This window comes from Neomonachus schauinslandi, chromosome 12 (assembly GCF_002201575.2).
Source record: "Neomonachus schauinslandi chromosome 12, ASM220157v2, whole genome shotgun sequence".
In the NCBI taxonomy this organism is placed as follows: domain Eukaryota; kingdom Metazoa; phylum Chordata; class Mammalia; order Carnivora; family Phocidae; genus Neomonachus; species Neomonachus schauinslandi.
The window spans coordinates 38,138,321-38,210,409 of NC_058414.1; the positions used below are offsets into that span (position 1 = coordinate 38,138,321).

At 39.3% G+C, this 72,089-nt stretch overlaps 1 pseudogene; it reads left to right on the plus strand.

Annotated features, from left to right (window-relative positions):
- Positions 1-12,272: 12,272 nt before the first annotated feature.
- LOC110579891 lies at positions 12,273-13,062 on the plus strand (annotated as a pseudogene).
- Positions 13,063-72,089: the final 59,027 nt, after the last annotated feature.

Genomic DNA, 72,089 nt, shown 5'->3' on the forward strand with positions numbered 1-72,089 from the left:
TCTTTAAAACAAAAAACAAAGTATAGAATAGTCTATATCATATGCTGCCATTTACGTACTACGAAGATGCAAATTATATATTTATATTCATATATACGTATGTATTAAAACTCTCTGGAATGATAGACTAATAGCTGTGGTTACGTGTTTTGAGGCATCATGAATAAGAACTAGGCAGATGGGGGCCACAGTAGGAGGGAGATTATTATATACCTTTCATGCTTTCTGACCTTTGCATCATGTAAATAGTCTCTATTCAAAAAATTAAAAATGATTCTTTTTAAAAATGAAAAATACAATCCTAATCTATACCTTGGAGCTATAGGACTCTAAACACATGCATGAGTTTATGACTATGAACCACTAACTCCATAAATTGGTTTATTCTATCTTCTAGAATTTCTGGTCTGTGGCAGCCCCTAGAGATCCCAGCTGAAGGGCAAGAAAGAGATAGTCTATGGTTATGGTGGCATCTGCAGGACAAACTGAGAATTTTTGTTTGTTGATTTCAGGTTTTTCTGAGAGACATACATTGGAAAGAGTGAATGCTGAGTCCCCAGTGGAATAGCTCAGCCGAAAAGCTTTAATAATGACTGATAAAGACATAGTCACCCAGGTCCCACTGGGTAGGAAGTGCCAACTGGCTTCACATTTTCTCTGTGTCATATAGGTAAATGATCTCCAGGTCCTGGGAGCATGAGTGTACACAAACCTGCCCCTTTTGAGCAGTTATATTCAAGAGTCTAATCCAAGAATCTAATAATAGGAAAGAGAGCATGTCATGTTCTGAATTTGGGGCTGGGTACACGGTGAATTCTCAATAGCCTGTAACCAGCATAGTCTTGTACTTTATGTACCCTCCAGTATCGTTGAGCTCACAAGGCCAGCTGCCCTACAAGGGTCACCCTGCTTCAGCCCAACCCCCACTTCGAGGCTTATTTAGCTTTTCTCAACTTTCCATGAGCCAGCTCACCACACCAAACACAATTTCGCTTTCTTGAATCTCTTAATATCAAGCCAGAATAGCCCATCTCCCCACTCTTCGCTGCTCTCAATAGTTGGGGCCATTTTTTTTTTTTGAAACTCTTGGTATGTCTGTTTGATTTTGCAAGAAAAATATCACAAATTATGTTTATACATTTTTTAACCAAACTGACACTAACATGTATTTATCCACATAATTACATGACATTTTCTCCTCCGGGATTGTAATTAAACTTGAGCCTGACCTTTCCTCACCTTCAGAACATAAAGGTTCTTCTGAGTCTCTCTTGGCCTTATGTATATATGCACAGCATCACATTTTTAGAGTGATAGGCTCCTGCATGTGTGTAAGACTAAAGCAAAATAGAATTTGAGGTCAAGAGCTGAAAGAAATTCATTAGTAATTTTAAACCATGAATAAATATAAAAGGTTTTATAACTCAGTGAAAGGGAATATTTACTAGGTTAACAAACTAGGCAAGCATGATTATTTAAAGAAACTAAGTACAGAGTTATGTTTATACCTAAAATAAGAGGGTTGATTCCCCGCTCCCATGATGTTTAGACCAACTAGAGAAGAGAAAACCAGACAGTAAAAGGATGTGATGATTATGATTCGAAGTAGTGCAGGATCTAGACAGAATTAGGAAAAAAACAAGGGAAGAAAGAACTCTGTGTTTCCAAGCAGATGGTGCTGCATATCATAAATATTGTGATGAAGATAATGACCCAGGGGGTTCTGGCCTGGTCAGATGACACTCTAATGAGGATTTCAACAACCCAGATGATAGGAATTACAGAGAGTGACTAGTCGTGATTAGTAAAAAATCTATGCGGTAATAGACATAAGATAGGCTCAACCACAGAATAATGAATACATAATATGGCAAATAAACTGATAACAGATAATATTGATAATTACAAAATATTGCTAAAAGATTCAGACATGAAGTTGGAAAATTATAAACCACGTGGCAATAAATGGATACATGGATATCACGTTCCTTGATACTACTAAAGTTAAAACAAAGGGAGGCCGGAGGCAGTCATTACTGAACTGGATATTTGCAGGATGAAAAATTAGATGGCCAACCCCAAACAACAATTTAAGAGCTAAAACATGGAAAGATTATAGAAAAGCAAAAACAATACTGATGAAAATAGGAGAGATAGCATGGGCATAACGCACGCTTATAAAACAAATTGTTGTTCAGACAAGCGTAGATGAAATGAAGATTGGAACATTTATAAGGCAGCATCTCCACAGGAAAGAATTACAATTATGGGAGCAACTAAAAGTGTGGGTGGGATGTAATGATATCCCAGATGAGAGAAACATAGTTAAGACAGAGTTTGTCTACTGAAAGATACGGAGAAGATTATTGCATACTAGAGTGGACTGGAGAGAAATAGAGAAAGAGAAAAAAAAAAAACATATACCAAGAAATCTATTAGAAAAGGAAGAAAAGGAAGACAACTCCCTCCATTTATTATGGACATGAGAAGCATGGGCAACCTCCAAGAGACAGAGTATTAGACTACATACATAGGGACAAATGGGCTTCATGTAGCCCCCAACCAAAGAACCTCTCTCATTCCAAAAGAGAGAAAAGGAATGGATGGTTGCAATTAAAAAAAGAACAAGGAAAAGCTCAGATAAAGTATAAAGAGAAAGCCTGGAACTCCTAACCAGAAACTTGGTCTTCTTTTATCTTCCTGGATCAGAAGATTTTCTCTATATTAGCTGTTAAAATATAATTGAAATCGGAGGGGGAGACGAACCATGAGAGACGATGGACTCTGAAAAACAAACTGAGGGTTCTAGAGGGGAAGGGGGTGGGGGGATGGGTTAGCCTGGTGATGGGAATTAAAGAGGGCACGTTCTGCATGGAGCACTGGGTGTTATGCACAAACAATGAATCATGGAACACTACATCAAAAACTAATGATGTAATGTATGGTGATTAACATAACAATTAAAAAATGTAATTGAATTTTAAATGTTAACATTACTAGATATAGGATTAGAAATATCAATAGTTTCAGGAAAAATGCCTAGGAGTATATATAGGAAATAAAAAGGTAAAACTTAAAATGTTAGGAAGAACATTTATAGAGTTTATTTGGTGTGTTTATTGTGGGAAAATGTATTATAACTTTGATGTATTTCTTAAATGTGCATAGATGAGCTATTTAGATTTTCTTCTTGAGTCAGTTTTGGTAAATGATATTTTTCTAGAAATGTGCCCATTTCATCTAGGTTTTCAAAGTCACTGGCTTGACGTTGTTGCTGCAGTGGCAGATTAGGGGTTCCTTTGTGATATTTTTTTGAAATAATTATAGAATCATAAGAAGTTACAAAAATAGTACAAAAAGTTCCTGTATACCCTTCACCCAACTTCTCCTAATAGTAACATTGTACATTATGAAAACCAGAGAGTTGATATTGGCACAATGGACTAGATACAGACCTTACTTGGATTCCACCAGTCTTTACATTTTGTACTACATTTTATAGTTCTATGAAATTTAGCCACTTGTATAGATTCGTATAGCTACCATCATAATCAAGATATGGAAGGTATGTTCCATCATCTCAAAGTCCTCCACTGTGTTACACTTTTATAATCATAACCCCTTGGCACCTACCTCCTTAACCCCTGACAACTACTGATCTGTTCTCCATCTCTATAATTTTGTCATTTCAAAATTATATGAATGGAAGCATATGGTATTAAACCTTAAATATTGGCTTTTCCTCACTCAGCATGGTGAATGATATTGAAAAGCTCTTTGTATGCTTATTTGCAACCCACATTCTTTTTTTAAAAAAATATTTTATTTATTTATTTGAGAGAGAGACAGAGCAGGAGTGGAAGCAGAGGCAGAGAGAGAGGGGCAGAGGGAGAAGGAGAAGCAGGCTCCCCACTGAGGTGGAGCCCAACGCTAGACTCCATCCCAGAACCCTGAGATCATGACCTCAGCCCAAGCCAGATGCTAACCCCACTGAGTCACCCAGATGCCCCCATATTCCCTCTTTGGTTAAATGTCTGTTTCAGTTTCTAATTGGGTTGTGTTTTTATTGTTTTGTTTTATTTTATTTTTATTTTTAATTTTTTATAATGTTTTTATGTTATGTTAGTCACCATACAGTACATCATTAGTTTTTTTCTTTTATTATTATGTTATGTTAATCACCATACATTACATCATTAGTTTTTGATGTAGTGTTCCATGATTCATTGTTTGCGTATAACACCCAGTGCTCCATGCAATACGTGTCCTCCTTAATATTCATCACCAGGCTCACCCATCCCCCAACTCTCCTCCCTCTAAAACCGTCAGATTGATTCCTGGAGTCCATAGTCTCTCATGGTTCTTCTCCCCCTCTGATTTCCCCTCTTCATGTGTTTTTATAGTTAAACCCGGAGAGTTCTTTATAGCTCTTGGATGCATGTCCTTTGTCAGGTGTGTGATTTGCAGACATGCTTTCCCAGTCTGTGGCTTGTCTTTTAAACCTCTTAAAATGGAATTTTTTATAGAGCCAAAGTTCTTAATTTTGATGAAGTCCAATTTATCAGTGTTTCTTTTGTGGATTATGCTTTTGATGTCATATCTAAGAATTTTTTGCTTAGCCCTAGGTCACAAAGATTTTTTTCTAGATTTCCTCTAAAAGCATTATAGTTTTGCATGTTCTCTTATGTTCCATTTTGAGTTAATTTTTGTGTAAGGTGGCAGGTTTACATCCTAGTTCATCTTTCTTGCTGTGAATGTCCACTTGTTCCAGCACCATGTGTTAATAACACTATTCTTTCTTCATTGAATTGCTTTTGCACCTCTGTCAAAAATCTGTTGGCCATACTTCTATAGGTCTATTTTTATGTTGTCTATTCCGTTCCATTGATCTATGTGTCTGTACCTCTATAAACCTGTCTGGATTACTGTAGCCACACAGGAAGACTTAAACCAAGGTAATCTGATTTCTCCAACTTTCTTCTTCTTTTTTAAAAATATTTTTAAATATTTTATTTATTTATTTGAGAGAAAGAGAGAGAGAGAAAACGAGTGGGGAGAGGTGCAGAGGGAGAAGCAAACTCCCTGCTGAGCAGGGAGCCCGATGGGGGGCTCAATCCCAGGACCCTGGTATCATGACCTGAGCCAAAGGTAGATGCTTAACTGACTGAGCCACCCAGGTGCCCCTGTAGATGTTTTTTATGAGATTGAGGAGATGCCCCTTTATTCCTAGTTTTCTGAGAATTTTATCACGAATGGGTGTTAAATATTTTTTCAATGCTTTTTCTGTGCCAATTTATATAATTGTGTGGGCTTTCTTTTTTATCTGTTAATATGTACAGTTACATTGATTTTCAAATATTGAACTAGCCTTTTATTTCTGGAATGACTCTTGTTTAGTTGTGATATTTAATTCTTATATCATAAGCTATACATATCTTATGTGTACATATATTATAGATGTAAGATACAGAATACGTACATATTACTGGATATAATTTTTAAATATTTTATTGAAGACTTTTAATGTTTGTAGTTTTCTTATTTTGTCTGTCTGATTTTGGTATGAGGGTAATACCACCTTCATAAAATGAGTTGGGAGCTGTTTCCTCCTCTTTTATTTTCCAAAGAAGATTATATAGAAGGTGTTAATTCTGGTTTAAATGTTTGGGAGGAATGTCCATTTAAGCCATCTTGGCTTGCAGATTTCTTTTTCTGGAGCTATGTAATTTCTAAATTAATTTATCTGGTAATTATCAGACTATTCAGATAATCTCTTTCATTTTTAGTGAGTTTCAGTGGTTTTCGAGGAATTGATTCATTTCATCCAAGTGATCAAATGTGTGTGTGTACAGTCAATGCTAGTGTTTCCTTAATATCCATTTAATATGTGCAGGGTTTGCATTGATATTCCCTTTTTCGTGCCTACCATTGGTAATTTGCATCTTTCCTCTTTTTTTTTCTCTGTCAGTCCTGTTAGGAGTTTATCAATTCCATTGATATTTTTAAGCAACCAGCCTTCGATTTTATTGATTTTTCTCTACTGTTTTTCTGTTTTCAATCCATTGATTTCTATGTCTTAATTATTTCCTTCCTTCTGCTTGTGTTAATTTTGTTCTTCCTTTCTAACTTCCTGAGGAGGAAGCTAAACTTATTGATTTAAGATTTTTCCTTTTTTCTAATTAGCATTTGGTGCTAAAAATTTCCTTCTAAGTAGTTTGGCTGCATCCCACCCATTCATTCTGATATGTTTATTTTCATGTTTATTTACTTCAGCGTAATTTTTTATTTCCTTTTAGAGTTCTTTTCTCACTCATGGATTATTTGAAAGTGTGTGGATAAGTTTACAAGTGTTTAAAGATATTTCTATTTTCTTTCTAATGCATTTCTAGTTTGATTACATTATAGTCAAAGAACATATTTTGCATGATTTCAATTCACTTAAGTTTGCTTATGCTTCTCGTAAAACCAAAGATGGTCTTGGTGAATATTCTGTGTGCAATTGAAAAGAATTTGCATTCTGCTGTTGCTGGGTGGAGTATTCTATAAATATCAATCAGATCTCATTGATTGATGGTATTTTTCAGTTCTGCTATATTCTTGCTGATTTTTTCTGTTAGGTATATCAACTACTGAGCATTGAATTCTCCAATTACAATTGTAAATTTGTCTTTTTCTCTTTTTCACTTCTCTCAGTTTTTGCTTTATGTATTTTGAAGCTTGGTAGTTCGGTGTATACACACTGAGAATTGTGTTGTCTTTTTGATGGATTGACCCTTGTCATTATGTAATGTGTTGTTTCTTCGTTGGTCTGAAGTCGACTTTATCTAATATTAACGTAGCCACTCTCACTTTATTTTATTAATATTTGAATGGTATACTTTTTCCAGCTTTTTACCTTTAACTTAACTGTATCATTATATTTAAAATGAATTTCCTGAAAAGATGCTCAACATAACTAAGCATCAGAGAAATGCAAATCAAAACCACAATGAGATATCACTTACACAGACAGAATGGCTAGAATCAAAAAGATAAGAAATATCAAGTATTGGCAAGAATGTGGAGAAAAAAGAACCCTCATGTACTGGTGGTAGGAATATAAATTGGTGCAGCCACTGGGGAAAACAGTGTGGAGGTTGCTCAAAAAGTTAAAAATAGAATTACCATATGATCCAGTAATTCCATTACTGGGTATTTACCCAAATAAAGCAAAAACACTAATTCAAAACGATAAATGCACCCCTATGTTTATTGCAGCATTATTTACAATAGCTAAGATATGGAAGCAACCTAAGTGTTCATCAATAGATGAATGGATAAAGATGATGTGTGTATGTCTGTGTATATATACATACACATGAGATCCTGCCATTTGTGACAACATGGATGGACCTACCAGGTAATATGCTAAGTGAAATAAGTTAGACTGAGAAAAACAAATAGCATATGATTTCACTTATATGTGGAATCTAAAAAACAAAACTAGTGAACAAACAAACAAACAAAAAGCAGAAAAAATAAATACAGGGAACAAACTGATGGCTGCCAGAGGGAAGAGGAGTGGAGACATGGGCAAAATGGGTGAAAGGAAGTGGGAGATACAGACTTGCAGTTGTGGAATGAATAAGTCACAGGGATAAAAACAAGCATAGGTACAGCATAGGGAATATAGTCAATAACATTGCAATAGTGGTGTATGGTGACAGATGATAGGCCACACTTGATGGTAGCATAACATACAGTTGTTAAATCACTATGTTGTACACCTAAAACTAATGTAACAGTGTGTGTCAACTGTACTTCAATAACAGTAAATAAATAAATAAATAAATAAATAAAATTTCTTGCTAATAGCATACAGTTTGGTCATAGTTTTTATTCACTCTGTTAATATGTTATTTAATTACGTATTTACATATTAGACAATGTTACAATTTTAATTTCAATTGACTAATAATAATTTTTAAAACTCATAAGGAGAATGATATTCTATTTACTTACCCATATATTTACCCATTCCATGGCTCTTTCTTTATTCTTGATGTTCTAGGTTTCTTTCTATTATTATTTTCTTTCTGTTGGAATAATTTCTTTCCACAATTCTTTTAGGTCAGGTCTAGTAATAACAATTTCTCTTACTTTTTCTTCATTTGAAAAGTTTTTATTTCACCTTTATTCTTAAAATATATTTTTGGTGGCTATAGAATTCTGAGTTTATAGTTCTTTCTTTCAGCAATTGAATATATTTTGCCACTTCTTTCTGACTCCTATCATTTCTGATAAGAATTTCACTGTTATTTGAATTGTATTATTTGAAATGTGTTTTTTCCTTCTGGACCTTTTAGGTTTTTTCCCTTGTTTTTAGTTTTCAGAAATTTGATTATGATGTGTTTGGGAATGGACTTCTTTGGGTTCATCTTGTTTGTGGCTTCCTCGGTTTCTTGAATCTATTGTTTATATGTTTTACCAGATTTAGTAAGTTTTTCACCATTTTTTGTTAAAAATTTTCTCAGCCCCACACACTTTCCCCTCTTCTGGGACTCTGATGATACAAATGTTACATCTTATATTTTTTTGTTCCATAGGTTCCTAAGGTTCCATTCATTTTTTTTTTCAATTGCCTTTTTGACTCTGTGCAGGTTCTGTAATTCCTATTGATCTACCTTCAAGTTTACAGAAGATTTTTGCATCTATGTTCATGAGAGATATTGGTCTATAATTTCCCTTTCTTGTAATGTCTTTGGTTTTAATTTTAGGAAATGTTGGCCTCATAAAATTAGTTTGGAAGTATTCCCTCTGCTTCTATATTCTGAAAGGGATTGCATTGGTGTAACTTCTTCCTTAAATATTTGATAGAATTCAGCAGTAAACCCATCTGGTTTGGGCCCTTTCTTTTTTGGAAGGTGATCAATTATTAATTCAATTTCTTTAATAGATATAGGCCTATTCAGATTGTCTATTTTTTCCTGTGTGTGTTTTGGCAAATTGTAGCTTTCAAAGAACTCATCAGTTTCATCTAGGTTATCAAATTTGTGGGCCTAGAGTTATTCATAGAATTCCATTTTATCCTTTTAATGTCAGGGCAATCTGTAGTGGTGTCTTCTCTTTCATTTCTGATATTAGCAAGTTGCATCCTTTTTTTTCTTGATGAGGCTGGCCAGAGGCTTGTCGATTTTATTGAACTTTTCAAAGAGCCACCTATTTGCTTAATTTGTTTCTTCTATTGATTTCATATTTTCAATTTCATTGATTTCTGCCCTGATTTTAATTATTTCTTTTTTCTGCTTATTTTGTACATAATTTGCTCTTCTTTTTCTTAAATATCCAGCCAGATAAAGAAATCTCTAATTCTGTAAGATGACAGTGTGTTAACCACTTAACTATAGTTTAAAGATTAAAGGAAAAGAGCATTAAGAATATAGTTGATGAATACACAATATAAAATGAGATAAATTATGACATCAAAAAAAATAAGAAGGGAGAGAATAAAGGGGTGTTTTTTTAATATAATCAAAGTTAAGTTGCTACAAGAATAATATGGACTGTTAATTCATAAGATGTTTTATGTAAGCATCATAATAACCACAGAGCAAAAGTATAGTAGATTCACAAAAGACAAAGAGGAGGGAATCAGGGCATACCATGGAAAATCACCAATTCATAAAAATAGGCTGCAGGAGAGGGAAAAAGGAATGATAAAACTACAGAACAGTCAGAAAGCAATTGATAGCATGGCACTGGCAAGTCCTTACATATCAATAATTATTCTAAATATAAATGGATTGAACTACCTAATCAAAAGGCACAGAGTGGCTGGATGGATTAAAAAATGAGACCCAACTATATGCTACCACCATCAAGAGACTCACTTCAGTTTTAAAGGACACTTTCAGGTTCAAAGTGAAGGGATGAAAAAAATATTCCATGCAAGTGGAAACCAAAAGAAAGTGAGGGTAGCTATATTTATAATCAGATAAAATAGACATTAAGCCAAAAATGGTGAGAAGAGCAAAGTAGGTTATTATATAATAATAAGAGGCCAACTCATCAAGAAGATAGAACTATTATAAATATGTATGCACACAACTTTAGAGCACCTAAATATATTCCACAAATACTAACAGATCTGAGGGGAAAAATAAACAATACAATGATAGTTGGGGACTTCAATACCCCATTTTAAATAATGGATAGATCATCCAGACAGAAAATCAATACGGAAACACAAAATTTGAATTATTTTTCAGGCCAAAAAGACATATACAATGTGACCAATAGGCCAAAGAAAAAATCAAAAGAGAAATAAAAAAAAAATCTTAAAACAAACAAAATGGAAACACAAAATACCAAAATTTATGGGATGTAGCAAAAGCAGTAATTCGAGGGAAGTTTATAGTGATAAATGCCTACACTAAGAAAAAAAGAAAGATCCCAAATAAACAACCTAACTTTACATCTCAGAGAAAAACAACAAACTAAGTCCAAATTAGTAGAAGGAAGAAAATAACAAAGATCAGAGCATAAATAAATGAAACAGAGACCAGAAAAACAATAGAAAAGATCAACAAAACTAAGAGCTCGGTTTTGAAAAAAATAAACAAAAATAACAAAACTTCATTTAGACTAAGTAAAAAAGAGAGGAGTATCAAATAAAAAAAATTAAAAATGAGAAAGGAGACATTACAAATGATACCACAGAAATACAAAAAAGTTACAAGAGACTACTACAAACAATTATATACCAACGAATTGGATAACTTAGAATAAACAAATTCCTAGAAACATACAACCTGCCAGGACTGAATCTTGAAGAAAGAGAAAAACTGAACAGATCCAAAATGAGTAAGGAGATTGAATCAGTAATAAAAATGATCTCCCAACAAAGAAAAGCCCAGAACCAGATAGTTTCCCTAATAAGTTCTACCAAACATTTAAAGAAGAATTAATGACAATCTTGCTCAAACTCTTCCAAAAAATTGAAGAGGTGGGAACACTTCCAAACTCACTTACAAGACTAGCATTACCATAACACCAAAACCAGATAAGGACACTACAAAAAAAGAAAACTAATGTAGATGTAAAACTTTTCAACAAAATATTAGAAAATTAAATTCAATAGCACATTAAAAGGATCAAATACCATGATCAAGTTGAAATTATTCCTGGGGTACAAGGATGGTTCAACATATATAAATAAATACATGTGACACATCACATTAATAGAATGAAAGGTAAAAATCACAGTAAATGCAAAAAAAGTATGTGACAAAATACAAGTCTTCTATGATAAAAACTCCCAACAAATTGGGTATAGAAAGAACATAGGTCAGCATAATAAAGGCCGTATATGACAAATCCACAGCTAACATCATACTCAACAGTGCAAGGCTGAAAGCTTTTCTTCTAAGATCAAGAACAGGACAAGAGTACCCACTCTTACCACTCTTACTCAACATAGTACCGGGTGCCCTAGCTAGAGCAATCAGGCAAGTTAATGATATAAAAGGCATCCAAATTAGAGAGGAAGAAGTAAAACTGTCTTTATTTTCAGATGATATGATTTTATATGCAGAAAATCCTAAAGACTCCACTAAAAAAACCCACTATTTTATACACACAAAAAATTACCTCGAACTGGATTAAAGACTTGAACATAAAACTTGAAACCACAAAACTCCCAGAAGAATTCATAGGTGGTAAACTCTGTGACATAGGTCTTAGCAATGATTTTTTAAATCTGACACCAAAAGCATAATCAACAAAAGCAAAAATCAACAAATGGGACTACATCAAACTAAAAAGCATCTCCACAGCAAAAGAAACCATCAATAAAATGAAAAGACAACCTACAGAATGGGAGAAAATAATTGCAAATCATGTATCTGATGAAGGGTTAATATCCAAAATATAGAAAGAAATGCAACCCAAAAGCAAACAAACAATCTAATTAAAAAATGAGCAGAAAATTTGAATAGTCATTTTTCCAAAGAAGACATACAGAGAACCAATAGGTACATGAAAAGATGCTCTGTATCATTAATCATTAGGAAAATACAAATAAACCACAATGAGATATCACCTCATACTTGTTAGAATGGCTATCATCAAGAAGACAAGAGATAAGTGTTGGCAAGGATGTGGAGAAAAGGGACCACTTGTGCACTATTGCTAGGAATGTAAATTGGTGCAGCCAGTGTGGAAAACAGTGTGGAGGCTCCCCAAAAATATAAAAAATATGGTTCAGCAATTCCACTTCTAGGTATTGCTCCAAAATGAAAACACTAATTCAAAAAGATTTTGTAGTCCTCTTTTCCAGCTGGAACCATGGAGGGTGCAGAAGAGAAAAGAAGGTTCCTGCTGTGCCAGAAACCCTTAAGAAGAAGCGAAGGAATTTCAAAGAGTTGAAGATCAAGCATCTGAGGAAGAAGTTTGCTCCAAAGATGCTCGAAAGGCAAGGAGGAAGCTTATCTATGAAAAAGCTAAGCATTACCACAAGGAATATAAGCAGATGTATAGAACTGAGATTTGAATGGCAAGGATGGCAAGAAAAGCTGGCAACTTCTACGTACCTGGGGAACCCAAATTGGCATTTGTCATCAGGACCAGAGGTATCAATGGTGTGAGCCCAAAGGTTTGAAAGGTGTTGCAGCTTCTTCACCTTCGCCAGATCTTCAATGGCACCTTTGTTAAGCTCAACAAGGCTTCAGTTAACATGCTAAGGATTGTGGAACCGTATATAGCATGGGGGTACCCAGACCTGAAGTCGGTGAGTGAATTGATCTACAAGCGTGGTTATGGCAAAACCAACAAGAAGGGAATTGCCCTGACAGATAACACACTGATTGCCCGATCTCTTGATAAATATGGCATCATCTGCATGGAGGATCTGATATAGATCATACTGTTGGAAAACGTTTAAAAGAAGCAAACAACTTTTTATGGCCCTTCAAATTATCTTCTCCATGAGAGGGAATGAAGAAAAAGACCACCCATTTTGTAGAAGGTGGAGATGCTGGTAACAGGGAAGACTAGATCAATAGGCTTATTAAGAGGATGAACTAAAGTATCTACCATGATTATTTTTGTAATCTGGTCAGTTAATAAATGACTACTCTCAAAAGGAAAAAAAAAAAACACAAAAAGATTTTGTACACTCATGTTCACTGCAGCATTATTTACAATAGCCAGTATATGGAACAACCTAAGTTGGATAAAGGTGAGTGGAATATTATTCAGCCATTAAAAAGAATGAAATCTTGTCATTTCATCCTTTTCATTCTTTTTTTTTTCATTCAACATGGATGGACCTCAAGAACATTAATTATTATGCTAAGTGAAATAAGTCAGACAGAGAAAGATAAATACCATATGATCTTCCTTACACATGGAATCTAAAATGAAACAAAGAAAAAATAACCAAGCTCATAGAGGCACAGAATAGGTTGATAGTTGCAAGAGGCAGGGATGAGAGTGTGGGAGAAATGGGTGAACTGTTTTGTTTTGTATTTAGTTTAAATAACTTGTGTAAAATTTAAAAAAATAAATAATGATTTGATTTTCAATCACAGTAAGAGTTTAAGGGCTTTAGAAAACACTGTAAGTCTTAGTGATTGTAAATAGCTACTTACAATACAATATTAGTTTTCCAAATTGATAATAATAATAATTAAATTTGACCATAAAAATCATGACTATTTCAGTAGAAAGTGTTGTAGTAAACATAACTTGAAATTTTGTACTTCACAAGAAAAATCTAAATAGTAAAAAAAAAAAAAAACCACTCAAACAGCTGCAAAGGCTTTGGAGGTTATGTAATTTATGTAACTTCTGTTGGCTTTGTGGTTAAATACACAATTTCAGCTGATTTTTTTTAATTGTAAGGAAAAAAATCAATTCCTGAAGGAAAAAAAAGATTCCAATACAATAAAGTGGCAAAAGCATAGTGTTTTCAGGAAATCATGATGGAACAATGTCATGTGTAGAGGGGGGGGGGAAGGAACTTCAACTTACACCTTGCACCATAGACAAAAATTAACTCAAAATGGAGTCTATAATCTAAAGCTATAAAATGTATGAAGTAAAACCTAAAGCTATAAAATGTATACCAAAAAAAGATTAGTTAAATCCTTTGTATCTTAAGTTAGGCAAAGAATTTTTACATACTTCATCAAAAGCACCATCTGTAGTAGAAAAAAATTGATTAATTGAACTTCATCAAAATGTAAAACTTCTGTCTAAAAGGACTAATATTATTTGATTTCAGGAATTACTAGAAAGCTATAATAATTAAAATAGCATGTACTTATGTAAAAGTAGACAAATAGATCAATGGGACAGTATAGAGCAAGAGTTTGCAAATTTTTCTTAAAAGGCCATTTATGTGGGGGTGCCTGGGTGGTTCAGTCAGTTAAACTGCTGACTTTTGGTTTCGACTCAGGTCATGATCTTAGGGTCCTGGGATTGAGCCCGGAGGAGGGCTCTGCACTCAGTGAGGAGTTTGCTTCAGGATTCTCTCTCTCCCTCTGCCTACCCCCTTGCTCTCTCTCTCTCTGTCTCTCTCTCAGATAAATAAATAAATCTTTTAAAAAGGCCATTTATGTTAAATATTTTAGGCTTAGTGGCTAAGAAGCAAAATTGAAGCTTTTATGTAGGTATCTACAGAGCCATTTGAAATTAAGCCATTTAAAAATGTAAAAGGTTTTCTTAGCCTACAGACATTAGAAGTACAGGTGGCTATTCATATTTGACCCACAGGCCATAATTTGCCAACCCCTAGTACAGAGATTCCAGAAATAAGCCTATATATATATATATATATATATATATATATATATATATATGTATGTATGTATATATATATAAAGCCTATATATATTTATATATATATATAACTCAGTTGTTTTATATATATATATGAACAACTGAGTTTTTGTATTTCATTTATTTGTTTGTTTGTTTGCTTGTTTTCCAAAAATCACAAAGGCAATGCAGTGGGGAAAGGATAGCCTTTTTAACGAATTGTGCTGAAACAGCTGGCTATCCCTATGCAAAATCATGAACTTGAATCCACACCTCACTCTTATACAAAAATTAACTCAAAAGAGATCTTAGACTGAAAGGTAAAACTTAAATATATAAAACTATCAAAAGAAAACATAGGAGAAAATTTTTGTGACCTTAGATTAGGCAAAATTTTCTTAGACAAGATACCAAAAGCACAATCCATTAAAGAACACAATAATAAATTCGGTTCCATCAAAATAAAAAACTTCTGCTCTTTAAAAAGTAGTTCACACTGGTCAGAATGGCTAAAATTAACAACTCAAGAAACAATAGATGTTGGCCAGGATGCAGAGAAAGGGGAACCCTCTTACACTGCTGGTGGGAATGTAAACTGGTGCAACCACTCTGGAAAACAGTATGGAGGTTCCTCAAAAAATTAAAAATAGAACTACCCTACAACCCAGCAGTTGTACTGCTAGTTATTTATTTATTCAAAGCATACAAAAATAGTGATTTGAAGGGGCACATGCACCCCAATGTTTATAGTAGCAATGTCCACGATAGCCAAAATATAGAAAGAGCCCAGATGTCCATGGACAGATGAATGGATAAAGAAGATGTGATATATATATATAGGAGGAAAACAATTCAAATGACATCACATTTGTTGTTATAAACCAGGTTAGGAGGCCTGAAGAAAGTGGTACTGTATTTTTTAAATGCTGAAAGAAAAGAATTGCTAACCCAGAATTTTATACCAGGTGAAAATACTCTTTAAATGAAATGAAAATCAAGATATTCTCAGATGAAAGAAAACAGAGAATTTGCCACCAGCGAAGAATGAATGAAAAGAAAAGAATGGCTAAAGGAATTTCTCCAACTAGAAAGGAATAGATAAAAGAACCTTCAAACAACAAGAAAAAGGGAAGAAAAAGATGGTAAGCAAATGTATGGGTAAATACAATAGGCTTTCCTTCTCCACTTGAGTTTTCTAAATTATGTTTGGTAGTTGAATCAGTAATTATAACACTGATATGTACAGTGTAACAAAATATTTTTTAAATTACATTATAAATGGGAGAGGAAAAAGTAACACAAAAGAAGGTAAGGTTTCTATATTTCACTTGAACTGGTAAAATGATAACACCTGTAGACCATGATGGTTTACATACATAATGTAATGTCTAGAACAACCATTTAAAAAAGTATGCAAAAAAAGATGCACTCAAAAACATAAACTAAATCAAAATGGAATTCCAAAAACTGTTCAATGTATCTATAGTAAGACAGAAAAAATAGAGAAATAAAAGCAAAAGAAGAAAAATGAAATAAAAAAATAAACTTCACACTTTAACCTTAACGTATGAATAATTTCATTAAATGTAAATAGTATAGGGCGCCTGGGTGGCTCAGTTGGTTGAGCGACTGCCTTCGGCTCAGGTCATGATCCTGGAGTCCCGGGATCGAGTCCCGCATCGGGCTCCCTGCTCAGCAGGGAGTCTGCTTCTCCCTCTGACCCTCCTCCCTCTCATGCTCTCTGTCTTTCATTCTCTCTGTTTCAAATAAATAAATAAAATCTTTAAAAAAAAATGTAAATAGTATAAATCTATCAATTGAAAGAGATTGGCAGAGTGGATATTAAAATACAACCTATTATTGTCTGTTTATAAAAAAAACTCACTTCAAATATAATGATACCAACTAGTTGAAAGCAAAAATATGGCAGAAGATATATTATGCAAACATTAATCAAAATAAAATAGGAATGGCTATATAATACCAGATAAAGTAGACTTCAGATCAAAGAACATTACCAGAGAGGGGGAGGGGCAGTTATACAGCAGTAAAAAGGTCAATCCACTAAAAAAAGATAGTAATCTTAAAGGGGTATGGGCCAAACAACAGAGCTGAAAATTATGTGAGACAAAATTGGATAGAACTCAAAGGAGAAACAGACAAATCTACAATTATAGTTGGAGACTGTAACACCTCTGTCAACAGCTGATAGAACAAGTAGGCAGAAAATCAACAAGATATAGAACTCAATGACGCCATCAACCAACAGGATCTAGTGGACGTATAAGGAACACTCTTTGCAGCAAAAGCAGAATACACATACTTTTTCAAACGCCCATGGAACATATATCAAGACAGACCATATCCTGGTTCATCAAACAAACCTCATTTATAGAACTAAATATGTACCTTAGAAAATAGAATAAAATTTTAAATCAATAATCTAAGGTCTCACCTTAAGAACTTAGAAAAAAAAAGGAGAAAAATAAATCCAAACAAGCAGAAGAAAGGAAATAATAAAGAGCAGATGTTGGTAAAATAAAAAAATAGAGAAAATGAAACAAAAGTAACAACCATTAATATACAAAACAACTTGGATGAGTCTCCAGAGAACTACACTGAATGAAAAATGCCCAACTCAAAATTTTACATAATGTATTATTCCATTTATATAACATTGTTGAAATAAATTAATGAATTTTATTTTAAAAATGCAAAACAGACTAGTTGTCAACAGGGGTTAAGGAGGGGATGTAGGCAGAGGTGAAGTAGGTGTAGATATGAAAGGGCAATATATAGGTTCCTTTTGTTGACAGAAATGTTCTATATTTTGATTGTATCAGTGTCAATATCCTGGTTATTATCTTATACTATGGTTTTGCAAGACATTATATTTGAAAGAAATTGAGTAAAGGACACATAGGATCTTCATCATTTTTTACAATACATGTGAATGTACAATTATGTCAAAATAAAAAGTTGAATTAAAAAGAAATAATCACAATTTCTAAAACTCAATAGTGATTAAACAAATTCCTCAATCAAACATAATTAAAAGATTTGAACATACAATTCACTAAAGAAGGTAAAAAGTGCATGAAAACACTTTCATCATCATTAGTCTTTAGGGATGTACAGATTAAAAGCACAATGAGTGGGGCACCTGGGTTGCCCAGTCAGTTAAGTGTCTGCTTTGGCTCAGGTCATGATCTCAGGGTCCTGGGATTGAGCCCGGAGTCTGGCTCCCTGCTCAGCCGGGAGTTTGCTTCTCCCTCTTCCTCTGCCCCTTCTCCCCCCCGCTGCCCCCTTCCCCTCCCCAGCTCGTTCTTGCTCTCTCTCTCAAATAAATAAATAAAATATTTTTTTAAGATTTTATTTATTTATTTGACACACACAGAGAAGGCACAAGTAGGCAGAGCAGCAGGCAGAAGAGGGAGAAGCAGGCTCTCTGCTGAGCAAGGAGCCCGATGTGGGGCTCGATCCCAGGACCCTGGGATCATGATCCAAGCCAAAGGCAGTCGCTTAACCAACCGAGCCACCCAGGCACCCCTAAATAAATAAAATCTTAATAAGTGAGATACCACTACACACATATCAGAATGGCTAAAATTTGAAAAACGACGATATTAAGTGCTAAGAGGGAGACAGAGCAACTTGGAATCCCATAATTATTGGTGAGAATGCAAAATGGCATAGCCACTTTGGAAAACATTTTAGTAGTTTCTTACAAAGTTTAATATCCTTATCATACAGCCCAATAATCATACTCCTCTGTTCACACAAAAATTAATCATGAATGTTTATAGCAAATTTACTTACAGTCACCAAAAACTGGAAATAACCCAAATATCCTTCAATTTGTGACTGGATCATCAAACCATATTACATCCACCCAATGGGATACCATGCAGCAATAAAGAAGTACAAATTTCTGATACAGTCATGGGAATGTATCTCAAAGGAATTGTGCTAACTGAAAGAAGCTAACTCAAAAAAACTAAAATACTCTATGATCCCATTTACATGACATTCTTGAAAAGGCAAAACTGTGGGGACAGAAAATTCGGTGGCTACAGATGATGGGGACAGGGAAGGAAGTGTGACTTTGAAGTGACACAGGGAAATTCTGGGGGGCGGGGATAGAACTGTGCTACATCTTGAGTGAGATGGTGGTTACATGAGTGTAAGCATCTGTGAAAATCGGAGTCGCTGGGGGCTGAAAACCAGGAGACAAGAATGCCATCCTTGGCTCTGCTCTTTTCTAGATATGTGACCCCAGACAATTTGCTCTCCTTTTCTGTGCCTCTTTTTTTCACATTTAGGAACAAGGAAAATGAACCATATGATCTCTAAGTTCTCTTCCCTTAAAAAAAGTGTACTATATTGATATTGCGGTATTTTCCAACAATACTGCCCTGGGAATCTGGAATCCTGAATTTTAGACTTGACTCTGCCACTTTCCAGCTTTCTTCTTTCAGACACATTGCTCTACTTTCTGAGACTTCATTTATTCTACAAAATGAAAGTGAATAATATACCATTGCATATATATGCTGCGTCTATCCATTCATCTGCTGATGGACACTTAGGTTGTTTCCATGTTGGCTATTGCATGGCATGCAGATGTCTCTTCCCGATACTGATTTTATTTCCTTTGGGTATGTATCCAAAAGTGGGATAGCTGGATTATGATAGTTCCATTTTTAATTTTTTGAAGAACTTCCATACTGTTTTCTATAATGGCATACCAATTTCATTTCCATCAAGAGTGTACAAGGGTACCCTTCTCTCCACATCCTCACCAATACTTGTTACCTCTTGTCCTTTTGATACTAGCCGTCTATGATCATATGGATAAACCTGGAGGACATTACGCTAAGTGAAATAAATCAGAGATGGGGAGACAAGTACTATATGATGTCACTTAAATACGGACTCAAAAAAAGCTGAACTCATAGAACCAGAAAGGAGAACAGTGGTTGCTAGGAGGTGGAGGAATGGGAAATGTTGGTCAAAAGGCACAAACTTTTGTTCTAAGATGAATAAGTTCTGGAGATCTAATGTACATCATGGTGATTTTAGTTAATAATACTGTAGTGTATACTTGAAATTTGCTAAGAGTAGACCTTAAGTGTTCTCACCACATAAAAGGTGACTCTGTGATGGATGCATTAATTAGCTTGATTGGGATAATCATTTCATAATGTATATGCATATTAAACCATGCTGTACACCATAAAAAATCACAACGTACAACCTAAATACATGAAGTTTTTATCTGTCAATCATAATTCAGTAAAACTGGAAAAAAATAAAAATTAAATTAAAAAGAAATTTTAAAATAAATTTTTAAAAAAACAAGATGAAAGTGATAATATCTACCTTATAGAATTGTTGCGGAAACCACATTAGGTATTATTTATTAAAGTGGTTGGCATATCAAAGGTGAGTAGTAAGTCTTAGGAGGATCCACATATACAGAATTAAATGATCTCTAAATTCCTTTAGAGTTCCAAAAATCTATGTTGGCAACCAAAGTTAGCTCTTAAAATTATATATTAAAAAAGAAAGAAAGAAAAGAAAAAAAGATTTTGCAGCAATTCTAACTTGAGCTCTCTAGAGGTCTCTATTACCAAACAAATCAGCATATCTTCTACTGTTGATTTTGGAAGTTTAGAAACTGAATCTATTACTCTCTTGTCAAATTCAATATTCTCCAAAGAGATTTCTTTGCACTTTGGAGGCCACATCATTTGATTTTCTGATCACGTCAATCTTTCCTCAGTCAGGGTACAGAAGACCCTTCTTCAAATGCTCATTAGCAACTTTGGACTGAGAATGGAGCAGATGTTATCTATAACCATATTATAATTTTTTAAAGGTGAATTTAACTGTTTCTCTATGTCAAAAGCCATTGGCCCCAGACATTACCCTGTTCCTTTCTAAACTCGGGTTATCTCTCAAAATAAACAGTGAGACCAAAAAATGGAGGGAAGTGGGAGAAGAAAGAAAAAAAAGAAAATCTCAAGGCAGTGTTTTTCTTAACCACTGTTACTCACAGCTATATATTTCAGGCTATTTCCACAGCACACACATGTATTTAACTAAAACAAACGTTTCACAAAGCAATAATTATCCTTACAGAAGGAGACAAACTTTTATATTTTCTCTTCTATTCTGTCCTATTCTTTTTAATAGTGCTTTTGACACACTAGTTAATTCCATGAAGGTTTGTAAAAACGCTGCCTTAAGGGGATGCCAAAGCTAAAAAGAAGTACTTTGGTCTCGTGTGCAATAATACTATTGGACCTCAAAAGACTTTGTGAAGTGACAAGTCAAGGAGGCAAAAATATGCACAATGTGATTCCATTTCTACAAAGAATGTGAGTAGACATGGATACTTACTTATTTAAAGGGGTTGGGTAGGATGCTGTGCCGGATTATGCCTTCTTTTCCGATTCAAGTTAAAGTTGGCTGTAAGGGAACTTCCTAAGATTTGGAAGACAGAAGCAAAACAGCGGCCATTACTCTCAGAAAGGTACCATGGTCAGATATGGTGATGGATGGCGGGGGAGGTCGAAGCTCCCCACGCATCTGGTCTTTCTGATCTCTGGCCCAGTCTAACAGCAGCCCGGAGCTGGTTAGAAGAAGATGCTTGGCTCTGGATCCACAGAGATGAAGTTATGCAGAGGGGATAGCTTCCCATGGTCACCTGCATGAGCTCATGCTCCAGAGCCCACACCACTGGCCGGACACACTTGGCTTCTCAGCTTTCCCTGCAAGTTCCAGGACTTGGCTTCCCCATGCTGTCGCTTCCCACACACTGTGCTCTGACTCCCCTTCCAGACTTTCCTCTCCTCACTCCCAGCATTTTTGTAAGGTCTGGTTCCTATAATAAATGTCTTCTTTCCACAATTGTCCTCATGGTTCTGCTTCCCTGACTAAACCCTGAATGACACCGGGTAAATATGAATCGGTTGGCAGTAGCTACATCTGAAGAGGAGAATAAAAGTGATAGGAAATATAAAAGATGATGAAAGCTTTTCACTGTAGGATGTCTAAATCATGTAAAGTTTTACAATAGAGTATATTCATGTATTATTTACATTCTCAGAAGAAAGAAGGAGAGAAAAGGAAAAGAATGCTTTTAAGATAACAAAGCGCACTCAGACACAAAAGTGCAAAATAGAAAATAAAACCACCATCTTCTAAACATTCCAGAATGCACGTAAGTGACTTTTATATTCAGATAAGTGACTACAAAGGTGGAAGTGAAAAAAGACAACTGTTCTAGACTTTTCACAAATTCAGTAGCATGGGGGGGAAAGTGGAAACCCTGGGCTAGAGCATGCTTCTCAAACCTCAAGGTGCATTCAGATCACCTGAGGATCTGGTTCAAAGGTTGCTTCGGATTCAGCAGGTCTGGGCAGGGCCTGATATTCTGAATTCCAAGTCCATTTCGAGGTGATGTTGATCGTACTGATCTATGGATCACACTTTGAGTGGCAGAGCCCCAGGAAACTAAAACGACATAAAATCCAAAGCTGTGTGTGAAACTAGATTGGATATTGGAACCTAGGGCATGTGGGAGCAATAAAAGTCACTTGGAGGGTGATTAGGAAAATGAGAATGTGGACTGCATATTAGAAGATGTTATACAATTGAGGTTAATTTTTTAGTGAGATATTGTTCCTTTGGTTATATGGAAGAATGTCCTTAGGAAAGGCATCTTGAAGTATTTAAGGTGACATAGATGATGTGTGCAATCTAATATAATTGTAGAGATAAATTTTTCTTGTTAGTAATATATATATATATTACAATATATTATCATTACTATGTATAATAATACATATAAAATGTATATTCTATATTACATGTTATATATTTTATATATAATGATTTTATTTTTTTTAAGATTGTGTTTATTTATTGGAGAGAGAGAGTGAGTGAGAGGGAGAGAACACAGGCAAGGGGAGGGGCAGAGGGAGAGGAAGAAGCAGACTCCCTGCTGAGCAGCGACCTGACTTGCAGTTCAATCCCAGGACCCTGGGACCATGACCTGAGCCGAAGGCAGATGCTTAACTGACTGAACCACCCAGGTGCCCCTATAATTATATATTTTATACCAAAATAAAATAAATTATAATACCGTACATATTTATAAATATAAGTAAATATGTGATATAATAAATAAAATATAATTAAAGTAATTTTATATTTATATATTATATATAATGATGTACAATGTTATATATTACTATGTGTATTGTAATTTATAATTTAGTAATTCTTTTTCCTTGAAAATACAGAAAGGCAAAGAAATAGAGGCAGAGAATGGTGAGTAAATGGCCCCAGGTATCCAGCAATGGAGGTGAGATGTGATACGCTAGTGTGAAAATGACACCTGAGCCCTGTGCGCCTGGAAAACTGCAATAGTTAAGAAATCCTCTCATCCTCTTGTGTTTGGGGCGGGGGGGGGGGGGGGAGGTTTACTGCAAAGAACCACCCTTCCCGCATAACTTAAGTAAGATTTGGAGATGAGCTCCTTGTTTACTTAAGACAAAGCCAGATACAGACCCTCCAAATTCCCATCCTTTGTCATAAAAGGTAAGCTGAATTCCTTGTCCCTACTGGACAGTTTGAAAAAATGCCCACTTACAGACCTTGACCAAACTTCAGTCAGGCTCCTCTCTTTCCTCCAAAGCCCTGAACTTTGGCCCCTGCGGTGAAGCAAGCATTGGAGCAATTCCTCCTTAACAACATCTCCTGTTCTACTGTCATCCTACTCCCTCACTTCCAGTTTTTTCTAGCCTTGTTTTCTTCTCGCCATAAAACAAAAGTCCTTTCTGCCTGACCACTGACAGGCTTATAGATCTAATGGTGGGGAGCTTTGTCTTCCCCATTACGAAGTCTCCTTCCTCCTACTGGAATAGTCTTTTTGCATAAAGTCTCTACTTACTTAGGTCCATTTTTTTTTTTTTAATTTGACAGAAGTGTGAAGTGGGAGAGATAGTTTCCCTGCATAAGTAAGAAGTGAGAGAAGGAGGCACAATAGGGAGTTGCTGGATCAGGGGAAATCTTGGAGCCTGGACTCAGGAGTCCCAGAGAGCTCCTGGTACAAGGGAGAAGGCACTTGATCACTGCTCAGGTGACTCTGTTTTGTGACCCCTCAGTATAATCTCAGAAATTACGTCACTCTTGGTGTGATTGTATATTTTTTGGAAGGGGGTAAAGGGGCTGATTTGCAGCAACTGGACAACGGCTATTAACAATATGAATAGCTACTAGTTACTGAACTCCTAGAATGTGCCATGAGCTAAACAATGAACTTTACATACCTTATTTCAAATCCATACAACTCTAAAAAATGGCCTCATTCTCCATATTTTACACCTGAAGGAGCCATGTCTTTGAGGCTATTAAATGTTGAAAGTCATAGTGAATGAGAAGTGCTTTTCCTGGATGCCAACTATGAAAAATGTCTTTGTTTGCTGTCTTTGCATCAGTGCTTATGCAAACTTCTCTGTCTAGTAGGTCCAGGGGGAAACCCAAGATCTCCCATCTGAAGCCATGCCTGACTAGTGCTCTTCTGCTCAGCAGAGATAAATCAATAAATTCTCGGTTTGTCCTACAGCCACCCTCGAGACCCTGAGATAGGTCTCAGAACTCATCTCTCAGTATTGTAATTTATCAGAAATTCTCAAAGAAGGAAAAAGACCGGTCATGCCCTTCATGCAACCTAGATTTCAGTATGATTCTCAGGGTTCCCTGGCTCCGGTGCATTAGTTAGAATCCTTCTTTTCTTCTATGTTTTCATTCTTAAGGTATTTCCTGTATTTTTGAATTGATACTACATTTACATGGCTCTTAAATTGAAAGGTATAAAAATGAGCAGTGAAAAATCTCTCTTCTGCAAGTTTTATGCCCCAAATAGAAAAACTACTATTATTAGCTTCTTGTGTATTTTTCCGGAGCAATTTTATGCATATGCACACAAATAAAAGTATATATTCCTTTGCCATATTGTTTTACACAAATATTAGACAAGCTGTTGTGTAATTTCTCCAGAGTAGTATGTTTATAGACCTTTTGCATTTTTAAGCAACTGTATGGTGTTCCATTTCATGGCTGTATTATAATTCATTTAATCAATTCTGTACATTTTAGGTTGGCTTTGGACATTTTGCTTTTTAATAATAATATCAATACTACCACCACCACTATGACTAATAGCAAGCACTTACCCTAAGTCTGGCACTATTTTCAACACTTAACTTATATTAACCCATTTAAGTCAAACCACAGCCTTATAAAGTATGTATTTTTGTTATTAGCATTTTACAGATGAAGAAACAGAAGCAAGGAAAGTTCATCAGATGATTGGCCCAAGATCGTCCTGCCAGCAAGTGGTAGATCTGGAATAATAATTTAGAGAAGGCAACAGGGGTCTGAAATGCTTGGTGTTTGGAGCCCAGTGAGGGGAAGGGAAGCCGTGGAGTAACTCCTACCCCCACACAGGAGAGGACAATCTACTTCCCAAGATGATGTTCATGTAGGCTGGGCATTGCCAGCTCTCAGGACCCAGCCCACAGTCTGGACATAGATATGTTTAGTTGTGTCAAAGAAGAGCAGCAAATAAGAACCTCTCCTTTGGGATTTTGGGGGTAGCATCCTGGGATTCAAAGTAGAAAAACAAGAAAGAAAGTGCCTCAGAGGCTCACAACTCATCCATAAAAAGATATGGATGCCAGTGGAAAATATCTGCTGGGCACCAGCAGTCACTTCTCAGGAACACCACCTTCCTCTCATTATCCTTATCTTCTACTCCACACCATGGCCTAAATGGTGTCACTATTTGGCTCAGGTTTCTCCTCAGCCATGCCCCATTATCAACCTCAATTACTCTGGTATCTATTTCCATAGTGGTCTTAGTCTGTTTAGGCTACTGTAACAAACATACCCTAGACTGGGTGGTTAAATGACAAAGATTTATTTCTCACAGTTGTGGAGGCTGGGAAGCCCAAGGACAAGATGCTGGCAAATCTGGCGTCTGGTGAGAGCCAGTTTCCTTATTCACAGACTGCCTTCTTGCCATGTCTTCTCATGGTGGAAGGAACGAGAGAGCTGAGGTCTCCTTTAAAGGGCACTAATTCTACTTATGAGGGCTCTACCCTCATGACCTAACCTCTTCCCAAAGGTCCCACTTTCTAGTAGTATCATATTGGAGGTTAAGATTTCAATACGAATTTTGGAGGGACACAAGCATTCAGTTCATAACAATGACCCTTCAAGCACCTTGAACTCCTGCCTTCTTGACCTCAATGATCTCCCTTATGCCACCTCAGTGGGACTGCTGCCAGCATATATGGTGCCTTTGTGCAAATTTGGAAGAGTCACAGTGGATGCATTCTAGATCTGGGATCCAAAAAAAGAAAGCTGCTCTTCTCTTTCCCGTTGGGTCTGCACTTTTATGGAGTAACCATGAGAACAAATTTGACTCTGGCCACTTCTTCCATGTGTCACCTGGCAACACATTACCTCAGGCCTGCCCCTCACACCCAATAATTTCCTGCCCCAGGGCTTTTTTATTGATGCTATGTCATGGGAAGGTGGTAGGAAACTGCTGGACCTTCATGCATGTGTAACTCAGAAGTAGAGCAGTTATCACCCTATGGAGTAACCTTCACTAATATGAGATGGGAATCAATGGGTAAATGTTTCTTTCTTTAGGCACACAGTCTTGAGTTGCATTTTAGGCAGCAAACTGTCCTCATTTTCTATTGCTGCTGTAGCAAATTGTCACAAAATTAGTGACATAAAACAACACAATTTGTTATCTCAAGTTCTGTAGGTCACAAGTCCAAGTTGGCTTGGTGGGTTTCTCTGCTCTTCGTTTCACAAGAACAAAATCAAAGTGTCTGCAGGTCGAGACTCTTTTCTGGATGCTTGGGGAGAATCTGAATGCAATTCAAGCTCATTCAGGTTGTTGGAAGAATCCGGTTCATTGGGATTACAGGACCAAGGTTCCCATTTCCTTTCTGGCTGTCACTGGAAGGATGCCCTGAGCTCATAGGTCACCTCTCCAGAGACAGTAACAGCATGTTGAACCCTTTTCACATTTGGGATCTCCCTGACCTCCCCTTTGGCCACATCCTAACTTCTTCTTTCCAGTCTCCAGCCAGGAAAAGTCCTCTGCTTCTAAGAAGACACATGTGATTAGATTATGCCCACCTGGATAATCCAAAATAATCTCTCTGTTTTAAGATCAACTGATTAATAACCTTAGTTACATCTTCAAAGTCTTTTTAGTGTAGTACTTAGATTAGTGTTTGGTTGAATAGCCAGGGGGTGGGTGCCTTGGGGAACATCTGTAGAATTCTGACTACCACATAACCAGTCATCTACAGGGGTGGCCACCTTGAGAACCCATCTTTGTATTAGCTCTTGATCCTTACCTGCTTTGATCTCACTGTCTCTCACCTCTGCTTCCTGGATCACCCTCCCCAGTAAAGTATTAGCATTTAAGATTTGTCTCAGACTTGCCAAGCGGGGAACCAGTCTACAGTATTACCAGTGGCCCTTGAAATCAGACCCTCAGGATGGGATTCTGAAACCAGTTCACTCACAAGTCAGATGGCAATAAGGACCCCATTCCTGGAGTCATATGGCACGGTGATAACTTCTGACATGCAGTAGCATTTCAATTACTAAGGTTGTCATCTATAGTTTAATGGAATGAGACACAGGTGGGACGTAAGATTTTGGGGTTGTTTTGGTTTTAGCACTTGAATGAGAGTGAAATAATGATAATCATATGAATTGTGGAGAGGGCTTATTTTTATTTTGAGATCACTGAAGATTCACATGATAGTTGTAAGACATACAGAGAGATCCCGTGTACACTTGACCCCTCAATGGCAGTATCTTGTAAAACAGCCAAAATATTGACATTGATACAATCAAGTTACAGAACACTTCCATCACCACGAGGATCCCTCGTATTGCCCTTTATGGCCACACTCATTTTCCTCCCACTGCTTCAGGCTCCTCATCTCCTGGCAACCACCAATCTGTTCTCCACTTCTATTATTCTGTCATTTCTAGAGTATCATCTAAATGGAATCACTTCAGGATGTGAATTTTGGAATTGTTTTTTCACTTAGCTTAATTATCCAGAGATTCATCCAATTTGTTGTGTGTGTCAATAGTTTGTTTCTTTTCATTGCTATGTAGTACTCCATGGAATGGATGTGCCATAGTTTGTTTAACCATTCACCCATTGAAGGGCAACTGGGTTGTTTCCAGTTTTTGTTACTGCATTGTGGTCAGGGAACATAATCTCTAATAACTTAACATTTCAGTTTTAAATTAAGTTTTATTAAAATAAATTTAATATTTAATATTTCAGGTGATCCCATGGGATTAAGCAGTCAGTCACACATAGGGGTAACCAACTCAATAGTACACTTTTTCCTGTTTCACTACCATTGTCTCTCATTTTTGCCCCCCGTCATACTTCTCGGTTAGGTACTGGCACATAAGGCTTTTCCTCAGGCTCTGCTTTCTGATAAACCCAGGCTAAGACAGGTGGTATTGAGTTAACCTCTTCCAGCGATTAGCCATAATCTCAGAACATGTTCTGTGTACTAGTGCTGATAGTCATACAGAAGATAGCTAGAAGCAGGGAAGCTATGGAGGACTCTCAGACATTAGTTTAGACGGCTTTGCTCTTGGTAATTCCTCAGGGCCCAAAGAATACAGGGAATTATTCAAGGCAAACTTACAATCTAGGAGAAAAGGGAGATGAATTTATAGAATGGGACAATGAATTTGGTAGGAATGGTGAGCTAAATAAAGAGTTAACCAATAAATTGTACCTTAAATTCAGAATACCACCGACTGTAGGGCTAGGATCTGTGTTTTATAAGGGCTTATTGTCAGATACTCATGAATGCAGAGAAGAATAAGAAGGGAGATATCATGTCTGGTAGAATTTTTCTAGTTTTAGAAGAGTCACTCAGGGTATTTCCAAGGCCTAGCCACCTTTCAACAGCAGAAATGGCCATGAAGTATTTGAAAGTTCTGGTGTCCTCAGAAGGACTTTAGAGGAGTCTGAGTAAGTAGACTACTGAAGGAGGCAGGGTTGGAACTGACCTTGATAAGGTTTGGCACTACAGCAACTTTGTGACCTATGAGGAACACACTGTTTCTCAACAGGGGATGAGCCTGGAGCCAGGGAATCGTGCTGAATTTAAAGTATTGAGAGCCTCTGGATCCTCACAGAGAGAGGTGGGAAGAAATCTAGGAGCAGTCAAGCTGAACATGTGTGCGGTATATTGAATTTTCTCAACTCTAATAATATTTCACAAAAATGCCAAGTTGGAAGGCTTGAAAGTGACATATCAGGAGTACCCCCAAGGAAAGAAACCGATAGAATTAGCTAGGTTGACTCAGTCTGTCAATTAGATCTGCTACCTCACTCACAAATTAAAATCCTTAGATGTAAGGAAGGATATGGCAGTTAAAGTATAAGATTTATATAAATTGCAATCCCCTTGATAGTATACACCTATATCAAACTATCACTAATGTCCTTACCAGTGCTAAATTGGGCGTGAATGGGTACCAATGGATTGCGGCACTAGAAACTGTACTTTTTGCTTTTATGATTGGTCAAGGCTGAGAAACAAAAATGCAGATGCTCTGTTACTTCACCAGGCTCAAATCTCAGATACTATATTGCCATTTGGGATGGAAAGGATGTGCATCCTGAAGACTGTACTATCTATCTGCAGTCATACATTAAGTAACTTAAAAAACTTTCACAGACATCCAAATGAGAGTGGAAGTCTGGCAAAGAGCTCAGTGCAAAGATTCAAAGGGACAGAAAAGTAGTGGAGTCTTTGAGTGGGGAAAGGGTAAATCTCTATAGGCCAGAACTCTACTCAAGGAATGGCAGAAACTAGTCCTAATTAATAAGGGTTCTGGAACGTACTGTAATGCTGCATCAATGGGCTGTGGAAGGAGCTAGTACTTTCTCAGCAATATCACCTCCCGGTACTAAGGAAATGCATATAAGTGTACCTCTGAACTTTGGTTAAACTAAACAGAAAAACAATTCATTATGATATTATTATGTAGCTCACAGATCTGACAAGAAAGTGAAAGGCTTTGGCTCGGATAACAGGCAGGATTTCTGCTAGACAGGGAAGCGGATAACATCTCCACGGTTGTGCCACGGGACCAGTCTGTTAGGATCACTGTGGCTGGGCACCATATTGACTCTACCACCATGAATTATCTCTAATTTAGTCTTTGTATTTCTTTTTCCACATTCAAAATCCCAGATAAGGAAGGAAACACTTAGTATTCTTTAGTTTACATGTGAGATAAAATCTCTGCCTCTTACAAGGACTCATGTGCTGTGAGTTTTTCTGGTTTTGGTTTTTGTTTTTTTGTTTTGCTTTGCTTTACAATGTAAATGGGCTTTATTTGCTGGGCAAAGATCACCTGCAAATGTCTGTTCTCTACCACCTCATGGGCTGCTCAATATCCCACATGCATTCTTCCTCCCAAAATTGTACTTTTCTGGAAAAGTTTGGAGTTATTTCTTACTTTTTTAAAAAAAATAAATCTTGTTTGTGTATCTATTAGAGCCTGAAGGCCTGAAGTTTTCTTTATGGGAAGGTTTTACATTAATGATTTAGTTTCTTGTTAATTTACATTATAGAAATTGTGAATATTTGACTATTGGTCCATTTCAATACCTATTTTTTTCTGTAGGTTTTTTTTTTTTTAAGATTTATTTGTTTATTTATTTATTTATTTATTTGAGAGACAGAGCAGTAGGGAGAGGCAGAGGGAGAGGAAGAGAGTCTCAAGCAGACTCCGCACTCAGCGTGGAGATGAGGCCGGACTCAATCTAATGACCCTGAGATCATGACCTGAGCCAAAACCAAGAGTCAGACGCTTAACTGATTGGGCCACCCAGATGCCCATTTCTGTAGGTTTTCATAAGTGGTGTTTTCTAGAAATCTAACCATACCATCTCCATTTTCAGATTTATTGGCATAAAATTGTTTATAATATATTAATAGACTGTGATTTACTTTTAATGCCTGGAAGATCTTAGGTGAGATCCACCCTTCCCAGCCCTGATATTTTTATATTTGTGCATTCTCTCTTTTCTTGATTAGTCTTGTTAGATATTTATCAATTTTCAGCAAATCAGCTTTTTCTTTTGTTGACTTTTGCTATTGGAGGCTTGTTTTCTACATCATTGATTTCTGCTCTTAGTTTTATTATTTCCTGCCTTGTACTTCTTTGGATTTACTTTATAGGTTTTTATCTTCTTGAGACTCTGGTTTCAGCTGTCACATGTAAAGAGCTTAGAAGTTATCACCCTTATCCTTACAGCAAGGAAGAAGCATATATAAAGTTTGAACCACACAAACAACCAACTTCACCTAATTGATGATTTATACTCCAACTGACGATAGCAAAATATCCATTATTTTCAAGTGCAGGTGGAATTTACAGAGCTAGACCATATGCTGGGCCACAAAACAAACCACAATACACTTAAAAGGAATTAAATAGTTTAGACTATTTTCTCATTTATGGATTGCAAAAAAATCTAAGGCCAAACTCCATTATCCAAAAAGAGTCTCAAAGCTACTCTCTCCATCCAGGAGAAGGACAAACTCATATTTCCTAGTTCATGAAAACAGTACCACTAGGAAGCTGTTTATCTTACTTATCTTGTTACTTATCAGTCATCAGTTCCCTACAGTTACAGCAGCTTTCCTTCATACTCTCTTCATGACAAGGGAATAAAATAATAATTTCGCTCCCATATATAACTAAAGTAAAAGAAAATTCTGAGATGCGTAGAGGCTCCCTGCTGCTAGAGGACTATATAACACTGACAGCAACCTCCTAGTCACCCAGGACAGTGCCATGATCTCAGGTAGGATGTCTGATGCTAGAAGAGAGCCCCGGTAGGAAACAAATTAGAATCCATGTTACCAAATAAAGACTCTTTGAAACAAGGTCTGTTAGGCAGAAGCTTCCTACCCTTGAGGAAGCTGATAGGGAGCAGGGGATACCAACGTCCTTGCCGAAATTAACATACTCCCAGTGAGGCCGAGGAAGAAATCCTCTCACTTTTGTGAGAAAAGTTAGAAGATGAAAGGTTAAAAAGAGCAAGATGAGAGTGATGTGGGGGACAAGAATCCTCAATCTTAGATAGTGATTGCATAACTACCACCCCACCAAGGAGAGGAGGGCAGGCCTCTTGCACAGATTTAAATTTTGAGCTGGTAAAATGTAAGCTTGTTGGACCTAATCAGCGTGATGCAGAGAAGCACCAAGAAAAAGGTGGAGCGTTGTTGGAGATGAGTGGATGGTCCAGGTTCTGAAACAGAGAACGAAGGATAGGGGTAGAAGGAAACCTAGCTACGGCCTTATCTGATCTATGAAAAGCTGGAGAAGCTTAGGGAGGTCACTCGGCACCTCTTTCCCCCCACTATTTCTAAACCTTGAGTAGGACTTAGAGGAGACCTTTTAGAAAAGCAAAACCACGAACAAGAGTTGCGCTAAGATGAGATCAATATGGCAGGGATTGATTTTCAGGTACACTCCATCGCCGTACTTCACCAGACTCCCCCCACCCAGACTGGATCTGGATGAACACAAATGATTAACAGTCTGGTTTGATAAAGGAACCAGATTCTGGGGAAAAGGGTCAAAAAGGTAGAAATTATAAACTGCCGATTGGGAGAGGATAGATTTTCCCCAAGGATTACCAAGATTTGAGCCTATGGGATAGCTCTGTCAGCTAAGATAAAGGGCATAAATATACCAAGTAGATGTGAGGAAAAATTGAAGAGAGTAAATAAGCCTCTTTCAAATCCCTAAACTACTCTGGATTCATTTTGTGTTGGAAAATATGGCTCTAATCTGAAATATAGAACATTTCTTTACACTCTATGGGACTCTATGTATATGCTCGACAACCAAACAGCAAGGGTGTTTAATAACTGACTGTACGACCTCAACTTCCATTACTAAGGATGTTGTATTGGGCTAATTACCAAATATCGCCCAGAAAAATAATGAACATACATCTCTTTGAAAGTATATGAGATTTTCTGTTATTCCATCTCCTGACATCCTACATCCTACACTCAGTATTATTTTTTTTTTCCAAAACAAGTTATTGATCTTATTTTTCGATATTTAAAGACATGATTAGTAATATCTAGAACTTTACCAAAGTCTAGATTTAGGAATGAAGGTGATGTGGCAGAGACAGCTGGTTATCCACCAAACTCTGATGTCCCTTTTCTTGATAAGACTTGTGGCTGGGCTCCTGGAGGCACCGGTAGTGGGCTATAACAAAGGAACAGGGTTGAGGGAACCTGAGTATCCAATTGAGCACAGCTTCTGTTGTCTTTAAACCACTGTGGTATGGAACAATCTAGTTATATTGCCTCAACTTTAGACCAAGCTTATAAAGCAGAATTTAGTAAAAAGTCAAGTGGGAGTTTTACTTTTCTCTGATTTTTCATTTTGTAAATTAATAATCTAAATGGTTAACTTTGCTTTTCTCCCACTTAACAAAGGCATCACAATTTTTTCGTAGTTAGAAACTGAGTAGAGGGGCTAAGCACTTCTGTGAACCGTGAGATCAGTTATTAAATCACAGAACCGTCAAATTATATAACCTTGCTGTAGGAAGTGATAAAAGAAATGCACTTCCTTCAGTGAGGAAGTGACCTGGTCAAGGTCTCAAACATTTGCTCAAAAATACGTATTAGAGTGTCATTATCTTCCTACCTGCCCCTACCAACTGCACAGACATGCAGGTACGCTCACACGAGGGAAAGCCCCCTATTTAGGAATCTTAAAGACAGAGAGCAAAACTTTCCACAAAAAGAAGGTCAGAGCTTGGGCGCCTGGGTGGCTCAGTTGGTTAAGCGACTGCCTTCGGCTCAGGTCATGATCCTGGAGTCCCTGGATCGAGTCCCACATCGGGCTCCCTGCTTGGCAGGGAGTCTGCTTTGCCCTCTGACCCTATGCCCTCTCATGTGTTCTCTCTCTCTCATTCTCTCTCTCTCAAATAAATTAAAAAATTAAAAAAAAAAAGGTCAGAGCTTATCATACAAATGAAAAGAATAAAAACAGAAAAAGAAATGTGGGCTTGAAGTTAAAAGGAGCCTGACTCCAGAGACCCCAAGTGCGTTTTCCATTGGCTTTGTAAGGCTTTGTAAGGTCATAACTAGTCTCGTGCAATTTGCTGCTAGAATTGATATGTTTTTCTTCCTTACCATCCACTGCTACAAAAGTGTCTGTAAGAATTGTTTGTAGGGCTGACCGAGTTTATGATTCAGAGAACTTCCCATGATTTGGAACACCATCATTGATTAAAACCTTCAAAAAGGCCAGAGTGTAGCACTCTACGGAAGGTGCAGGGGAGGGCAGACAGCTGCATAAGGCACACAGACCTGGTGGAAGGAGGCCCGAGACCCAGGTAACCGTGGCCCTGAACACAGATGCCTCAGGAACAGGTGCAAGTGGCTGGGTGCAAATGCCTGGGAATGAGCGTAGGGAGGCTTCTGAAGATCTGATGGTATTATTATATCCTGCTCATTTTACCTTATTATCATATTTATTGTCTTGGATGTAATGTGCTGGTTTGCACCATCCAATCCCCAGGTTTTGATTTCTATAGAGATGATTATCAGGATGTGCATGTGTATGTGTGTTACTCTACAGTAGCTTTTGGAAACCCTTCTTCTGACATGGATGTTATTTTTTTTTCTTCCTTTCAGTATCTTTTGAAGTAATTATGTTTTTCCATTGCCTTTTTGTGCAGCTTTCTTCCTTTAACACTAAGAGCTGAACAGCAGCTACCATTTTTGTCTTACCATCCTCCCACTTCAAAAGTAGAGAATTAAAAACAAAACAAAACAGGGGCACCTGGGTGGCTCAGTCGGTTAAGCATCCAACTCTTGATTTTGACTCAGGTCATGATCTCAGGGTCCTGAGATCCAGCCCCTTGTTGGGCTCCCTGTTCAGTAGAGAGTCTGCTTGGGATTCTCTCTCTCCCCCCTCCCTCTGCCCTTTCCCCCACTCAAGCTCTCTCTCTCTCTAAAATAAATAAATAAAATCTTTAAAAACAACAGAACAAAACAGGGGTGCCTGGGTGGCTCAGTTGGTCAAGCGTCCAACTCTTGATTTCAGCTCAGGTTATGATCTCAGGGTTGTGAGATCGAGCCCTGTGCCCAGTGCAGAGCCTGCTTGATTCTTTCTCTCTCTCTCTCCCTTTGTCCTCCCCCCTTAAAAGAAAAACACAAAACAAAAACAAAAACAAAAAATACCCCCTGGAAAATGAAAAATCTTTAAGAACACAACACAAATTACAAATAGTTCACATGATTTAATAGTCCTCTCTATGTACGTGACATTTTTCTAATGCTTCAGCCATGCTAACTCATTTAATTTTCAGTGCAATCCAGTGAGGTAGGATAGGTTTCCAAACTCGGAAACTTCCTGGGTAATATCTGAAACTCATACCCAGAAGGCAGAGAAAGACGAAGAAAGAGGCGGGCCACTCCAGATGGTAGGTGACAGGTTTAAAAACCAAGGGAACTTACGCACAAAGCTCATCTCAAGCAGCCACGAAAGTAGATCTCCATGCCCACCTGCCAGAATCTTAAAAGATTATCTATAGGCCTTAACGGGGTTTGGTCATGTATACCCTCCAGATGGGCTCAACAACACATTGCTTCCTTAAGGCTATGTCCCTGAAACAGCTCTGGTTCTAAGAACAGAAGACAGAACGTACTTTCCAAAGACAGGATGGGGTGAGGGGCCTCCTATCGCTTGGGTCCTGCTTGAGGGTCAACCAGCAGTCATGTCCTCTCAATGACCTCCTCCAACATGTAGGTGTTATTAATATCCTCATTTTACAAATGAAGGATCCAAGGCAGAGAAGTTAAGTAATTCGCCCAAGGTCAAGTAAATGTTATCTGACCTAAATATCCTGGCCCAAATTCTAATTCTGAGAAGTCTATGCAAAGTGGGTTATAGCAGACTAAATGAAACCCCAAAGGAAGATACCAGCGCTTGCATACCAGGTGAAGCCCTTGGGTTCTGGCATCAAACATCCTGATTTAGGGACCTGGCTTTACTTTTTATAAAGTGTGAGAGCTTAAGCAAGTTACTTAACCTCCCTGAGTCTCAGCTTTGCCGTGCATCAACCACCTGGATGATGATAATGATATCGGATGGGGAAGAGCCTTGCACATAGAAAGAAGCTGTATCCCTCGTGCTCAGCACATAACAGGTGCTTGAAAATTATTTATTAGATATCAGTTGTTACAATAGAAGAGCATATTGTGATCTTCTACAATAGAAGAGTTGACAAGAGTGGCAAAATTGTCACTCATGAAAGCCAAACTTTATGCCTTTCTACTCTTTCAAAACACTCTCATTTCTCCAGCACTTGAGGTACAGCCTATGGATGGATCATATCCATTAAGCATAAAGTACACTGATATTGCTTTGATGATGATGTTAGAACCAAAAAAAAAAAAAAAAAGGTCTCCCTTGTTCTCTTCTCCTGCCACCTGGTCATGCTCATTTACAGATATCCGAAGGTTTAAAGAATAGTTGGCAATCTGTGAATGGTCGTTAAAATACTGATTTCTCCCATTTTTTTCTGGCCTTAAAGAATGTCCATCCATAAATTATACCTGACAAAATATTTGTATAACAAAAATTTATATCTGATTTGGAGAAAATGGCTTGAAAAATATATTCTGATTCTGACTTTAGGCACTATGGAATGAGGTGGCCATTTCACACACATGCAAAAGGTAATCTAAAAGCTGTGAAATGTAAAGGGTCACTGAGGCTATGTATCTAGTAAATTCATGAATAGGACATGTTTTAGGAGTTGAGTGAATGTGTCAACCCTTTAGTTAGCCCTTCGTGCGTGCATAAAATTCTCAAAATTCTATTGGAAAATAAATCCTTAACAATAAACCTTAGTGGTTGAAAATAAAAGTAAACCATATGCTTCCAAGAAGAGAGGGAAACATTTTCAAACTGTTAGTAAGCCAATTAAAATTGATTCAAGGAACAAAACTGTTTGAAATAATGACAGGAGTACTTTACCTTTTATTAGGGCTGATTTCAAAGTTTCCTGACTTCCTGTATCTGATATTTTTCTTTTGTTTTCTTTATTTCTGCTTCTCTGGAACTTTCTGTTTCTCTCTCTTTCTCTCTTTCTTTCCCTCCACTCCATCATAGAAATGAAACAGGAAATATATTCTTACTTGTTGGCTCTGTTGAACAAAATACGGATTTTTATTAATTTGTTGCCCTGAAATGTTTCAAAAGGATTTTTCTCAAAATACACATTTATACTTGTAACTCTTTCATCGTAAAAAAAAAGGTTTTCAGATTCTTAATGGTGATTAATCATCCCATTCAATGTGATCATGTATGACCTTATTTACACTTGACAAGTTGTAATGTTAAGAAACTACTTGAACAGTTCAGCAATTTGGCAATCTATTTCCATCAACATCAGTCTTTAGTGAGGGAAAAAGCTTGACTTAAAAATAGTGGTGTAATATGAAGAATGTCAAAGTAATGAAAGATATACGTAGCTTTAGGCAGCTTATGATATTTTATCTTCTATTACTTTTAGCCCATATGGTAAGAAAACCTAAATAAGTAAAGGTATGTGAGCAAGAGAAATTAAATATAATTTACTAACAAAAGATGAAAAATTAAATTAAACTTTAAAAAGGCTGAAAAAAGCTTATTCACTGTTTTTTTTAAGATTTTATTTATTTATTTATTTATTTATTTAGTGTATGCATGAGGGAAGAAAGGCAGAGGGAGAAGGAGAGAGAGAATCTTAAACAGACTCCGTGCCAAGCTTGGAGCCTAGATCCCAGCCTGGGGCTCGATCCCACAACCCTGAGATCATGACATGAGTGGAAACCAAGAGTTGGGTGTTCAAATGAGTGAGCCACCCAGGAGCCTCTCATTCACTATTGTCATTAAATCGCTTCACGCAAAGTAAGAAAAGCAAAGCCAAAAATTACCCGGAGGCTCAATCACAAATGGCCATACAGCTAGCTTTTAAAAATATTCATGAATCATCCTTTATCAACTTCAGATCAGTATTTAAAATTTGAATACACATGCATATTTTTGCAATAATAAAAAGTTCAATCTAAAATATTGATTTGGAAATCTTTCAAAATATGGTAGACAAATGCAAGAGAAAGAAAAAAAAAAAAACCAGTCCACTTAAATCTTAAGATCTTGCTCTTAAAGGAGAGCATTAAAGCATTGAAGGCTTTCTCATGTGCTAATTGATTTTCCTGCTAAAAACTTAAATGGAACAATTTCTTTCTTTCACTATCTTCCCATAAATGAATTCAACCTGTATTTTATAGTTAGGCCATATTTTTAGAAGTCATCTGGTCAGTACTCTGAATTACATTCCCACGTTGGTTTGCAAACTTGGCCCCTGTATGCATAAGGCAAGAAGAGACCGAAGAAAGAGACCGAAGAAAGACTGGAAGGTGGCAGTTTTTATACAAAAGGGAACTTATATTTGAGGCTTGTCTGGAGCAGCCACAAGATGAATAGATCTCCATGCTCACCTGCCAAAATCTTAAAAGTTTATATAGAGGCCTTAATGGGGTTCAGTCCCATATCCAGATAGTCTCAATAACATACTGCTCTCTCAAGGCTGTGTCCTTGAAAACGGCCCTCACTGTAAGAACAGTGGGCAGAATGACATTCCAAGGACAGGGGAGTGGGTGAGCAGTATCTGATTGCTCGGTCCAGTTTCCCGGTCAACGGGTGGTCATGTCCTCTCGATGACCTCGTCCGACATATCGTCCACAAAGAATTTCACCTAAATACTTAGCACATGCAGGGGAGCAAGGACCTGAAGGTCACAAGGGCACTGCTGGCAACATGGTTCTATTGGTTCATCACTAGGGTGAAGGGCACCACCCTGGAGGATAGACAGGGCCAGTGTATATTTCCAGTTCCAGAGAATACTGTAGCATATCATTAGAAGATCCCCGGGGAGGGATTCCTTCATGGCTCATTGCATCTCAATGGGACCAGAGTGGTACAATAACTACCTAAATGGTATGGGCTAGAATCGGTGTTCAGGGAGCAAAGAGCATGATACTGGCTATTTATCCAAGAAGTGAGAGGGCACAATCATCTTCATTTATCCCAACTCCAACCTTATCCGACTCCCCTGGTAGCAAGGAGGTGCAGCACTTCATCCATCTACGGCTTCTTCTTATTAATGTATACAATGTACAGCATAACCATTGCCAAGTGATAACACTGTCTGGTTAGGGAGTTTCAAAAGGAAGAAGCTTATAATATATTGTTTGTTTTTAAGAGACCTAATGCTGTTCCTGGGATATCTCTCATATCTACCACACTGTTTGGCATACATAATGTATATTCATCACAGAGCAGTTAGAAAATAAGTATGAACTCAAAAGAAAAAAAAAATCCATAGTCGAATGACTCAAAATAGCCAGCAGTAACATTTTGTGTACCTTTCAGTCTTTTTGCCGTGCCTATCCACATGATAACAATGTTTACCATTCATTTAGTATTTACTTGGTGCCAATCACCATGCCAAGTTCTTTACAAGTATTATCTCATTTAATCCTTATTACAGTCTTATGAGATGGGCACTAGTATGCCCATTTTACAGATGAACATATACTGAGGCTAGAGCAGTTTAAGCAGTTTGTGCAGAATCACACAGCTAGTGAATCATAGGAACTAGTTAACCCAGGTGTGCCTAACGTCCAGAGCTTATGTTCTTGACCTGAATGTAATATCTCTGATTTAGACATTCCTTCAGTACTAGAAAATTGTGTTATTTTATACAGATTGTTTTAAAATTCTTCTTAAAAGTATTACTCTATAATAAAGTAAGCATAAGAGAAAAAAGAAGTGAGAAACATGTAATATATAAAATTTGTTTTCTAAAATACACAAATTATTTAGATTTCACTTTTCAAATAGTCAAATAATATTAAGAGCACATGAAAAATAACAAATAATTAATAATAAAAAGGCTCAGACTTGCTGGTTAAAGGCACACAAACAGTACCAATAAATATATGTTTACTTACTTACAAATAAACACAGATAACTTTTTTAAAGTGTTGGGAGAGCTATGGCAGATAGAGCTATTCGGATTTAGGAACAATCTTTCCGAGGAGTGCTTACAAAGAACTATAAAATACTGTTTCTAGGAAATAATCCAGAGAAATAATTTACCCAGAATGTGGTTACTTTCTTTTGGCAAGATAGGTTTATTTGATTCCTAGAAATATACATTTGAAATAAACAAGTAAGGAGGCAGAACACAAAGAAATGTACACTGATTTCACAGCTGGTAAAAATACTTAAGGAACTGATAGAAAGTGAATTTAAAGCAACATAAATAATTTATGTTTTATAATCACTGGATTTGTACCCATAAATTTAAGCACTTAAAATGAATTTTTAAGATGTAAAGGTTTTTATTTTTGTTGTATAGATATTTTCATGGTTGCATTTTATTATGGATTGTTAAAACATAGGCATTTTGGCTTAGCATCATCTTTGAAAGGAAAGCTGATGGAAGGAGATATAAGAAGGGGAGGGGGCAGACTCAAGGAGGCAAAAGTGAAGGGGTTGGAAATACGGTGATTATAACAATTACATGACAAATATAGGTAATTACAGCATAAACGAAGTTGCATTTGGAAGTTATTCAAAAAGCATTTACAAAAATCTAAAACCATACAACAGATATCTCTGAATTCATTTTTCCAAAACCGAAAGCGAATTTTATGTGTGTATTTATTTATTGTAGATTCTTCACACCTACTATATAAAAACATAGACAACATCCTGTAATGAAGTGTCCAGAAGACAAAAAGCAGGAGTTGCTTTAGACATTGGGATCATTGATTTCCTCATAAGTCACTCTTCGATTTCTAATAAATCTTTATATACTAATAACGCATATGTTTCTGGACATCTTTTATTGTTTATATTTGGCACAAATTGACCAACTTTGGTCATATAAAATACATAAAACATATCTCATCTGATATATATCCCATACAAAACCATATATGACATTTGGCAGTGGTTTTAAATTAGTTTCCTTACAGGTTTTTATTCAGAGCACGATGTAGAGCATATGTTGTCTTAAGTGGAGAATATTTTCAAGCCTTTTTTTTCCCCCTCAGTTACCTTACAATTTTAAAAGCTGATTCAGATGATTCACATTTCTTTTCTGGGGTTTTAGAGCCCTTGCACCACTGAGGTTAATTTTCAGTTTTATTTCTTTCAACCAAGATACAATAGACTGAAGAATAACTTCCAGAGGAGATTCTCAGGCAGATGAGAGCTGCTGTGTAAGAATGTTCTTGAACCAGGGTGAAGTGGGGCTCTAGGAAAGTAAGTTAGACAAGGGAGCCAGCTATAGGGCCACACCTGTATCTAGCACTGATGAATGACAGGTTCACGAAGGCAGAAGAATCTCTTTCCTGAAGGCTGGTAGGGACCCCAAGGTTTGATTGGTCCCGGAAGTCTGGTAATATCACAGATTGGACACCGAATTTAGAGAGTTTAAAGCTCTAGGACTTTTCATGCAGACAATTAATAATAGCAAACTAGACCTAACATTTATTGAATGTTTCCAATTATATGCTAGGGGCTGTGCCAAGTGCTTCACATGGATTAACTCATTGAAATATCACAGGTGACAAGTGTCATTATTACCCCCTTTTTGACTTCTAGGAGAGTCAAGTCTCAGAGGAGTCTAGTAAGGTGTGCAAATATACAAAACCAGTAAGCGGTAGACTTAAGTTCACTCAAGAGACTCTGATTCCAGAGTAGGGGAATTGGGCCACCTCACTGTCTCTCTGGAGGGCTCTAAAGCAATCTCTTAAAGGCTAGCAAGTTAGAAATTTGCCCAGCATGTTTTGTAGTGGCCATTTAACTCTTTCCTGGAGCCGTTCTTTCAAATTTTGGAGCATTAAATAGATTAAGAGGTGAAACAGGTATGTTCGCAATGAGCAGTTTATAATTTGTAGGGGGGTTTAGGGAACCCCTGTACTTTCGGCACAAGTTTTTAACAAACATAGAATGCCCTAAAAAAAATGAGATCTATCAATAAAAATAACGTCTATGCCTGCTACCTAACCCCGTTCTCAAATGCACATTGTCAAAATTTTTATCTAACTATACACATCCACCCAGACCTCTTCAACAAGCCCTTGCAGGTCATAAGAATTCCCCAACTGTAATGCATTTTCCCCTTCTTGATCTCTCATGGCAGATGTCTTCGATTATTCTACTTCTCTTAGTCTTAGTATTAAAACCAATTGTGTCTTTTCATTAGCTTCTGAGTTTCTGGAATATAGAGATCATTCATTTCTTATTTATTTACAGTCCTATACCCAATATCTATACTATGTCTGGACACATGATAATGAAAATAATTATAACTACTTGTTTAAAATTTGTGATGGGGATATATTATAAGCCATTCATGATGAATGCAACTTGACAAATTAGGTCCTTCTTAATCCTGGCCTAGATTCTTGTAATGAACTTTGAATTAGTCTTTGCTTGTTCCAATCCCCTATCCATCGAAACTCCTAGATGACCCTTCCCAAGTGTCATTTCCTGCTCAAACATTTGTAATGTTTGAATCGCCTCTTCAGCCTCCCTTAAGTCCCAGTCTGCTCCCCTATGAGTCTGCTATATTCCAAAAAATTTGGACCACTTGACATTTGCTGAGAACATGTTCTTTCTCTTCTCGGGAGCTTTGTTCATGCCTGAAAATGTTCTCCCTCTTCATTTCTAGTGTTTAAAAGCCCTATCTATCCATTTCAAATATCATCCATATTCATAATTCTAATTTTCTCCTACCATCTCCCCCATCCTAACCAGATGAGCTCTTATCAGAGTTCTCTTAACACATTGTATTGCTTTGGCCATTTTCTTATTGTTTGCCTTTAATTATATGTTTGCCCCTCCTTCTACCTTCAATTGGATTTTAACTCTTTGTGAAAAGGGATTATATTCTCATGTTTGTACCATCTGAAGCTCCTAGCACAATGCTTTGCAGGTAGTGGGCACACAACAACTCCCAAATTGGGAAGATAGTAATAGCAGTTGGCAATATACAAGCAGGACGTCAAGTGGACAGGGGTTCCAATCTCAGCTAGATCACTCAGTAGCTGGGCAAGCTAGTTAACTTCTTTGAGACCCATTTCTTTAACTGTGGGGATGACATTTTATCTACTACACAGTGCTAATGAAAAATTTAAAAGAAAATTGTCTGTAGAGTTTGACATCTATTAAGTATCCAATACATGACAGGGGCAAGTATTTGTTTAATAATTTTTTTCTCTGAAATACCTTGAATTCCTTCTATCTAAAGACATTCCACTTGTCTCTCTTTTAGCCATATTTACAGTCACAATAATTTGCTAGGTAGGCGAAATTGGAAAAAGGATGGCCATTTTATACATAGGTATGACATAATATTTACAATCACATCTATATTTATTTTGAAATTACTGTAGTAGTTGTCGATTAAATAAATTGATAAATATTTACTGAGCATATATTACGCATCAAACACTGTTACAGGTATTGGGAATACAGCAGTGAATAAGACAGAGTCCTTGTCCTCCAGTAACTTCCATGCTAATGTGGACAATGATCCCACAGATATTCAAGAAGCACAATGAAAAACTTACCTACAAAATGGTACCAAACCGGCATTGATTAGAATCCCAAACTCCATTTCTGGGTCTAAAAACTTAGCTGTTACAGTAAGCTTCCGGGGAGTTCAAGAATGGTTACCCAGATTTTTAAAAGCTAGGATTCTAAGAAGCAATGTTGTGGAGGCAAGCTTTATCTTTTTCTTCTGGGAAAAAACATAGGGATAAATCAGACTATGTCTTTGTGTGTAGCAGATGGATCTGAGCTTTCTCTACTTCTACTTAAATGACCTTAAAGTAGTTGTCTGGGAGTGAAAGTTGGTCAATGTCGCTATGTCAGCAGCAGCTCCCAAAATACTGAAGCTCTTCTGTTTGCAGCAACCTAGGTGAGTCCTGCCGATTACACCGAGATAAACGGATTGACCTCCCCAGGTGCTCTGCTTTCGAGACCCGCACGAAAGGGCGAGCGGAGGGCCCTCCCGCGGGAGGGGCGCGGGGCGTGGGGCGTGGAGGGCGTGGAGCGTGGAGGGCGTGGAGGGCGTGGGCCGGGGGCGGGGCAAGCCCCGCAGCCTGGGTGCTCGAAGGGAGCTGTCAGTGTCAGGCTCGCGGAGAGAGAGGAAGTGCTGGGTCCCCGAGGAGCGCGAGCCAAGCGGCCGGCGCAGCGTGAGACAGCACATCCTGCGCGCGCCGGGCCCGCCGCCCTCGGGAGCCGCTCGAGCCTCGACCCCGCAGCCCCCCGTCGGGAGCAGCCGCCGCGTTGCTCCAGGAGCCCAGTTCCGCCGCCGCCGAGCGCGTCCAGGTAAACAAGACGGGGGTGTCGCACTCGCCCGGCCGCCACCTCCGCGCCCCTCTTCGACCCTCCCCGCCCCAGGGTCGTCGCGCCGGCAGCCGGGCAGTAGTTCGGGCCGCCGCAGCCGCAGCCGGACCCTAGCCTCGGCCCCTTCCCCAGGCTTCTGCGTGCTCCGCTGCGCCCTGAGGCGGCCAGAGCCCCCCCAGAGGCAGCTTCTGCTGCAGCTCCCCGGGTAGAGCCGAGAGGCGAGAGCGGAGGAGAAGGGGTCGTGGTGTCATCACCTTGTCGCCCACCTTGTGGGCTGGGAGGGTCGTCCCAGTGCGCCCCGCCTCGGTCTTGTCCTGGGCAGCAGAAGGCTAGCGGAGGAGAGATCCGCACCCCTCTGGGCCACCAGCTGACGGCCCCTGGGGGAGGGGGAGCTGCGGAGGGAAAGGAAAGGATGCTGTTTGATTACATTTTCAGAGGTCTGCAAAGCTCTTAGATGCTGTTGCTACCCGCCAAGTCGGAGGGAGCGAATGTACTTCCAGCAGGGCATTAATTAAACACTCACGCAAGAAGATCCCAGTTTCTCTCACTGCTGCAAAAAAGTGTGGTTGGGGGATGTGTTTTCCTAAACACCTTCCCAGCCGCGTGGCTCTCCTTCCCCCCACTCCCACTCCGGAATCGCTCTGGCCTTATGAATCTGTGCGGCGTCATGATAAGGGCAGTGATCCTGGCAGCACTGATGGGAACTGAGTGCGGGAGTCTCATGACTTGTATCTCGGTTAATAAGGTCAAACAGAAATCCAGGATCAGGACAGGAAATTACTTAGGAGATCGGAGACCCAACAAAATGCAGAAGATGGAATATATTCTGGATTCTGGCCTCTACCACGTCTAGGTAAGGGGCAAGAACAAGTAGCCAGCCATTTTCTTGCCTGGAATGCCTTTCAAGTGTGCTCTGTAGACTTATTGCAGTTCAGGGTTGTGAAAAATTGCTTCCCAATATTCCAAATTAGCAGAAAGCATAGCTGACAGTAAGACTTGGGTAACTGCGGAAGACACCATATGGCTAATATTAGCACAGATACCGGTGAGGGTCTATGCACATATTTTCACTGTGAAAATTACGGTGGAAGACAACCAGTGTTAATGCATTCGAAATGGAGAATTCGGTGCAAGTTGCATCCTGAGGGTGCTAGTGGGAATGTGATTAATACTTCCTCTGACTGTTTAAAATGCCAAGTTTTCTCCAAAAGTTTGGGTGTGAGAAACAAGGACCCAAACTCTGCTCTTTTGACCATGTTTCTCAATAAAATACACTCAGACACTGCTATCACGCAGTCATCAAATGTTCTCTTCATTTCTTAATTAACCTGCCAATATTTCTTAAGTTCTGAGGATTCAGTGCTCTAAGAGCCATTTTTCCGAAAAATCTTGTAGCGCCATCTTTAGGAAGTTAGGATAATATGTTTGGGTGTCCAGTGCAGGCTCTTTCCAGCCTGTCCAGGTCTGGGCCCAGTTTTTGTCCCAGAATCTCTTATGTCTCTCTCTTTCTTCCTTGTCTTGGGCCCCAGGCACTGATGCACCTTCTTCCCTTGCTTTGGACCTCGAGGATGCTGCAGCGTCTGCTACACAGTGCCCAAAAGCAGAGGCGTGGCTCAGCTCCTCCACACACCCAGCTTTTCCTTTTCTACTGAAGCATGTCCTGAAGCTCTTTGGTGTTTGAGGTCTAACATCATTAGGTGTAATCACCATTTCTGATATGGATAGAGAAAATAAACTCAACCCACAGGAAAGTGGGGCAGTTCTTGCAGTGATGGTCCCTGGTCCCTAGTTTCTGACAAAACTTCTGAGATGATGAGAGAAGTCATACAGCATTTGTGCCATCATGCTTTATGTCTAAAAGGGGGCTCTATTAACTTTCTTCCCAGCCCTTCTACTTCCCCAAACACTTCTTCCCAAGTCTATGTTTAATAAATAAGCCTTTTCCTTGACTCCAGCACTGAGTCAAGTAATTCTTAGGGATCCATCCTGGGTGCTGCTCTGTCCAGTCTTGTAAAATATATACCATGTCTCTCAACACAGACTGTGCAAAGGTTTTGTTCAAAGTTACCTAATTGGCTACTCATTCTTCCCCATCACCCTGTTTCTGTCACTTAATCTAGCCTCAAATGAAAAGGTCCTTTGCAAACTTAAGTATATTCCTTCATCATTTTGTTCTGTCTATACTTTGCTCTACCACGTAAAACAAAGGTTGATAATACACTGAGCAATTTACCAGTGCTCAATACATTTACTGAATTTATTACATTACCAACACGTTTATTAAAACGTATTGAGCACCTGAACAGGCACTGGATTTTAAATTACTTCTCCATGTATTAAGTTATTTAATCCTCACAAAAATCTTACGAGTTATATGTTTTTAATCCTTGACAGATGAGGAAACTAAGACGCAAAGATATTAAGTAACTTTTTGAAAATTGCTCAGCTACTAAATTATAGAGCCAGGATTTGAACCCTGGGCAGTCTGAATCTATTCTTCCATGCTACAGAACAATTATATTGGTTAATTTTCATAGAGGGATTATTAATCTCTTTTCTTACGTTATCTCATTTAAAATTTTAATTTCTAAACCTTCGCCCAGGTCCATGTAAAAAATATTCTTGGCTAGGAACTTTTCATGGATATCCTGGACTGATTTTCTTTGCTTCCTCTCTACAGGAAGCCTGGGACCAGTGTGAGAGTGAAGCTTGCATTGTAACATAGACACCACTGTCCAGATGCAAACCCTTAGGTGCCCACGTTCACAAAGGCATCTCCTGATTCTTTGTTCAGAGAAGGCTTCTTAAATAGGAATTGTAGACATTGCGGAGGGCAGGAGCATGATGGTGTTCAGGTGGTCATTGAACCTGATAATCTTGTTGCGAAATCTAATGCATATGTACCTAAATGCAGCTTTCTTGAGGGGAAAAAGGCTATTTGTGACTAAAAAGAGATTAAGAACCACTGGTTCACATGCATGTTTAGGAAAAGGGGTAGGAACCGAGGTCACTCTGCTGAAATGTGTTGAAAACAAGGCAAAACTATCCTGTGAGCACCAGCCAAGAAAAAGTGTTCATAGCTATCAGAGCACTGTTAGCATTTTGCTACCGAGGCATGCTAGGGGTGCCCCGATGCAGGTGTAATTAAGCTAATGCATGCTGCAAACAACTAAGATCTCCAAGCATGGCAGGCAGCCTTAGCACTGCTTGCCATTTGTTGGGTCCTTACCGTATTTATTTTCAGGTTCATGAAATCATTCTAACATTCCTGTAAGGCTGACATTTTTATCTTCATTTGACAAACAAGGAATCTGGTGCTTGGAAACATGAAGCCATTGGTCAAGGCCACCTGAAGCCAGTTTAGTGGGAACGCTGGATTTCAAGTGCAGGTTGGCCAGATTCCAAAGTTTGTTTATTCTGTTCCCATCCTATCTCATTGTTTTTCTATGTGGGACGCCAAAAAGTACTGTTTTAGTGTAGCTTTTCACTGTGGCAGGACAGAGAGTCCCTCAAGAACATGCTCACATGCTGATACGAAAAGCCTAACTGTATTATCAAAGGGGAACAAGAAAATTAGACACCTCTCAGTGTGGTGGAGGATAAGCAAGCCCTGCTTTCCCTTGAGGTGTGCTCAAGCCCCCTACATTTGATTCTTAAGTGTCACTAGGTATCTTGCTGAACACTAAATGCATAGCAGTTCACAACTAAGCCCAGAAAGTTGACTTTGCAGGAGTAGGTATTAGCCAAGGCTTTATTCATTTCAAAGATTAATTTATTTCAGAGCGAATTCGAAGCTGCTCAGTGTTCTGGGGCTTCCCTGATACAGTGACTGTGCCATGATCCGGAACACTAACTCGGTACTAAATCTTGGGAGGACCTCTGCTTCCCAGACAGCCTATGTGTCCTTTAATTTTCGGTTCATAGCAGTCCTGAGATCCTCACAAGTAGCTGCTCTTGCTTCCAAAATATTACTTAATCCTTAACATTTCTATGCTCAGCCATATTTTTGCTGTACTCTTAGAGAACGACCTATTGTTTTCACTTTGGGGCACAGACAAGCTAATGCCATCAGTGTGGCAAACACACAAAGCAGAAATTTATGTTCGAGTCAAGGGCATTCTTTATAATGAAAGTAATGAGTCTCTGGCACCGTGGAGAATGATTGCACTTGATAAAGAGATCTGCCTGGGAACAGATACCAGTGTGCTTTATTATGCTTCAAGGTTTTTTTCTCCTATAACCCCTAAAGAATTTTTTTTTTAATTCTGCTGCTCTCTTATACACGTTTTAAGTTGGCATCTGACAGTTTTCATCGTAAATTTAAAGAATCACAGTGAATGTGATTTCCAGAATATTGTAAACTTGGATGTTTAAAAATAAAATGATGATGTCATTCTTTGAATCCAATTAAAGTCTAAGTACTATACCAACCTCTATATCAGAAGTACCTGAAGAAGCTCCTCAACACAAGGGTATTTTTATACCTTGTGGTCAAGCGTTGCAGACAGATTTAGGGAATCAACTGTCACAGTAAGATTTTGGGCTTTTTTTTTTTTTGGTCTGGTAATGGGGAGGAAAGGCTTTTGCAAAAACGGAGGTGGGAAAGGAGGCCCTGAATGATTCTAAACCACAGGCACATTCTCTGGCAGGGTCAGTTTTTGGAAAGAAATCAGACAGAAGCTTCAGATCTGAAAATTAAAGTGTCATTAGTTCTTCTCATGCCTGCATGGTCTTTAGAAAGACTTAATGGGCACCAGGGGCACGCAATGCCGGTTATCAGAGCATGCATGTATCTAGCGCAGGTGTTGTGGCTTATGGATCATTGCGGGCAGTGGCCCGGAGCTGGGTCCACAGCCTTCTGTCTGTGTGGCTCAGACTCAAAGTGGGCAGGACTGGAAGGCCCTTCAGAGCTGATGGTCCCATTTCCTGCCCAGGCAGGTGACTGTGTGGATAGCTGTCTTTCCTCTATTTAGTGATTTACAGAAGAGATTGACTTACTCTAGTGTGTTTTTACTTTTTTTTATTTTGTTTTTTAAGATTTATTTATTCTAGAGAGCAAGAGAGCATGAGCGGGAGGGGCAGAGGGAGAGAGAACCTCAATCACGCTGAGCGTGGAGCCCCAAGGCATGGTTCGATCTCATTACCCAAAGATCCGTGACTTGAGCCGAAACCAAGAGTCAGACCCTCAACCAGCTGCGCCACTCAGGCGCCCCTCTAGTGTGTTTTTAGATCAGTGGTTCTCAGGGGTGATTGCCCGCCCTAGGGACATTTGGCAATGTCCAGAGACATTTTTGGTTATCACAAGTGGGGAGAAAGTGTGGCTACAGGCGTCTAGCAGGTGGTGGTCAGGGCTGTCGCTGAACAGCCTGCAATGCACAGGACAGCTTCCATGATGAAGAGTTATCCTGCCCAGAATGTCAATAGATAGGCTATTTTTCTACTGAAATCTTTCCTGCTGTAATTTAAGCCCATATCTTTGGTCTTTTACAACATAAAAGAGTACAACATCTAAGAGGCAGTGTAAGACAAAGGAAAGAAGCAGCCAGGTATCTCACTGAAGATATGGGAGCCTCAGTTTCTTCATCTGTAAGATGGGGGATAATGATGCCTGGCTTGCAAAGTTATTGTAAAGATTGCAGATAATGAGAGAACAAGATTTAAATACATGGTGCCCACTCAGGGTGTGGAAGACGATTTTATTATCCAACAACAATTATATCATTCTCTAGCCTTCTCTACTCAGGGATGTGTGTGATCTTGCCTTCCTTTGAACCAAAGGTATGCTCTTTATTTTTTTTTTTAAAGATTTTATTTATTTATTTGAGACAGAGAATGAGATAGAGAGCATGAGAGGGGGGAGGGTCAGAGGGAGAAGCAGACTCCCTGCTGAGCAGGGAGCCCAATGCGGGACTTGATCCTGGGACTCCAGGATCATGACCTGAGCCAAAGGCAGTTGCTTAACCAACTGAGCCACCCAGGCGCCCCAAAGGTATGCTCTTTAAAAATTTTTTTTATCTTGAGTTATACTACTTACGTGCATGCCTTTTTCCCCCTTCTAGACTCCAGGCTCTCTGAGACATCCTTGTATCTTTCAGCGGAGAGTCTCGCACATGGTTGATGCTCAACAAGCTTTGTTGACCTGAAACACTAGCCAGAATAAATCCCACTTAATTTTCTTTTTATTATAAGATTTAATTCTTTCCCTTTGGATCATTTTAATGTGTTTAATAAAAACATTCACTTCCTGAAATGTAGTTTCCATGGCACGTCTGGGCCCAATTTGAAGGTAGGCTCAGTAATGCCTAGAATTCTGGAATCCTTGCCTTCCTGAATTAGGATCACATGGAACATTTCTGCTGTGAGAAGGGGAGTCTTGAGAAGGGCCACTTTTCGTTCTAGAAATGATAGGGAGGATGGTTTGAGTCTGGTGTTTCATTTATGAGCCCCCTGGTCTAATTCTTTTGATCTTTGGTCTGATTTCTTTGGTGGGAGTTTGGTTTCTTTAGTTTCTTTCTGGTGGGAGGAAAGGAGATTTTGATTCATTTGTCAGATTTCTATTTTATACTCATGTCTAGAGTGAAGCCAAGAGTAATGTGTACATTTTAAATAGCTCTAATGAGTAAATGATAACACAATATTTTATATCCTTTGCATAGTCAGTTTCCCTCTTAGAATACAGGCTAGATGGTCTCCTCTGACCTGAAATAGTACCCATTTCTTTGTGTAACAAGCTGAAGATTTTAGGAATTGAAATGGAATAAAGTCTTCTCCTGTTTAAAGTATTTTAGATTCTATAACGCACGTATGGAAACTTTTGTAAGTTTATCTAGCTGTTGAGTGTTACGGTGAGCCCAGGCTTGGGGGATGACCATACGATTGTGTCTCAGAATCGGCTTGTGGAATCTCAGTAGTTGGTGGGTTTGGGTGGCTGGAAAGGTAGCAGGCTCTGTGGGGGAATGTGTGTTTTGACAGTGTCCTCTTTTAAAATGACAGCATGTCTCCTGTTTCACCATCTGCCCTGGTAGTATCAGAATAGCAAGGGTTTGTGGGAATTGGTGTGTATTTTGTGGAAGAAAGAATAACAAAAAACTTCTCTGCCTGTTTCCTTGAAAAGTGTGACTGTTCACTTTCAGAGGGTATAGGTTACCGCTGATTTGGAAAGGGGATCTTCCCTCTTTGAATGCTTTCAGGCACAGGGGAAAGCAAGAATCTATTTACATAAGTTAAAATGCCAAACTAAATCTCCCAATGCAAATATGGACCACCCAGGGACATTGTAACAGGCCAGGTTCAGGGTTTTGAATACAGATTTTCTTGCTTCCTCTTTTAAGCTTTTTAATATTTTTCAAATGCTGCTGAAAAGTAATTGGCATATCAAACAAGGATGAAACCCCATATCTTTTGCTGTAGCTTTTCGGGGGGGGGGGGGGGGGGAATCATACTCCTTTCCCTTGAGAGCTCCTTGTTTTAGAAATAAAACAGTATGAATTGCTAAAATTTGAAGGCCAACAACAAATTGTAAGTTTTAGTTTCAAGTAGATGAAAAAGTCAGGTTACAAACAGTCTTAGGGGAGGAGGAGGATACTCTCTTCAGATGTGCCCTTTCCCCGAGTACCTTCTGGCCAGGCAGAGCCATTTACCTCAGTAAAATGGGCAGAACTTTGCTTTGGGGGATGTTCCAGGGTATCGGAAACATCACCCCTTAATAATGCCAATACTATCTCTGCCTTCCCAAACCCGGGGAAGGTACATCTGGGCAGCACATGAAAAGAGTATTTTCTAAACTCTCCAGGGGGAAGATTCAGAATGAAAAGTTGCTTTAACCAGGGCACATGTTCTGGCGACCGTGGGGTTAATAATGACACCTAGTGCTTTCTTAGTCCTTATACCTGTTAAAGAAAAAGCTATCCATACACTTGTTAAAGGAATGGTAAGACAGGCTTTATTCAGCGGGACTATAATGATAGATGCCCGGACCCCTGCACTGGGAGTTTGCAGTAGGGGAGAGAGATTGGGAGCAACTCTGAATACAACAAGGAAAAGTGGGATTTCTAGCCAAGGAGCAATGCTGGGGTCAGTGGATGGAAAATTACTAAGAGGACATGTCCAAGGTAAGTGGGGGACAATCAGGCTAAGCCGACCTAACAGAATTCTTGCTGAGGACAGGCCAGGGTGATCAGATACCACCTGGGAGATGGTGGAGGATGAGGAACCTCATCAGATATCGATTAGATATCAGTGATCAGATACTGAGGGTGGGGGATTCTGGCTAAACTGACTTCCAGGACTTCTGCTAAAATGGGGCTCTTGAGAATATGCCGATAGATAGGGCCAAGTTGAAAAAGAACTCAGGGGAGCCTGCCTAGCCTTTGGTCAAGGGGAGAATCTTGGTCACACCCTCTCACTGGGCATGCCGTAGCAAAGCGCAGGTGGGGATGGTAAAAGGAGGTGGTGTACCTTCAGTTTCCAACACTAAATCAAGGAAAGTGAAAAGTAACGAAAATGCTGGATTGTTGGAGTGGATTTGGGCCATGGGAGTGTATTGATCAGGTTAGGCTACATCATGATACAATAACAAACAAGTCCCATGCATCAGCAGAGTAACCCAGCAAGGTTTTTCTTGCTCATGTTATATGTCCAGTGTGGGCCAACAAGGAGCTCTGTTCACCGTATCCATTCAGAGACCCGTGCTGAGTAATGTGCCCCAATCTCATACATCTCATCGACTAAAGCAAATCACATGGCCCTGCCTGGCTACAAAGGAGTTGTTAGGTGTACTCTTAGAGTTGGGGAATAGGAATTTTTGTGATTAACCTAAATGACTATGAAAAGGAGGGACTTCCCTGGGTTCTGCCTGTTCCTGCTGCTAAGCACAGTTTCTGAAAGGCCTCCTAGGAAGCTCCCTGACATACAACCACACATGTAGTGGTTTCAATATTCAATGTTAGCAGCATGTGAAAGAATGCCCATATAGAATATGAAATTCATTGGCGTGATCTTATTTAGCATTGTGAGTAATAACAGGGTCCTGGATTTACTGAGCTTACAAATCTAGATTTTACTGATAATGAATAAAAGAAATATGTGTAGGTAGGGGTGAAAGCTAGGTTACTTCAGTAGGTTTTTAGTCCTAGTGAAGAACATGTATTTAGTACCTACAGAAGGCTAACCATGAGCGAGACTGAATGCTTTGTGGGTACATGAAAATGAGCAAGTATAGGATCTTTTTTTTAAGATGATTATTATTTTTTTAAGTAATCTCTGTAACCAACGTGGGGCTTGGACTCACAACACCGAGATCAAGAGTTGCATGCTCTACCTGCTGAGCCAGCCAGGTGCCCCAGAACAAGGTATAGATCTTAGGGACTGCTGTCTAATCAGGGAAAAATAGCAAAGTTTAATATATTTAAAATATGGATATGTGTTATCACATATATCGCATGGTTATCACATAAGGTAAAACATGGTAAATACCTAATAAAAGTATAACAAAGTTCCAAGAAGGGAAGTGATTAATAATTAAGTGAATAATCACTTCTTTGAATTTTCAGGCTGACTGGACACCACTGTCAACCAGGCAAAATCATTAATATTTTATCTTCATCTTCCTTTTTTGTTCTTGGGTCTAATTTGATCCCAGAACAAATCATAACAGTGGTCAAGAGGCAGTATGAGAGTGTGACCTCTGCAGCTGGAGTTCAAATCTCAGTGTCACCAAATACTAGCTCTGTGACCTTGACAAGTAATTTTGCCTTCCTGCACCTCATTTTCTTCATCTATAAAACAGGAGTGATAATAATAGGGCCACTTCCTAATGTTGTGGTGAGATTTGAAAGAATAAATCCTACTTAATTTGCCATTTCTTACAGGATTTAAATTTTTCCCCATGGATCATTTTGATGTGTTCAGTACAAACATTTAACTTCCTGAATGTGTCCCCCGTTGGGTCTCTGGGCCCCAAATGAATGTGGGCTTGGTAATTCCTAGGATCTGGAAGCCTTGCCTTCTGAATCAGGATCATACTGAACATTTCTGTCTGTGCCCACCAGAGCAGTCCTGGGCTCAGGGTAAGTGCAACATAAGGGCCAGATGGTCAGTCTGCATTTTCCCTGGCTTGTGAGGCAGTCTTCACCTAGAGACTGTTAAGAGTATCAGGTTGGCCTCTGTTCTTATCTTGGAATTTGGGCCTGCTGAGGACACATTTCCTAGCCCCCCGACTTCTATCCCCAGCATTTCAAAGTGATGTTAAGTTAAAATCTAACGTGGTACACATCCACTGTGACTAAATCATGGAAGCATTCTGCGTGTCTGAGTCCAAAACGTTAAAAGGTCCAGGGGCTTGGGCCTAGCACCACTGATAAAGGTTTGAAGAACTAGAGGCTGGTGTGATAGAGGGAAGGCTATGTGGTTCATCTTGGCAGATGTACACATTTTCTCTCCTCTGTGTCTTCTTTGGATCTCCCCTTCGCCCACCACTCCTTGAGTACAACTTGACTGGGTGCTGCAGAGTGTTTGGGCTGTAAGAGGTGAAAGGGTAGACATGAGGACTCTTATGTTTCACAAGTATGTACAACACCTCTCTACTGTAGCCCAAACTTCTAGGAAAAAGGAAAGTTCATATCAAGATAAGGGAGGACATTTGATTGACTGAACCATTAAAAAAATAGACTGGGCTACCTTTAAGGTAGTTGAGAGTTCAAGCATGCCACTGCCAAGCGAGGATTTTCTGTGAAGGGATTATTGTATCATTGAGAGAGCAGACCAGTATTTGGTCATCTCCATGTTCTTTTTAATCTGGATTTAAGAACCTGTGATTTTATGTACTAGAGAGAGCTTTGCATCACTTTTTTTTTTTTTTAGATTTGTTTATTAGAGTGTGTGTGCGGGGGGAGGAGCAGACAGGGAGGGAGAGGGAGAGAGAGAATCCCAAGCAGACTCCCCGCTGAGCACAGAGCCCTACACTAGTCTCACCACCCATGAGATCATGACCTGAGCTGAAATCAAGAGTCAGATACTCAACTGCTGAACGAACTTGAGCCACACAGGCACCCCTGCTTTGCATCACTCTCACCACTGGCCGGGTTCTGCCATTCACTAGGGCCAGCATAAATAAGAGGGCAGGTGCCAAAATGGAAAAATAAATGTGACAATGTGTGTCTACTTTCTTTCCCACGGAATTGTTCAAGTTGTAACATTCAGTCATTCAGTAATCATTCCTTAAGCACCTTCCAGACACTGGGAATGCTATAGCAGTGTCAGGGCAGGTAGAAGGAAATTTAACAGCTTATGACAACCATTAAAAACAAACAAAAAATGCTTGCATCTAACTTCACTCCAGACTGGCCACATCATCATGCAGTTGAGGGCTCGGGCTCACTCTTTCATTTGTTCATTTATTTGTTCATTCAGTAATCTCTTAATATGCCCTGATGATATTCAAAGTTGGCTAGACAAATACATCATTTCAAAGGCGGAAACCCCCAACCACCATATTCTTTTTACAGCATGAAGAAAAAGCAAACTATGAGACTCCTGGCGGGGCAGGGCGGGTAGAGTCCTCACCCTGAATGCGTATGTTCTGCAAAGAACTTATTACAAATGCTAAAGCACCTATTTTGAGCACTTGATTTCTCGCTTTTTCATCATATACAGCAAAGGTGTGATATGTAAGGGAAGTGTTAATTCTAGTTGTTTGCATTGCTTAACACATTTGAATAGATTGGATTTGTTTAACATGGAAATGTTTGATTTTTTTCAAGACCCTTACAGGTTTTAAAATAGATAAAACTTGCTTCTGAAGTGAGGAGACACCAAAGAGCAGAAACAATTGATCTGAATTATGACCTGAGAATGTTACACCAAGCACAAACCTTTCCAGCTTGTCCCCCATTGCACCCTGCCACCTTGAACCCATTTGACTTACACTGCAGACCAGCGAAACTGTTTGCCATTCCCCAAACGCAGACCGCTACCTCCTGTCGCTGCCATTTCTCTCATGCTTACTCTCCTTTCGCTGGAAATGCTTCCCCAGTTCACATCCTACCCATGTTTCCGTGTGTGACTCTCACGGTCCTCCTTCAGAAAGCTCACTGTGCTCCAGTTCCTGCATGCCCTCCGTGTGCTCGCTCTATCTATATTTCTATCTATCTAACTATTTTAAGATTTTATTTGACAGAGAAAGCACACAAGCATGGGGAGTGGGAGAAGGAGGAGACTCCCCGCTGAGCAGAGAGCCCGATGCAGGGTTTGATCCCAGGACCCAAGATCATGACCTGAGACAAAGGCAGATGCTTAACTGACTGAGCCACCCAGGTGCCCCCCACCTTGTTCTTTAAACCCTCATCATGTACTTACCCCATAGTCCCTTGCAGCGGAGCTGTTGTTTTCAGACCCTACCATATGTGGGGGAGGAAAAATAATTTTCTCTCTATCCTTCTAGGTACTTGGCTGAGAACCTCCCCCTCCCCCTATTAAAAAAAAAAAAGATTAACAGGAAGAAAACAAAACAAGTTTAACAACTTGTATACTTCCTGTACACATGGGAGAAACCCAGGAAAACTGAATAACTCTCCAAAAGGTCTCAAGCCACCACTTATATAACATTTCCAGCTAACCATAAAAGAAGATGTTGGGGGTTATGGGAGGTCACCAGGGTGAGGGTGAAAGTCATCAGGAGTAAAGGTATTATGCAAGTTTAAGTCCATGCCTTCTTCACTGATAAGGGTTTCTGGAGATGAGTCATCCTTTTCCTGGTACAGAGAGGGAGAACCCTTAGAAATGGAGACTTCCCTTATACATTTAAGTGTCTCTTACAAAAGGGCAACTTCTACTAAGTTTTTAGAGCTTCTCCTATATCTGCTGTTTCTTAAAAAATAACCAGCTTAAGATAATCCATATTTGGTGGCGGTATGGTCTGTTCCCTTTCACAGGTTACAAGCTTTTGGAGATGGATGTATCTCAATCATTTGTGTAAGTTTCACAGCATCCAGGAGGGATTTTGCTTGGTAGGGGCTCAGTGAGTAGTCATTAAATTGCATTAACATAAAGATAAATTTAGCATCATGGAGCCAACTACTTGGGCTTCCTGGCTCTTAGCAAATTAGAAAATTTTGTTGATTAGTGTACTTCTCTCTCCTTTACAAATGTCTGGGGAAGGAACCTTGCTCAGATATCCACAAAGTATTCTCACATCTCCTCCCATCAGGTAAATCATCCCACTCTCTTTCTCCTTCATCCTCTACTGCTTTCCCACAAAGGGTCACTGTTCAGGGACTGGAGAGGTGGAGAGAATAGGTGCTCTGATCTGCCAAAGGAATTTGGGGTCAGGGGGCTGTATGTGCATATGTATGTAGGTTCATGTTCCCACGCTAAGAACATGAGCAGGTGACATGCTTGGCCATCAGCACGCTCACCTGCAGTCAGCTCTCGTATTGCAGCTGCAGAGATGGAGACATTAGGGCCAGTCAGCGGTCAGCTCTACAGATAGGCAGGATTAAGGTCTTGAATCTTAGTTGTGAGGGTCTAGCTATTAGACTGTTCTTATGTAGCCAAAATTCTCTAGTGGTCTAGTGATGAATTCACACAAGCAAGTATGTGTTTATATATTAGGCAACAAATATAAAGCCAACTTACTGGCCAGGAGAAACCTAACTTCCCGTGGGATCACAGTGCCCTTGCTTATAGATCAGTATTCTGAAATCTGAGAATTCAGGTTCTTAGGCCCTTGGTATCAGAGGTCTGAGCTGGGCATGGTTGGGGCAGTACTAGCCTGAGGGCATTAGGGGTAATCCTGAAGGTTTGGTCCAGAGGTAACATGGGTACCGAAAAATCAAGCAGATAGTCCAGTCACATAATACATTCAAAAGGACTGGGAAGGGAGGCAGATTCCAGGTGTGGCAATCATATGACAACTAAGGACACCAGATCATAGCAAAAGGGTTGAGAAGGAGGGTGGGGAACAAACCTAGGAGAATCTCAAAGACAGTGGAGCTTTGACACTTTATAGAGAACAAGCCTGGGAAGAGAGGGAGGAGCTCATGCAGGCACATTTTTGAAGCCAACTTTGTTCATTCATTCAACAAATATTTATTATCAACTCTCTACTGGTCACTATTCTAAGTTGGCAATACATCGGTGAACAATATAGATGAAATCTCTGCCTTTGTTGGAGTTTAAATTCTGGGGAAGGGAGAAACAATGAAAGATACTTAAATATGTTATAGAATATGTTAATTGGTAATACACTTAATGAAGAAAAATAAGGCAGTAGAAGGGCATGAGGAATGCAGGTGCAGTGAGGGGAGTTGTTTACTCTTTTCAGTAGGGTGGTCAAGTAAGGCCTCAATGAGATGAAATTTGATCTAAGCTTTAAAGAAGCCAGTCATTCAGATACTTAGTATCAGGCCAAGGACATGGCACAAACAAAGACCCTGAGGTGGGAGTGTACCTGATGTGTTTGAGGAATAGAAGCAAAGATGGGCTGGAAATGAGGTCAGAAACATAATGAGCCTGGATTGTGTAGGGCCACGGAGGCCACTGTAGGACTTTGGCTTTTACTCTGAGATGGGAGCCACTGGCAAGCTTTATGCAAGGAAGTGACATGATTTGGCTTGTGTTCTGAAGAATTACTGTTACAGCTGAGAATAGCCTACAAGGAGAGGGGGCAAGGGTAGGAACTAGGAGACCATTTTGGAGGCTTTTGCAATAATACGGATGAGAGATATTGGTGGTTTGGACAGGGTGATGGTGGGGGAGGTGGTGAAAACAGGCTGATTCTGGACATGTTTGGAAAATAGAGCCTTAATAATTTGCTAATGGCTCGGATGTGTGATTTGACAGAGAAATCAGGGATGGCTCCAAGATTTTTGGCCTGAGTTAACTGGAAGGCTAACTCAGGAGTTGCCTTTAGTTGAAGTGTGGAAGACTGAAGGTTGGATGGTGTACATGGAGCCAGAGCATGGGGAGCAGTTTCACAGCTGGTGTTTCAAGGTGGTGGCCTGATGCCACTATGGTGACCCTCCTGACGGACACACAGAAAAGATGGTGTCAACTGGTTAGGGTGTCCTTTTCCCGGACATACTGCAGAAAACCTGAACAAATTCCACAGCACTTTTCCTGTCATTTCAAATCCATTTTCCTTTAATTATAACAGTTTTTTATAGTTGTTCACCACGCATTATGTGGTGGTTTTCCATGACATTACATGACATCACCCTACCTGTGATGTTTTGGTCCTGTCATTATAGTTCTGACTTGGGTGATGGCCTGTGTTTTAATATAAGGTCTAGTTGAACTCTCAGAAAGTGATCGTGCTATATTTCCATTATTTCCAAATTCTTGGAGTGTACCTGCTCTCATCATCTCCCACCACACCTAGTGTCACTCAAATTGGGGAAGTCACTTTTATATGTCCACTCTGCCACCCTCCAAGGCTATGACTATTTGTCATTGGTCTAATCAGAGTGATGTTCAATGAGGGACATTGGCCTGGATGGTGACAGGCATTCCTTGGGGGTGATGGTGACACCCCAAGGAATGGGGACAGCCTAAGGGGTAGAAAAGGAGGGAGATGTGTCCATAAAAGTTACTACTTACCTTGGATATTTTGTTACTCCTTCGTATGGTCTTGAAAATTGAGATATAATTCTTTCTGCCAAATTGGTTTTCTTCAAAAGCCAATACGCACAAGCCTGCATCCTATTTTCACTCAGAGAGACAGATGGTTGAAACTGACTCTAGCTAATTTTTTTTTTTTAAAGCCTTGAAGTAAAAAATACACATGAATATCAGAAAGGTTCAAGCCTTTTAGGACTGGTTGAGAAATCTGTTGTGAAGACTGCCTTCATACCACTGAGTTATCTATTCACATACAGACTACTGTGTGTGCGGGGCCAGGCGAGGGATTTTGCAGCCAAGCTTTTCAGATGGGTATTTGCTTTCTAAAAGGAATATAAAAGTTGTGCTGATGGGACAAATAGCAAATTCCCAAATCCCAGTGTCATTTGGCATCTGTGTTGACATGGTCTGCAGGAAATATGTCACGGCTGTGCATTTCTGGTAGTATTGATTTTCTGCACTCTTACGGACATTCCTGGGAAGCCGGAAAAGTGGGTTAATCTATTTGCCTTGATGTGCTTGTGCCTTGAAGTATCCAGGGATTGATTGATTGATTGATTGATTGATTGATTTCACTTTCTCTGGTAGATTTAAACAAATAGCGCTGAGCTTGCCTTGGTTGGTCATTCTGTGGTAGAGTGTTCCCACCAGCAATCTGCAAATGGATTACAGGTTACATGTGCACTTGGATGTTAATCTCTTGGCTCTCAGGGTAGTTAGAGCCCAGGTCAGTCTCCTGTGGGAGCGAACAGCTTTCTCTGTTTCCCACAGCGTGCTGTACATTATGATCTGTGGGTGTCATGTCATGTAAAATGTTGGCCGAGAAAGGACAAAGGTAGAGATACATTTATCATTTAAAATTTGCCAGTTTTAAAATTGCGTAGCTCCATATACCTCAAACTCTTTTAACTGCAGCTAATAATAATAAATAATATTTATATGTAACAGTGAATATATGTATGTCCAAAACAAGTTCCATGAACCAGTCATTGCCCTTATCATGTACAGTGCATTCTAATACTTCTGATCTGTTCATCACAAAAACTGCCACCTGTGACTACTTGCAAACTTGATTTTGTAACTCACCAGTGTGTTGCAACCCATGTTTAAAAAGGCTGTTGTCGTGTGTATTGCAAGCTAGGAAAAAGTTACCTGGTCTTGTACTCATCCAAATCATTCCGTGTTTCCCTGCTGCCTCAGAGAAGTTCCAAGCCCCTAAAAGCATGGCGGGGCAGCCCCTTGGCTATAGGGTGACCAACTCGTCCAGGTTTGCCTGGCATTTCCCTGGTATTAGCGCTGAAAGGCTTGCATTCAGAGAACCCCCTCGTTTCTCGGCAAATGGGGATGGTTGGTCGCTCATCCTTTGGGATCTGCTATCTGGCTGTATTTCCACCCTCACTTTGCTCCATCTGCTTTTGTATTCAGTGCTCCATCCATATCAACTTACTCATCCCACAGACTGGCCATTCTCTCTCCCACCTCCCCACCTTTGCCCATGTTTCTTCCCTCTGCCTGGGAGGCACCCCTCTCCTGCCATCCTCTGGTCTCATCTTCCTCTCTGACGGTCTGTTATGTCACCCTCTCCACGGAACCCTCTGCCTGCGTCCTTGCGAGCACAGTAGTACCACGGACTACATCGATTTACAGAATCTTTGTGTTTCTCTCAGCTTTCTTATTCTTTATCGCCTGTAGAACAAACATGAGAGGCAAAACTGCTGATGCGACGTGTGGGTGGTTATGGCAAAGAAAGAACACAAAGGAAAATGAATGAACCAATGTAGATGCTAAGGCCAGTAGGGTGGAGCCAGGGAAGACGAGATAAACCTACAACTACAGGCATGTGCAGCAGCTATGAGCACGTGCTCCAGAGGCTGGGGTTTGAATCCTGGCTTTCCACATGTCAGAGGTGTTGATTGGGGTCCCTCTGCATGTGTTTCTCCACTCATCATAACATCAGCAGGGATGGATGGTTTTTAAAATTAGGTAGGCTTAATTACAAGTTCGTAAGTGTTTTGTAGTTAATTTGGGAGAGTATTGAATTAATTGGTTGTAAGATGAGATATCTTAACTTATATTTTTAGAAATTTAAAACAGATTGCGAACATTTATATTGCTGAGTTATATTGAGAAAATCTATTCTGACTTCATTATTTAAGCTTTACAGTTTTTCCTTTCCTTATTTTTATTGTGTCTTGATCCTATTTCTTTTGGGATGACAGTTTAAATTTGTTCTTAGTTGTAAGGTGCAAGAGCATCTGGGCACTTTGAATTTCCCTGTTCTCTTTCAGGATAGAGTGCCCACTCTGGGCAGGACTACTGGCTAGGGCTGTCTTGATTTAACTTGGCTGCACGGAAAATCTGGCCCTTTTGTGGGAACAGCAGAGTCAAAGCCAAAGCTGGTCCTATCTGAAGATTTGCTTGTTATCAGTCATTTTAAAGATCAGCCCCACAGATTACCTGAGAGTTGTTTATTTTTAGACACGTTCACTCATCATCTTTGCAACTCAGAGAAACAACTTCAAGTGTAAGACGGCTGTGTTCTAGAGCACTGATATTTTTACATCACTGTTAAAAAGAACGCTCAACTGTCAGTATGACTTTATCCTCAAGGCATTTTGGGCAATATATTCTAGATTTCTGAATTTGTTCGTTGAGATAAACAACGGAGGCTGTCAGTTATAAATAGAGTGGATTTTTGCTAAATAATCCTTTTAGAGTCAGAAGAAGGAGATTAAAAATGTAAACCAGGCAGGAGAAAATTACATCAATGGGTATGTAATGGTAGTGATTTAGGAAAAAAGATAGTTCAGTGGATCAGGCAATGTTAGGATCATGTGTTCGTTGCACATTTGTATGAGTGGGTGACAAATCCATTCCCACACCCTGCCCGTGGGAATAGAAATTGGTTGCATAATTAGGGAGAACTTTGGAGTTTGGTCATGTAAAAGCTTAGTGCACTGACACAATTTATTGATGATTAGGAAATTACTGATAGCAAAATCACAGATTTTTTTAAAAAGATTTTATTTATTTATTTGAGAGAGAGAGAGAGCATGAACAGTGGGGAGGGGCAGAGGGAGAGGGAGAAGAAGGGTCCCCGCTGAGCAGGGAGCCAGACTCCGGGCTCAATCCCAGGACCCTGAAATCATGACCTGAGCCGAAGGCAGACGCTTAACTGCCCCACAGATTTCTCATTTCTATCTAATGGGTGTTTAGTAGTTCAAGAGACATTTCCTGAGCACTGACTGCCAGGTACTAGAAAAACAGGCATAGATTAGATGTGGCCCATCTCTTTGAGGGGCTTTCAGTGTAGCAGGAGGAGAGAATTACATAAACAGGACATAACCAGGCAGCAAGGCACGTGTTCCAGCAGACCATGCACAGGGTGCTCTAGGGCCACCAACGAAGAGTTCTTGGCCCTGGCTTAAAGCCCTAGGAGGCCTTCCTGAAGGGAATGTGATTGAGCTGAGACAGACAGATAAATAGGAATCCATCAGGTAATGAATGGTGAGAAGGGCATTTCTGGAATTTGTAAAGGTACAAAGGAAGGAAACCGCTTGATATATGCCAGTAAAATGTGAACTAAGAAGTAGAAGGATACATGGACAGAGAGATGGGCAAAAAGAGCATCTTCTGTGCATGGCAGGGAGTTAGGACGTGTTTTGCATCTAGAAGGAAGTCATTGAAGTGTTTTAGTCGAGGGAGTGTCCTCATCAGATCTGAGTGACAGGAAGATCACCCTGACACAGTGTGGAGGATGTGGAGATCATCAGGGAGTAAGGTTAGCATGGGGACAGAAAGATCAGTGAGAAGAGCACTGTGGTTGTCAGATGAGCCACGTGAAGACTGGCATTGGGCAACATGAGTGGACACAGATAGGCAAGGGCAGGCTTGGAAATATTAGGTGGCGAAATTGTGAGGTGTGGTGAAAACAGGCTGTGAGAGTGCGGTGAGTTTGAGGATTTCAGGGCTGATCAAGGAGAAGGCGAGACCCTGAGGTGGAAGCACTGCACGACACACTTCATTGGGTGGCCCTTGGATAGTATTGCATGAGAGGGAACATCCCTCATAGCAGGAGACCTTCTAGACCCTGAAGCATGGTGCCACCTCCCATAAAGGGAAGCGGGAATGTGTCTAGGCGATGCCGCCCGCAGTCAGGTGGGGAATCTCGGGGCGGGGGGTGGGTGTTTTATCTATAGCTAGCAGATATTGGGTGAAGTTTTGCTGGGTAGGCAAAGCAGGTGGGCTCTAAATGGCTAAAATATGCTTATCTGAGTTATATTTAAAGCAACTGGATATGTCAGAATTTGTGTTTGGGGCCACAGGGCTTTGAGATGATGGTTCTAGCTTGATGTGAAGAAATAAACAGTGTAGGGACCAATACTCGAGGGGCATCTTTAACCATTTACATAACAGCAAGTGTTTGTTCAGTGCCCATTATGTGTCCAAGAGGAGGCCGAGGAGCCGCTGTGCAGGTTTCAAAGGAAGATGACATCATGGTCTGTGGAGAAGTTGCCCCTTTCCATGTGCTCCTCAAAAATGCCCCTTCGGGTAGAGAAGCTCCTTTCTGTTTGCCTTGAAGGGCTTTTGAACCTCTAGGAGCCCAGAGACATAGTCTCCTATCATATGAAGTGTGGTAGTGGTAGCCTTCTTTATTTGGCTTCTTTACCTGACATCTGGCCTAGGCAGGCAGTACATCTCTCCCATCTATCCTGCCCTGATGTTGGGTGCTTCTGCAGGACTCTTTGCGCACGGTCTCACTTCTTAATTCACTCCAGTTTCCCTCCTGGTATTCCCCAGAGGGCTCTTGTCTCCTTTCTTCTGTTCTCTTTTCTGGTTCTTTTTCTGTCCTAATTCTTAGTGACAAAACACTGCCCTCTGGTTGTCCAAACTGTCCCGTCTTTAGTTTCATACTCTTTCAAGGATGCTACTTGAGATGGTGCACTTCCTAAGGACTCTCGATATTGCCTGGTATTAACTCCGAGATACGCTAAGATATGAATGGCTGATTCTCTTAAGGGAGGAACGATTCTTTTAACAAAGAGACGCTTGTTGAGTCTCTCAATTGGTGGAATGCACTGTCAGGGTCAGAAATAACTCAACATTTTCCAGAACTTTTGGGCAAAGAGGACAATGGCTTTTGAGGCCTGTGAGGTCTAAGGGCTCTCATCTCTACTCTGTTAACTAGATGAGAGGGCAGATACCCTCTGGATTGATTTTTCTCTCTAGCATAATGGGCCTCTGTGCTGAGTGCTTAAGAGTCTCTTCTGTGTAATGTGCCGCAGTTGCCTGTGCTTGATTTACAGCGTTAGCAGGACGATTTGTGTAGCTCAGAATCCTGTAACAGGGAAAGCGTGCCCAGAGATAATATGCAGACACAACAATCTTAAATATAGCTCACAAATCCAACAAGAGCAATACGAAAAGCTTAATTTAGAAATATGGCCTGATTTCCTAGTCAAGAAATTAACCCAGTGTGAGTAAAATTGAGAAGAGCCCAGAAAAATCAACGTAGATATTTAACTGTATGTATGTACTGAGATTTTTATCCCCCCCCCCATCAAAAACAGTAGTTCTTTACTGACATAAATAGATCCTTCGTATGTGGATGAAACTTTTGCAGTCTTGGGACTACCCAGTGTCGGCTTTGGTGGTGTGTTTGGGAATTTCAGAGGCAAAGCCTTTTCTCCTGGTGTCAGCTCTCCCAGGCAATTTACATTTGCTACCACCAGGTGGTGGTAGAGAGTGACTGAAAGGTTGGTTGGACTACAGGTAGACTGATCAGGAGCCACCATAAAAGCCTTTTGTTTAAGAAGAGCTTCCTTTTGACTAAAATGGATAAAATCTTGAATAAACACCAAAAGGGAAGCATTATTTGGCAAAAGTATTCAAGAATAAGGAGATCTGGTATCTCCAGCTCTGACTTGTCCACTTAATGGTAGTGAACTTACATTTCTGCATCTCACTTTCCCTATTTATGGGTAAAATACCAGTACTGGATTATATAATCTTTGAAGTTCTTGTCCTGAAACAAACATGTATAATTTTAATGATTAAAACAACAAAATTGGGGCGCCTGGGTGGCTCAGTTGGTTAAGCGACTGCCTTCGGCTCAGGTCATGATCCTGGAGTCCCGGGATCGAGTCCCGCATCGGGCTCCCTGCTCGGCAGGGAGTCTGCTTCTCCCTCTGACCGTCCTCCCTCTCATGCTCTCTGTCTCTCATTCTCTCTCTCTCAAATAAATAAATAAAATGTTTAAAAAAAAATAAAAATAAAAAAAATAAAACAACAAAATTGGGGCACCTGGGTAGCTCAGTCATTAAGCGTCTGCCTTCTGCTCAGGTCATGATCCAAGGGTCCCGGGATCAAGCACACATCGGGATCCCTGCTCGGCGGGAAGCCTGCATCTCCCCCTCCCACTCCCCCTGCTTGTGTTCCCTCTCTCGCTGTGTCTCTGTCAAATAAATAAATAAAATCTTAAAAAAAAAAAAACACAGCAAAATTAAAAGAACGAAAGAATTAAAGACTTTTCACACAACAGGGAAGTCTACATTTTATTAGCGACCATTTTAGTTTACATTATAGCCAGGCTGAGACCCATTAATTTGTGTGTGTGTGTATGTGGGTGTAGTGAGGGGAGGAAGAGAATGAGGAGTGAGAGAAGGTTTCTCAGTTTCTCTTCCTTACCTATTACCTGGCTTAAGCAAGTGAGAAATGAGAAATCATTCATAGGTAAGTCTATGGAGCCTTTCCTCCAAAGCCTTCCACAGGAGCCTTCCTCCTAAAGCCCCCTGCCTAGGTTCTTTTATAGCGACTCTTAGCAAAATTTCGTTTCAGTGTCTAGAGGCTTTAGAATCAACTCCACCTTATCAGAAGCAGGTAAGGCAACCTGTGGTCTGAGGATCCTTGGGGATCCAAGATGAATTTGGGAATCTCTAAGGTCACAACTATTTCCACAGAACGTTATTTTTATTTGTCTTTTTCACCATATTTACATTTGCAGGGATGGTGTGAAAGCAATGGTAGGTGACCCTGCTGATACCTTAGCAGGAACTGTGGTACTGGTACACCAGACTGTACCAGTACCAGCATCAGACTCCACTGCCCCCCACTTGTGGTTTAAACGAATAAACCCTGTTTCACTTAAGAATGTCCCTCTTGGATCTTGCCATTTGCAATGACATGGATGGAACTGGAGGGTGTTATGCTGAGCGAAATAAGTCAGAGAAAGACATGTATCATATGACCTCACTGATAGGAGGAATTCTTAATCACAGGAAACAAACTGAGGGTTGCTGGAGTGGGGGGTGGGGTGGGAGGGATGGGGTGACTGGGTGATAGACACTGGGGAGGGTATGTGCTCTGGTAAGCGCTGTGAATTGTGCAAGACTGTTGAATCTCAGATGTGTACCTCTGAAACAAATAATGCAATATATGTTAAGGAAAAAAGAGAAGAAGAAGAAGGTAGCGGGAGGGGAAGAATGAAGCGGGGGAAATCGGAGGGCGAGACGAACCATGAGAGACTATGGACTCTGAAAAACAAACTTAGGGTTCTAGAGGGGAGGGAGATGGGAGGATGGGTTAGCCTGGTGATGGGTATTAAAGAGGGCATGTTCTGCATGGAGCACTGGGTGTTATGCACAATGAATCATGGAACACTACATCTAAAACTAATGATGTAATGTATGGGGATTAACATAACAAAAAATTTTAAAAAAAAAGAATGTCCCTCATGAAGCAGAAAAAAAAATAGTTACATTAAATCTCTACCCTATATTAAATCTCTCACCATAGTCCTTACTATGTGACCTATGGGAACACAGAAGGCACTTCTACTGCCTACCAAAGTTCAGTGGTTGTCTTGAGACGGGATTTGTGCAATTGTGTGAGTTACGAGCTGAACTAGCTGCCTTTTTTCATGAAACACTAAGTTTACTTGAAAGAACAATTCACAGGCAAACTATGATTATTCAGACTTGGGCATTTGGCAGCAGTTTTCTCAACAATCAGTGGCATGAGCTTGTCACTTCAAGAACGTAATTGGCAGTATTTGTGGCTAATGACAAAATTTGAGCTTTCAAGCAAAACTTAGAATTTTGGAAAATTTGTATCTGCCACCATGACAGCTTTACCATACCTGAAGACTTTTCTGAAGACTTTGGTAGTGATGTTACCAAGTTTGATTTGGGGATATTGTACAATGAAATGTTTCAGCATTTGAGAAGTCTGCATAATTTTCTAGATAACGAATGCATAATGTCATAAAATCATACATGAATAAAAGATTCATTCAAAGTTTAAGATAGACCAATAAATTTTAATGTAACAGAGTACAAAAAGTTCATTGATTGATGTCACTGCATATTCACATGGCAACAACTTTAAGAAACTGACATTTGTTGAATTTTGATGTAATATTGAAGAATATCCACAATTACCTTAAGAGGCTGTTTAAATACTCTTCCTTTTTTGGAATACGTATTTATGTAAGATCAGATTTTCTTCACAAGTAAAATAGCATTTCACAACAGACTGAATGCAGAAGCAACTGTAAGAATCTAGTTGACTTCTATTAAGCTAGATATTAAAGAGATAAGTGAAAATGTAGAAGAATTATACTCTCCCTAATTTTTTTTTTTGCCTTGGAAAGTATGGCTATTTTTCTCATGATAATATTATGTTAATAAGTAACAAGTTTATATTTGTTATTTTAAAATGAATTATCAAATATTTAAAGTTTTATCAGTTTTAATTTTTAACACGGTTAAACGTTCATAGAGGTAACCCACATAAACAAAAGCTCTTTGAGGTCACCGAGAAGGAAGAGTATCAAGGGATGCTGAGAACAAAACGTTTGAAAACTGCTCATCTACAGTATGAGTAGACCAGGCCTGGGCATCTTCCTACTATGAGATGGATTTTATTGAAAGTTTTGTTTTTCCAGTGTACTGATGGCTGTAAAAATTTAGCAAATAACCCTCCCACATCTTTCACCAGCCAACTCCCTCTTGAGACTTCTATAACCCTCCTTTTACCGAAGGTGAGAAATCACTGTAAAAATGGACAAATGGTTGTGGTCTGTATCATCCCTTGGCCACATATCCAAGTGGAAGAAGGCAACTGTATTTTATGAAAGGCCAGGAAGGTGAAACAAGGTGGTGCAAGATCAAATTTCTTATGCATACCTAGTGGCAGATGAAAAGTTCGATGGCTCATAGTAAAGAGCTGACAAGAGCAATTGTTTCCAGGCAGGAAAAAGAGAACTTGTTTCTGGCTATTTTTTTCAATGAGTCTGGCAACAGCTGGGCCATGATTTAAACCTCCTGGGATTCTGATTTAAAGCTTAAAAATACATTTGCATATGCCAGCATTAGAAATGGAATCTCAAACTGCTGCCAATGCAGACAACCGAAAGGAAATCGAGGTCTATATTGTTCAAAAGCTAAGCTTTGGGAGGGTCTATTACTTGACAGCTGTGTAAACAGAACTAAACCCCTTGCTTCTCCTCTGTTAGATACTTGGTTCTAGACAGGACTAAACCATCCCATGATGGTGTGTGCCGAAGTGAAAATGTAGACTGTAGGTCTCATTGGGTTCAAGAAATGCTGAAAATTTTCTTTTCTTTATGGATGTGTGGTGGACATAGGAAGTGTGAAGGAGATGCAAGGTTAATGGAAAGACAAGGACAAGTGTGAAAATGACTTCTGGGGGCGCCCGGGGGGTTCAGTCGGTTAAGCGTTGGACTCTTGGTTTCGGCTCAGGTCATGAGACCGAGCCCTGTGTCAGGCTCCATACTCAGTGGGAAGTTTGCTTGAAGATTCTCTCCCTCTGTCCCTACCCCAGCCCCAAATAAATAAATAAATCTTTTTAAAAAGTACCTGTTTTGTTTCTTCCTTCCTCAGTGTCCGTGTTTTTCTCTCTCATGTTTTCCTCCTTCCTTCCTCTCCCCATTTTTCCCTCCATTGAGACTTAGGAGCATAAGGCATTTCTACAATGGAACAGCAGGAGTGACCCTCCCTCCAACTAACTTCATTAGAGAAGAAACCATTTCTCCATGTGCCTTTCCATCCTCTAGAGGAAGTGGGTGACATAGGGGAGGATGCCTGCCTGGACAGCTTGATATGTAACTGCTATGTTCAACAGAAAAAAATGAGAAGAATTTCGCTACTACTAAATTAAATGACTACATTTAATTTAAATTTTTTTTTGAGTGACATTTCTTTAACCACGTACCTTCCATTTTATAATCCATTAGATTGAGAAGCTCCTTCTATTTGAAGGGCCTTAGACTCTCTTGGAGCATAGACTGGGTTTTCTCACTCTGATTATATGGCTACTAAATCAGTTACATGCTATACCTTTAATGTATTTCTCACTGTAATATTTTTTGAATGATTGCAGTGAACATTGAATGATGACTTTGGCTATTAGGATGGACTTAGTGATGGGGAAAAGAGTTGGCAGGGTAAAAAAAAAAGGTAATAACAATAAGAGAAAAAGAAGAGGAGGAGGAGGAGGAAGAGGAGAAACAACGTTCTTGGGTGTTTAATATTTGCCAGGCATCATTCTAAGCTCTTTACCTACACTGATTCATTTACTTGGATCAGAGGTGGGCTGAAGCAAAAGTTATGAGAACCGAGACATTGGGAGGAAGGGTGGAGGTGAGTTATAATGAAGCAAGGGAATGAAGGGTGAATGAGGGTTAAGAAGGGAACTACATTAGCCACAAATTTACCATGCAGGAAACATGCTTCTATATAAATTATTTTGAATTTCTCCATCTAATTTGTTGAACTGGTCCTAGTATTTCCACTTCATTAGAATCAAGTATGTCCACAATTTCTATTTTTGAATTAAAAGTAGAGATTTTCCCCAAGTTGTATAGATTGTCCTCATTAATCTTGTCTTCTAGCGTTCATGAGACCTGTTTTCTAAAACATTGTAGACATTAGACGTCAATGTTTTAATCTTGGACATGGTATTACAAAGAAATTGTTTTTCTTCTGTTACTGTTCAGTTCAATCATCTCCATATGTCCTTAAACCTTACTAGTCATTTGTTCTTTCATTTTCCTCCGTGTGGTGTTTTTTTTTTTTTTTTTTCCATTTCCCTTGGAATATTAGAGTCTTTGTTACTGGTTTCTAAGAGATCATTTATGATTAAGGATGTTTTAACCATTTGCCATGCCTTGCAAATGAAATACCATGTTTTCTTGCCAACGTTTTACTGTGATGTTTTACTTTTTGGTTGCACAGAAGTTGTGTATTGAAATATAATGTTCTGTATTAAAAAAAAGGAAATTAGAAGTGTGGAATTGAAATTTGACAAAAAAAAATTATAGGGGTTGAGGATTGATAATATGGAGCCCAAAGGAATTGAGTAGCTGATTTGAACTTTTGGATCTCTCTCATTGGGGGGGGGGGGGATAACCTGGGGGACAAGAAAAGAAAGAAAAGAAGTGAAATGGGACTGTACACTGATAGGAGAGCTGGAGAATTTTCAGGAGAGTGAGAGTTAAGATTCAGAGGTGGGAGGAGCTATGAAGCATGGGTTGGGTAAGAGAGTACATAGGCAAGGAGAAAGTCACCAACACAAAACGCATTTGGGATATAGGACTCCACGATGAAGAGAACTGAGCAGGCATCATAAAAGTGCATCCTCTGACCCTGGAATGGATGAAGTCAGTGAGGCTGAGCTGTAATTGTCCCTAAGCTAGGGCGGAGTTAAGCCATAGTTGGCTGGTGGGTGGCAGACTAAGTTGATGATCAGACAGGGCGGAGACTTACACCGAGAGGTGGGTTTGATTTTTTCTACTTGACCCCTTGCCAGCTCGAGATGAAAGAGGCCAGCTCTTTGTGTGTGTGAAGTAAGGGAGCAATAATTAGCAGCAGGTAGCTTTGGTTCTTATTTTCTTAAACTGAGAGCGTCCGGATTGTCTTTGCAGTGACCTGCATTAGCCACAGGAAGCTCTATAACTCACGTCCCCTAGGCTTTGCTCCTCAATTTGCTTTGCTTGGTGTGCAGGGAGATTGAGTGGCAAGCCCCCC